This window comes from Vicia villosa, linkage group LG7 (genome assembly GCF_029867415.1).
Source record: "Vicia villosa cultivar HV-30 ecotype Madison, WI linkage group LG7, Vvil1.0, whole genome shotgun sequence".
NCBI classification, from domain to species: Eukaryota; Viridiplantae; Streptophyta; class Magnoliopsida; order Fabales; family Fabaceae; genus Vicia; species Vicia villosa.
In genome coordinates this window covers 8,568,225-8,640,313 of record NC_081186.1, presented here as the reverse complement: position 1 = coordinate 8,640,313, position 72,089 = coordinate 8,568,225, and the positions used below count along the sequence as shown (strand labels likewise).

Here is a 72,089-nt window from a genome sequence, read left to right as displayed (position 1 = left end):
ATTTTTATTTGATTTTTATTCATTTAATTTCAAATAAAAATCAAATAAAATCCTAAGAAAATTGTATAATGATCATTCTTTTTTATTATTAATTCAAGACAAATCTAAATATGATCATGGCCAATAACATTTGAAAAAAAGGTGCATGAAATAAGAGGTGGATCCAAAAGTAGAAAGAATGGGTGCAAAATGTTCTTCAAAATAAAAACCTATGATCCTTACCCTTTTTGTTGACCTAAGAGGCCCATATATATATATCAAAACACACACATGCCGATGGGGGAACGAAAAGGGGAGGGGAAGCAGCCAAAGGACTAGGGTTTATCATTTGAATTTCTCATGCAAAGTAGGATTCCCGAGTTGGTATTTAGAGCCTTCTTGAATCCGTTTCAGTGGGAGGAGAGTGTTCCTGGGGTATCATTAAACACGTGCAAGTCCAGAACCATGGGATATCACCTCTGAAACGCGCACACTACGAGCTCCGACCACCTTATAAGGTAAATCTTCGTGTTTTAAATTCCAACGTATTTCTGTCCCAACTAACCTTCCTAGTGTGTTCGTGAGAGCCCATAGCATAGATTATAACAATCGCATGAAGCTTATCCGAGCTGTAGCATAACTTGCCATTGTTAGGGCAAGTTGTTGAAGAAGCCTCGAAACCATAGTTGCAGGCCTTTTCAGGGAAAACCAATCGTTCCATTAGATTCACAAGGTCCCAATTAGTGGATCTGGGTTATTTGCTTGTGTGTTTTGGTCAATCTTCGTAGGTTTTTCAATCAAAGGCTCGCTGGAGAAGAAGAGCCAGTCCGGCGCCGGCGACTGTGTGCGGTTTTAAGGGTTTGGCAGCGTGGCAGCACGGTATTGGATCAATTCCAAAGTCTGAACTTTTGACTCTTCAGTGGCATGCGTGGCGCATAACTAATAGCCAGTCAACAAACGGATAATCTCTCTCTTTCTTTCATTGGCTAGCGCAACACTCAAGGGGGTCCACGGTGAATTCAATCTTTTCATTTGACCAATCAGTTATTATTTTGCTTTTATTATTTAGAGACTGATTCATTTACAGATTGACAGCGCAGTCCAATTGGTAAGGTCAAGGGATATGTCACCAAGAGGATGGGGGTTCGATCCCTGGCATCCTCAGCTTATTTTGATATTTTACTTTATTTAAGTTGTCATAGGATCTAGCGTGCCGCCGCCCCATGCACTCATCATGCAGCCTCAGCTTTGCACCACAAGATCTTCTATTATTCAAATTTAACGTACACAGGGCTGAGGGTTTACCATGCATTCTCAAGGACTCTCCACACTGGAGTATTGCCAGGTTTCTTTGTATATATTCATTTTATTATTTATTTTGTTTTATTATGTATTTAGATTAAACATTAGATAAATAGGTTTAAATGAATTAGTTTATTTAAATTTAGATTAGTATAATAAAACTAGGATTAGGGTTAGGAATGTAATATTTTTCTCGATTATTCGATTATGTCGATTATTCGATTTAATGGATTTAATTTTTTAATTAATATTAAAAAATCACAAAAACCCTAGAAAGGCTACCAACGCATTAGGGTTGACCCGATCCCATTGGCCACTTGGCAAAACATTAATCCTCAATCAATTCTCTCCTCGACCCGACTAAATCTATTAGTCGCATTAGACGAAAGATAAAATACATAAAAATTAAAATACATTTAATTTGCTGCCCGCGACGATCAATCCATCGATTTGAGTAACCAGCAATGCCTATTAATATGTTAGCTATAATGATCAAATCTATTGATCACCGTATCTAACAGTGCCAAATCAAATCAGGGTTGTACGCCCAAAAACCTAAAACACACTAAACCACGACACTACGGATTTTCATCCTTTCTAATCAGGCAACTCAAAATGCCTTTCAAATCGCAAACTACGATAGGCCATTCAAAAAGCCTCAAAACAACTTCAAACCATTCAAATCAAATTCTAAGGCGTACAATCCTGTGCCCGAACTACGTTGACTCTGATTCTCCCTAAGGAGATACGTAGGCACTTGGATAACCAAGGCGAGTCCCCCTCCCTAAAATCTCAATTTTTCCCCTATTCAATTCCTTAGCTATTAAACCTCTAAATTTTAGCCATAAAACTTTTACCTTAGAACAAACCTTAGGAAAGGGTTGAGGGTGCCTAACATCTTCCCTCGACCTGATTATAATAACTTACCCCGATCTCTTAACTGCGTAGGGTTTCCTATTCGCTCTTCAGAATAGGTGGCGACTTTAAAAGCTTAATTTTTAGGGCAGGTTGCTACAGCTGGCGACTCTGCTGGGGATAACTAACAATTGTGAATTATTATACTCCTTTAGGTTTTGGCAGGGCTTAGGTTTTGGCGAATCATTTAGGGTTTTGCCGAATTTTTTAGGGTTTTGGCAAATTTTTTAGGGTTTGGCTTATTCGGCATTTTTGGGTTTATGGTTTTTTTATAAATATTTAAATTTTTATTTATTTATTTATTCGCAATTTTAATTATTTACCGCAATTTCAATTATTTACAGTGAATTAAATAAATATCTGTGTACTTGAATATTTGTTATTTTACTGAATATTTTGGGTTGTATATAAATTGCTGTTAAGCCTAAGCGTGGGAATTATAATAATGACCAGAGGGGAATTACATCGCCTACGAGTCTTATTATAATTCCACTCAGAGTGGGTTGAATATCCGAAAAGGTCTGATACGAGGCTCGACCTTGTTGAGGGCTGGACTTGGTATTTGGCTGATCTCTCTAGGAACCTACCCCTAAAACTCGAACCTCGTGGATAAATGAGTTATTCTAAAATCCAAAGAGACAAAAAGTCTCGGCGGCTACGAACGATCCCATGAGACCTTCTAGAACATACCAATGGGAATGGTAGCACCCTAAGCCGTTACGTCGAACCTATGAACCTAGGGCTTATGTGCTTACGTGCTTATTATATATGTGCAATTTATATAATGCGAATGCCTTGCATTTTAATTTTTTGCAGGTATACCCACGCGTTCCCTGGCCTGCAGGGACTATATTTCTAAGACCATGTCCTTCCCACGAAGGACATCTTCGTTTACGCACGTCGATTGGCCTCTCGATGGCCATGCGATCCAGTGACTATTTTGAACAGTCACCATGTGCTTACATCTACGCGTTCCCTAGCCCGTAGGGATTATATTTCTAAAAATGCATCCTTCATACGAAGGGCATCTTTGTTAGCATATGTCAATTGGCCTCTCGATGGCCATGCGATTTGGTGACTATTTTGAACGGTCACCCACTGCTTACAACTACGTATCCCCTAGCCGGTAGGGATTCCATTTCTAAAAAAAATCACATCCCTCATACGGAGGACAACTTCATTAGCATACGTTCGATTGGCCTCTCGATGGCTATGAGATCTAGTGGTTGTCCTGAACGGTTACTCTGTGCTTGTTTCCGTGCATCCTCTAACTTGTAGGGTTTGGATTCCCATATACATCTTTCATCCCTAGCCTGTAGGGATTTCACTTCATCCGATGTCGTCCTTATATAGGTTTTATTCCGCATAGAGAACCTTTCCACGAGGGACAACGTCATGGGTACACGTCTAATGGCCTCTCGATGACCGTGAGACTTGGTGACTGTCTTGAACGGTCACCAGCCGCTACCTTCTGCATACTCCCTAATTTAAGGGATTTCCATTGGCGTGTCATAACATCTGTCTTACAAGGATTTCACGAGGGTCTAATGTCGCCTCTAAGGCTATCCCTAGGATTATACGTCGTACGTCTGCATTGCATACAAGGAGTCTCTCGCATACCCATGCATTTGCATTTTCATGCATTCATACATTTACATTTGCATCTTCACCCGCATCCACACTCAGGTGCTAGCCGATTTCCCGAAACTCCCGAATAAAATCCAGAGGATCATAGACTATGGAGAAAGGAGGATAAATCATCGAGAACAAACTTGGTCACACAAGGAGAAAAAGGATGTCTTTAACCATGCCAGCCGCATGTCCACGCCTTGTCTTAACAGGATTGCAAATACAACAGAGGTTATCATCGAGCAAGGATTAGTTCACCAAAGAAGTTCCCTCATAGATACACTCAAGGGGTATCTAGTCATAAAGGGGTTCGTCTTAGATCATATCCAACTTATAAGGATGCTCTACGATAACCTGGGGGCAAGGATTAGTCCAATTGGGGCAAAATCCTAAACAAAGATGCATAACTACGATGGAGAGAAGGCGGCGTGTGTTAACTCCACAACAAGGGGAAAAAGGGTCATAGGTTCTCTCTATCAATCTACAAATTTTGAAGGTTACAAATGGTGTGATACTATCCTTTGGAAAAGCAAAAGAGGTTAAGTCAAAGGAAACTCATGAAGTTCCGATACGACGAAAACCCACCGCTAGCCAAATTTATTCCCGACAGGTTCGACATGTCCAAGGAGAACTCGAGGTTACCCTTCACTTTTACAAGTCCATAAACTAAGGAGTGAAACAAGGTCAATGGATTTACAAAGGAGATTACCCCTAGGATCAATAGGTTTTGCCACGCTCAGAATTTCAATCCCTACGATCGCTAAGTGTTACTCAAGATAAAAGTGGTACCTTCGGATTAGAAAATCTAATGGGATGACTACATAGGTTTTGGAATCGATTCACTCGCATGCTTCTATTCTATCAGTTTCAAATTTAGGGTTATTAACAAACTTGAGGGAGAATGACGAATACAAATAACTAAGTCTAGCTAAACATATGCTTTCAAGGTAAGACCGAGCCGAGGATGTACAGGCATTGTTTCAATCCCCAAACAGTGGAGATATAAGGATGTTAATCCCTCGTTACCCCCTTGAGCCAGGAGTTGGAGTTTGTTTCTACTTTTTCAATTAAACCTTGATTTTAACCAGGGGCAGGGTAGATTTCGATTAATTCAATGGTGTATTTTGGTTGTAAGGAGAATCAATCAGTGAAGCAAAGGTTCAAGCGCAAGGATCCAGCAAAGCAAAGGTTCAATCATATCTTCTTCCTCGCATGCATCCAAGATTGAGGAAACAATGGAGATAACATTCACAACATCTTCCTCCTCAATACATCATGCAAGATCGAAGACGTATCAAAGTCGAAGCTTGAAAATCAAAGTCAACATGGCGGTCACAACATTCAATATCCAAGGATCAAATCTCAAAAGGAGCTTTTAAAAGAAAAACGCCCGCTAAGTCAAAATGGAGAATTTCATAAAAGAAAACAAAATGACTTAGGCAAAAATTAGGGCATCCCGATGGATCAAATTCAAAGGAATTGATTCATGCAAAAATAAGGGATAAAAGCAAAACAAAGGCAAATACAAAGGATATACTTGTGACTGCTAAATCATCGAAGCTTCTCATCTATGCTTGGATCTTTACAACATTTTTTTCATCAATGATAGGATCTCTACTAAGGCTTCTGCTCAACATCGAAATTGAAACGATTCTCTTGCAAACAAAGCACATTCATTGGATTAAGCGAATTTTTAGGATCTGGAGAACATCAAGGAGAAAGGGGTGGGATGAATAAATTTTTTAGCCTCATATCCATTGTTTCTTAAAACATGAACCAGGCCAAGTTACAACATTCAAAAGTCCTAATTGAGGCAAGGTTAACCACGAAAGCATAATAAGCAGGATTTTGTTATACTGACTCCCAGGTTTGTTAAAACTATTTCTAACCACTACGCTTCTTCAAGCATTCATTTCTAATCATCCAGTCCTAATTCATAACGGACTTCGATTTTAAAACTGGCATACGCGTCGCATTGGAGTCACTTCTCAAAGGGTACAACATCACCTACGAGTATACACTTAGCATCGAGGAGATCTCGAAATTGGTTTAATCAAAGGCGATCTTTCTAATAAAGACTCTGGAATGGGGGGAATCACATCTAGGGGGTTCCCCTTAACAGGGGCAAAATTTCAAGGATCACAGGGGCATGCAATTAAGGATCCTATTCACAAGGGACATTCTTCCTAAGGATCAATCGACTTGGGTCACACCTCGAAGCAATAACAAACAGGGGCATGTCAAACATGGGAAGAATTCAAAAGGATAGAATACTATGGATAACCTTCATATCCTGGAGATCAAAAGCATACCCTTCAATTTGAACGTCAAACCATACAACAAGGTCATTTCTCGGGGCACTTCCTTCATAGCTTGGAGATCATAGGCACTTTTTTTCCACTAAACGTTGGGGCATGGGATATCAAATCCATAAGGTGTGGAGAACCACAAAGGTTAAAGGTGTGGAGAACCTCGAAAAGGTTAAAGGTGCGAATTGCAAAAGGTGAAAGACATGGAGAACCTCAAAAGGCTAAAGGCGTGGAGTAATTCAAAAGCCCAAATTGGGGCAAGGCGCATAGCATAAGGCGTTCTCATGCTTTATAACATCGAAAAAATCTTTCTCCTAACTACGATCTTCAAAAACAGGTATCGGGGAATCGCGCTAGCATCACACCCCACTTTATCAAACAAACCTGCAACTTCAGCGAGCTATATACGCTTTGGTTATCAACAACCTACCATCGGAGCATCATGCAAATACATATGAATCATGCATTGCATACATTGGTTGATACATCACACTACACCTTTTTAGGTAGTCTTCTATAAGATATTCTTTTTCCAAGAATCTTTTTAGGACAATCGTCGTCCTTTCTAAGAACCTCTCTAGGTAATCTTTGTAAGACATCTTTCAGCCTTTTCAGGTAGTCTTCCTTAAGACAAATCTCACGACCCTTTCTAGGAGCCTCCTCAAGCAGTCTTATTCAAGGCGAATTGTCATCCTTTCAAGGAACCTCTTCAGGTAGTATTTTTCAAGACATTCTTTTATACGAACCTTTTCAGGAACCTCTTCAGGTGGTCTTCTTTAAGACATTCTACGAACCTTTCTGGGTGGTCTTTTCTAAGACATTAATCATTCCTTGCTAAGAACCTTTTTAGGTAGTCCTTCTTAAAGACATCTTTCAGCCTCTTCAGGTAGTAGTCTCTAAAGACATTCCTCATTCCTTGCTAAGAACCTTTTTAGGTAGTCCTTGTTAAAGACATCTTTCAGCCTTTTCAGGTAGCCGTCTTTAAAGACATTCCTCATTCCTTGCTAAGAACCTTTTTAGGTAGTCTTTTTAGACATCTTCCAGCCTTTCCAGGTGGTCTTCTTTAAGACAAATTTCTATCCTAAAAAAATCTTTTCAGATAGTCTTCTTTAAAGACAAACATTCACATCCACTCCAGAAACCTTTTCAGGTAGTCTTATAGAAGACATTACTTCGTTCCACTCATCAATCAACATATACATAAGCATTACCCGTATACATAAACATTACCAAGCCGGCATAAGCACAGCCGTATGTAGGGGCAAACATGGATTAAACAAGTTCAATGGGATTAAGGAGATAAAATCTCGGGATTGCATCAGCATACATACGTACGCACTAGCATATGCATATCATCTATTACATTCACATATTACCAAAAGCCCAGTTTCCAACCCTCGTGTTATGACAGGTGTATTTTCCGACCCTCGTGTCGTGAGTTCTCAAACCTCGTGTTGTGATAGGTGTATTTTCTGACCCTCGTGTCGTGAGTTCTCAACCCTCGTGTTATGACAGGTGTATTTTCTGACCCTCGTGTCGTGAGTTCTCAACCCTCGTGTTGTGACAGGTGTATTTTCCGACCCACATGTCGTGAGTTTCCAACCCTCGTGTTGTGACAGGTGTATTTTCTCCGACCCTCGGATCGTGAGTCTACAAACAGGTGAATCTTTTTCATACAGGTGAACTCGTCCAAACCAGGGTAAGTGATCCTAATGGTGCAGGTGAAATTTGTCCGAACCAGGGCAAATGATCCAAATGGTGCAGGTGAATTCGTCCGAACCAGGGCAAGTGATCCTAATGGTGCAGGTGAAATTTGTCCGAACCAGGGCAAATGATCCAAATGGTGCAGGTGAACTCGTCCGAACCAGGGCAAGTGATCCTAATGGTGTAGGTGAAATTTGTCCGAACCAGGGCAAATGATCCAAATGGTGCAGGTGAAATTTGTCCGAACCAGGGCAAATAATCCAAATGGTGCAGGTGAAATTTGTCCGTACCAGGGCAAATGATCCAAACGGTGCAGGTGAAATTTGTCCGAACCAGGGCAAATGATCCAAATGGTGCAGGTGAAATTTGTCCGAGCCAGGGCAAATAATCCGAATGGTGCGGGTGAAATTTGTCCGAACCAGGGCAAATAATCCAAATGGTGCAGGCGAGCTTGTCAGAACTATGACAAGTAATCCTATTGGTGCAGGAACCTTTCCATGCATTCTTCTTTAAGACATATTCCATCCTTTTTAGGAGCCTTTCCAGGCAGTATTCTTTAAGACGTATTCCATCCTTTCTAGGAGCTTTTTCAGGCACACAAGGTTTTTCAAACAATTCCTCAACTGGGTTTATCACGTTAGTCCCTCGGCAGTGATCTTCTCCAAAACATCATCAATAACAAACAAAGGTTTATTTTTCTTTTTCCAAGTTACTAACATACTTCAACTGACAATCATGCATCATTCAACTAACATACCTCATTCATACATAATGCATATACATACATCGCTCTCATTTATTTTGAGAAGCTCACTGCATCATACAATACATGCATCATAAACATTGCATAAAATCAAGGTTGCCTTTTCAGGCCATGCTACGACCAAAATGCGTAGCTCCTTCAAAAAAAAAGAGAGAGCATCTGCTTCACAGTAAAAAAAAAAAAAAAGAAGAAGAAGAAGGGGGTATTTACCTTGGGTGGCATCTGTAAGCCCATCTCCTACGGAATTTCTTCCCATGCAAATTTACATTTGAGTGACCAGAACCTTGAGATAGGCCTTGATACTTGTCATAGAGGTAATGTGAGATATATTGAGCCATATGAGATGTCTTGGAGCCATTGATTCACTGATTTTCCTTTGAATGAGCCAAACCCTAGTTTTAGAGCTTTGTATAGGAGAGTGTGTCTTGGAGCTTTGCATCTTGATTTGAATTGAAATGGGAAAAAAATGTATGGGCAAATTTTGGGGTATGACAATACTTCTTATTCTGAGTTCCATGATATTTCTTAGGTTGTGTCACATGCTTCTTGGTGTGAACAGTGTTAAACTTCTGAGCATGTGAAGTGAGCTTAATATCATGGGAGTGGCCAAATTTAAATTGGTTATACAGAGGCTTGTATTATATTTTCATATCATCCACAGATTCAAGCTTGTATGGGATTTCACCCTCATAACCAATGCCAGCTCTATTGTTTCCAGACACAGCATATATCATAGAAGCAAGTTGACTTCTGCCTATGCTTCTAGATAGAAATTTTCTGAAGCTCAAGTCATATTCTTTCAGAATATGATTCATGCTAGGAATGACTTTTTCTGTTTCAGAAGGAGATCCACTATTTTTGGATAGATTTAAAATTTTTTCCTTCAGTTCAGAATTTTCCAATTCCAGCTTCTTAGTTTCAAATTCAAATTGCTTCTTCAGCTTTTTGTATTTGATACTAAGATGAGCTTTGAGTTCCAGAAGTTCTGTTAAACTGGAAACTAACTCTTTTCTAGATAGTTCAAAAAATACCTCTTCAGAATCTGATTCTGATGTAGATTCTGATCCGTCATCTTCTGTCGCCATCAGCGCACAGTTAGCCTGCTCATCTTCCGAGTCTGATTCATCTTCTGACTCATCCCAGGTTGCCATAAGACTTTTCTTCTTATGAAACTTCTTCTTGGGATTTTCCTTCTGAAGTTTTGGACATTCATTCTTATAGTGTCCAGGCTCATTGCATTCATAGCACATGACCTTCTTCTTGTCAAATCTTCTGTCATCAGAAGATTCTCCACGTTCAAATCTCTTTGAACTTCTGAAGCCTCTGAACTTCCTTTGCTTGCTCTTCCAGAGTTGGTTTACCCTTCTGGAGATCATGGACAGTTCATCTTCTTCTTCAGATTCTGATTCTTCAGGATCTTCTTCTCTAGCCTGAAAAGCGTTAGTGCATTTTTTGATATTTGATTTTAATGCAATAGACTTACCTTTCTTTTGAGGCTCATTTGCATCAAGTTCAATCTCATGACTCCTCAAGGCACTGATAAGCTCTTCCAAAGAAACTTCATTCAGATTCTTGGCAATCTTGAATGTAGTCACCATTGGACCCCATCTTCTGGGTAAGCTTCTGATAATCTTCTTTACATGGTCAGCCTTGGTGTAGCCTTTATCCAGAACCCTCAATCCAGCAGTCAGAGTTTGAAATCTTGAAAACACCTTTTCAATGTCTTCATCATCCTCCATCTTGAAGGCTTCATACTTCTGGATTAGAGCAAGAGCTTTTGTCTCTTTGACTTGAGCATTTCCCTCATGGGTCATTTTCAATGACTCATATATATCATAGGCAGTTTCCCTGTTAGATATCTTCTCATACTCAGCATGAGAGATAGCATTCAGCAAAACAGTCCTACATTTATGATGATTCTTGAAAAGCTTCTTTTGATCATCATCCATTTCTTGCCTTGTAAGCTTTACGCCACTAGCATTTACTGGATGTTTGTAACCATCCATCAGAAGATCCCATAGATCAGCATCCAGACCAAGAAAGTAACTTTCCAGTTTATCTTTCCAGTATTCAAAGTTTTCACCATCAAATACTGGTGGTCTAGTATAACCATTGTTACCGTTGTATTGCTCAACAGAGCCAGATGTAGATGCAGGTGGATTTGTTGGAATTTCACCAGCCATCTTTTACTGAAGCGTTTTTCTCTTCCTGAATCTTTTCTAAACACGGTTAAGTGCTTGCACCTTAGAACCGGCGCTCTGATGCCAATTGAAGGATAGAAAAACACTTAGAAAGGGGGGGTTTGAATAAGTGTAGTCTTAAAAAACTTGAGCGATAAAAATAAATTGCACAATTATTTTTATCCTGGTTCGTTGTTAACTAAACTACTCCAGTCCACCCCCACGGAGTGATTTACCTCACCTGAGGATTTAATCCACTAATCGCACGGATTACAATGGTTTTCCACTTAGTCCGCAACTAAGTCTTCTAGAGTCTTCTGATCACAACCTGATCACTCTAGGAATAACTGCTTAGATACCCTCTAAGACTTTCTAGAGTTTCCTGATCAACACGATCACTCTAGTTACAACTGCTTAGATAACCTCTAAGACTTCCTAGAGTATTCTGATCAACACGATCACTCTAGTTCCTTACAACTTAATGTAATCAATTAAGAGTATTACAAATGCTTCTGAAAAGCTATAATCACAACTGTGATATTTCTCTTAACATTTAAGCTTAATCTCACTAATATATTACAACAGCAATGTAGTGAGCTTTGATGAAGATGAAGTTTTTGAGCTTTGATTTGATCAGCGTTTCAGCAAGTTAATTGTATGCAAATCGTCAACCTTGCTTCTCATGAGAACTTCATACTTATAGGCGTTTGAGAAGATGACCGTTGGATGCATTTAATGCTTTGCGTGTTCCGTACAGCATTGCATTTAATGTTTCACGCTTTTGTCAACTACCTCGAGCCTTGTTCACGCTGTGTCTACTGACGTTGCCTTTAATAGCTTCCAACGTTCCTTTTGTCAGTCAGCGTAGCCTGCCACTTGTACTTTCTTCTGATCTGATGTTTGAATATAATATTTGAATATCATCAGAGTCAAACAGCTTGGTGCATAGCATCTTCTTGTCTTCTGACCTTGAAGTGCTTCTGAGCGTGATACCATGAGAACTTCAGTGCTTCTGCTTCTGATCTCAAGTTCTTCTGATGCTTCCATAGACCCATGTTCTGATTCTGCCTTGACCATCTTCTGATGTCTTGCCAGACCATGTTCTGATGTTGCATGCTGAACCTTTTGAGACAAAGCTTCTGAACCTTGCAATGTATTAGAGTACCACATTATCTCACACAAAATTCATATCCTTGTTATCATCAAAACTAAGAATATTGATCAGAACAAATCTTGTTCTAACACTATCTCTCACGCTGAATATGAGAAGATATCTAATAAGGAAACTGCCCATGACATATATTAATCATTGAAAATGACTCATGAAGGAAATTCCCAAGTCAAGGAGACTAAAGCTCTTGCTTTAATCCATAAATATGAAGCCTTCAAGATGGAGGATGATGAAAACATTGAAACAATGTTCTCAAGATTTCAAACTCTAACTGCTGGATTAAGAGTTCTTGACAAGGGATACACAAAGGCTGATCACGTCAAGAAGATCATCAGAATCTTGCAAAGAAGATGAGGTCCTATGGTGACTGCATTCAAAATTGCCAAGAACCTGAATGAAGTCTCTCTTGAAGAGTTGATCAGTGCTCTGAGGAGTCATGAAATAGAGCTGGATGCTAATGATCCTCAGAAGAAAGGTAAGTCTATTGCGTTAAAATCTAACTATAAAAAATGTACTAATGCATTTCAGGCTGAAGAAGAAGATTCTGAAGAATCAGAATCAGAAGAAGAAGATGAACTGTCCATGATCTCCAAAAGGGTAAACCAACTCTGGATAAGCAAGCATAGGAAGTTCAAGAACTTCAAAAGTTCTAAGAGGCTTGAAAAAGGAGAATCTTCTGGAAGCAGAAGATATGATAAGAATAAGGTCACATGCTTTGAGTGCAATGAGCCAGGACATTACAAGAGTTAGTGTCCAAATCTTCAGAAGGAGAAGCCCAAAAAGAAGTTTCATAAGAAGAAAGGTCTTATGGCAACTTAGGATGATTCAGATTCATCAGAATCAGAATCAGACTTTGAAGGCGAGCAGGCAAACATTACGCTGATGGCCACAGTTGATGATCGATCAGAATCTACATCGGACTCAGATTCTGAAGAGGTATTTTATGATCTATCTAAAGAAGAGTTAGTTTCCAGTTTAACAGAACTTCTGGAACTCAAGGCTCATCTTAGTATCAAATACAAAAAGCTGAAAAAGCTATTTGAATCTGAAACTAAGAAGCTGGAAGTAGAAAATTCTGAACTGAAGGAAAAAGTTTTAAAATCATCCAAAGATGTTGGATCTCCTTCTGACTCAGAAAAGTCTATTCCTAGTCTGAACCATATTCTTAAAGAATATGACTTGAGCTTTAAGAAGTTCTTATCTAGAGGTATTGGAAGAAGTCAACTTGCCTCTATGATATATGTTGTTAGTGGAAACAAGAGAGTTGGCATAGGCTATGAGGGTGATACCCCATACAAACTTGAACCTGTAGATGATATGAAAATCACATACAAGCCATTGTATGATCAGTTCAAGTATGGCCACTCCCATGATATTAAGCTCACCTCACATGCTAAAAGCTTTCACGTTACACACACTAAGAAGCATGTGACACAACCTAGGAAATATCATGTAGCTCAACCTAAGGAATATCATGATGTACCTCCTGTTTATTATAATGCTAATACCAAGTTCAATCAGAACTTGAGGAGAACTAACAAGAAAGGACCGAAGAAAATGTAGGTACCTAAGGAGAAGATAGTTTCTATTGCAGATATCCTTGGCAGCAAAGAAGACAAAGCAAAACATGCCATGGTACCTGGATTCTGGGTGCTCGCAGCACATGACGGGAAGAAGGTCTATGTTCCAAGACCTGGTGCTTAAATCTGTTGGAGAAGTTAAGTTTGGAGAAGATCAGAAGGGCAAGATAATTGGCTCAGGAACCATAAGTACTGGTAACTCTCCTTCTATAACTAATGTTCTTCTGGTAGATGGATTAGCTCATAACTTATTGTCCATAAGTCAATTAAGTGACAATGGTTATGACATAATCTTTGATCAAAAGTCTTGTAAGGCTGTAAGTTAGAAGGATGGCTCAAACCTATTTACAGGCAAGAGAAAGAACAACATTGACAAGATCGATCTTCAGGATCTTAAGAATCAGAAGGTAACTTGTCTTATGTCTGTTAGCGAAGAGCAATGCGTCTGGCACAGAAGATTAGGCCATGCAAGTTTGAGAAAGATTTCTCATATTAACAAACTAAATCTGGTCAGAGGACTCCCTAATCTGAAATACAAATTAGATGCTCATTGCGAAGCATGTCAGAAAGGGAAGTTTTCCAATCCTGCATTCAAGTCTAAGAATGTTGTCTCTTTCTCTAGGCCGCTAGAACTTCTGCACATTGATCTGTTTGGCCCAGTCAAAACAACATCTGTTAGAGGGAAGAAATATGGATTAGTCATCGTAGATGATTATAGTCACTGGACATGGGTAAAGTTCTTGAAACACAAGGATGAGTCTCATTCAGTGTTCTTTGAATTATGCACTCAGATCCAATCTGAGAAAGAGTGTAAAATCATAAAGGTCAAAAGTGATCATGGTGGTGAATTTAAGAACAGATTCTTTGAGGTTTACTTCAAAGAAAATGGTATAGCCCATGATTTCTCTTGCCCTAAAACTCCACAGCAAAATGGAGTTGTATAGCGAAAGAATAGGACTCTACAAGAAATGTCCAGAACCATGATCAATGAAACCAATATGGCTAAGCATTTCTAGGCAGAAGCAATAAACACTGCATGTTATATTCAGAATAGAATCTCTATTAGACCTATTCTTAATAAGACTCCTTATGAATTGTGGAATAACAGAAAGCTCAACATTTCATATTTTCATCCTTTTGGATGTGTGTGTTTTATTTTGAATACTAAAGATCATCTGAGTAAGTTTGATTCTAAGGCATAGAAGTGTTTCCTCTTGGATATTCTGAACGCTCTAAAGGCTATAAAGTATACAATAATGAAACATTGATTGTTGAAGAATCAATCAATATCAGATTTGATGATAAGCTTGGTCTTGAAAAGCCAAAACAGTTTCAGAATTTTGCAGATATAAATATCTCAATTTCAGAAACTGAAGAACCAAAAAGCAAAGTATCAGAAGTTGAAGAACCCAGAAGCAAAGGATCAGAAGATCAAGTTGCTGCTTCTTTAGAGAATCTCAGAATTTCTAAAGAGCAAACAGTCAGAAGATCTTCTAGCCTCAACTCTGCTCACTCAGAAGTTGTTATTTTTGGAAAGAAAGAAGATCCTATCAGAACAAGAGCATTCCTTAAGAACAATGTAGAATGTCAATTAGGTCTTGTTTCTCTGATCGAGCCAACTTCTGTTTATCAAGCTCTAGAAGATGCAGACTGTATAATTGCCATGCAAGAAGAACTAAATCAGTTTATCAAGCTCTGGAAAATTTGTATCTTGAGTTCCGAGTATCAGATTGATGTATTCGTTTGAGCCAATGAAGAGGTGAAATTATATTCTACCTTATGGAAGATGTTATGGGAATTATAGAAAAACTACGATTTAGGAATGTTGTTGAGGTCTTTTGCGAAGTGTCATACCCCAAAATTTGCCCTCCTCATTTCATCTTCAATGACTCAAGGTTCAAGGATTTATTCAAACAACATTCTCCTAATCGAGGGTCTCCAAACTAGGGTTAGCATTCTATCAAAGGAGTTTGAATCTCTAAGGCTTCAAATGGATCTCCAGGTACCTCGTATGTCTCAAGGAACATCTACGTCAATTATCAAGCTTCTATTCCAAGGACTGCTCACTCAATGGCTCAGATGATCTACAATCGACTAGTTTGACCTAAAAGTCAACTATGGTAAAAGTACAGTCGAAACTCCTGACTTTTGGTAAACATCAAGTATTTAAGGTCGTATCCATCATTTGATCAAAGGTTGATCATGATCCATTAATAAAATCTCAGAAATGAACAAAGTCAAAAGGTTCAAATTAGGGTTTTTTATAGGAGAAAGTCAACTCAACTTTGACAGGCCATAACATTCACGTGGAGTATCAAAAATTTCCCAACCAAAGCCTATTCTGAAGGAAATTGGATTCTCTATAACTTTGTCTCTCACAAGCCAAGGCCGGAAATTCTTCATTTGAGAGATATGGTGCAAAAGATTATAGGTCCTCCAAAAAAAGTCAACAAAAACACCTTTTGGGTCAAAGCTCATAATTTGAGAATGGAAGCTTCAATGGAGATGAAAACAAAAGGAGTGTTTAAAGGACTCTTTGAGCTTTCCAAAAAGTCCTAGAACTCTCTCATACAATAAAAATTGAGAGAGCTGTGAATTATTGAAGTTGACCAATTTTGGAGAAAGTACATGAAGCCAACATTGAGCAATCTTGATTATTTCTCAAATGGGCCTTAGTGTTTAACTTATCCACGTGATTTAAGGCCCATAAAGAGTTCATTGGCCAAGTATTATTTTTTTTGCAATATTATTTTATATGAGATTTTAATCATTTAATTTCAAATAAAAATCAAATAAAATCATGGAATAACTATATGATTTATGTTCTAATTTTTTCCTTTGATTTAATCAGATCGTAGCTTGATCCAAGGGCCAAGAAAGAATTGAAAAGTGTATGAAATAGATTAAGTTCAAAAATAGAAACTTTTGGTTCAAGAAAATCAAATAATATTTTCTCATTCAAAGCTTGATTCGAACTCTCATATTTTAACCTAAATGATTCATATATATACATAAAATATGGGCAACCCCAAAGGGGGACGAAAAATAAGGAGAGAGGCTAGGGTTACAAAACACAAAAAATGAAGGAAAGGTGAAGAATTTGTATTCCCCATTGCAGCCAATTTCAAAGGTTTCAATTCAATCCATTCTCTTCATAAGGTACAAAGGAGTAAGTATTGATCGTGGGAGGTAATTAAAACAGTCCCAAACACATGCTTTTCTTTCTTCATGTGCATGCGCCTTTGATCTTTGTTTTTGATGTTTAATCGTATTTTGATCCGAGCTAACGATTCCTTTGAGTTCCTGACATGTAATAAGATAGATTGGACATGTTACATGGAAGGTTTGAGGCCCATAGCGTGATGTGCCATTTCTAGGGCGTGACATGACTTGGGCTTTGGTTTCATATTTACATACTTTTTTAGGACAAACGGACCTCACCAACGGATTCAGGAGATAATTTTACATGGATCTGGGTTGGGTTTGTTTCTGTTAATAGTCCTTTTTGCAGGTTTTAGGTTTCGAAGGTTTTTTCGCAGGTAAATCCGCAGCAGATTTCATAAATAAATCCGCAGGTAACCATGTTGAAGAAGATGAATAGTATTCTGATTCTTGGACCACACGCGTATGGCCCTCATTGGCCAGTCAGTCTCCCAGTTCTCTCTGCCTGTGTGGCGAGTTCCTGCTGGTTGGTCAAGACTTCAACTCTCTCTCTCACTCATGCTCATTGGATAACGCAAGAAGCTAGGGCCCACGTGCTGGTTTACTTGATTTTTCACCAATGGCATTTGTTTTAATATTTATTTTTTGTGTCTTGTTTTACTAACAACATAGAAAACTAGTGTAATTGGCAAAAGGTTGTTGGTGCGAAGCGAAGTTACCTGGGTTTGATCCCCAGGATTGAAGTTCTATTTTTTTCACTTATTTGAACATGAATCTGGTGCGTCTCCCATGCGTGGCTCACGGTGCTCCCTCTTACATCAACCACAAGATATTCAGCAATCTAGATCCAAAGATCCAGAAGACACACGCCTTGGTGCACCCCCAAGAAGTGCCACACAGGATTGGGACCCAGGTTCCTTTTATTTAATTATTTAGATTAAGTTTAATTAATTATGCTTAGATTTAATTAATTAAAAAATTAGAATAATGAAATTAGGATTCGGCTAATGATTAGGATTTAGGATTATAATATTTCCCGATTATTTCAATCATTCGATTCAATTTATTTTAATAAATTTTAGTTATAAAGATCACAAAAACCCTAGAGAGGTTTGTCAAAGCATTAGGGTTTGCCCAATCCCACGGCCATTGGCCAAAACATTAGGATTAGGATTACCCAACCGAGTTTTAGGCCAAAGTGTTAGGATTTTATTTATTATTCGTTTCGACCGAATTAATCAGTCGCGATGGTTAATAATTAATTAATTAATTAAATTCAAACACATTTTATTTTGCTAAAAGGTTTTAACCATCTTATTGGTTACGATGATTAGCATATTTCCCTTTAAAAATTTGTTATTATTTTTAATCAAAGCTATTGATTATGAGGGATAACGATAAAAATTAAATAATTAAAATAATTAAAACACATCAATTTGCTAACGGTGATAATTGAATCGATCGATTAGAATAATTACAATGCTTTTATTAATCTAATGATCATTGCGATTAATAGTGCAAATTAAAACCAGGGTTGTACGCCATTTAAAACACTCAAAATTCATCTCTTCAATACTGCGTCTTTCAAAACTACGATAAGGCAATTCAAAAAGCCTTCAACACATTCATACTAATTCTAAGGCGTACAACCCTGTCCCCGAACTACGTTGACTTTGATCCTCCATAAGGAGGTACGTAGGCACTTGGTAACAAGGCGAGTTCCCTTCCCTAAAACCTCAATTCGTTCAAATCTCACTTTTCGCCCTATTCACTTCCTTAGCTATTAAATCTTAATAATTCTAGCCATAAAACTGTTACCTTAACTCAAAACCTTAGGAAAGGGTTGTGGGTGCCTAACACCTTCCCTCGACCTGAATATAATATCTTACCTCGATCTCTTAACTGCGTAGGGTTTCCTAATCGCCCTGGTAGAATAGGTGGCGACTCTAAATTTTAATTTTTAGGGCAGGTTTCTACACGAAGATAGGGACTTTGGTTGGGACAAGACGAATGGTGATGTACGAGTATATTAATAATTAACAATTAACAATTGTGTAATGCTAAGTAAGTACAAAGCAGTCTGGGTAATATGTTTAGACGTTAGTATCTTATCGATGAGATCGAAGGAGAAGAAAGTTGTGAGAGTTGTAAAACTCAAAGTGAAATTATTGGATTATAACATTGTTAATGAGTTGAGTGCAAACTCGGAAAGGACGATACTATGTAGTAACGACGGTTTATGCTTAAATATGGTTGCCGACTATCTATTGGAAAATTGAGCACTTGATCATCCTTAATCTCTTGTTGGTAGTAGACGAAATCATATAGATAGGATGAGGTTTCTTGTTATTTTAATAGTAGGTAAATGATGGATATTAAACCGTGAGGATAATCGCTCACCATGTTGTATAAACTTATGAAGAAGTGAATATGAAAGAGTAAGACGTATCGAACAGTGAGTTAAGTTGGATAATCAGAGTTGCGCAGCTGAAGCGTGATGTGGCACAATTGCTATGCGCGTAGGATTCTTTAAAAGTGAAGGATTAAGAATCTCAGGAGCCTATGGAAATGGTATGTCTTGATCTACATATTTGATTTGGTGGATTATTGATATAGGAATGTTGTACCAGAACACTATGTTTACTAATAGATGTTTGTTAATTTTATAAGGATATTATTGTGGTTGTTGGTTAATGGTGAGTTGTGTGGTTATTAGTTGAGTTATACTACTAGATTGATGTGATTATAATTTTGTTTCCGTTGTCGTGATGTTGTTCTTGGGTACCGTAAATGAGGAATAATACTCCATAATATTAAGAAGTTGATTATGTTGGCTATCTTGATGTCCTTACATGAGTGATACGACGTTGTAAATAGAGTTGTTAGTATTTCATTGGTAATTGACATATGGGAATGAAATTGCGTGTGTATTTTGATGTTGACAATGTTGTTAAGATGATAGTATGATGTTGTACATTCAAGTATGAGTGTGTTATGGTTGTTACTACTTTAAAAGTTGATATGTCACGATATTGTTGAAGTGATTGATAAGTTAGAAATAATTATGTTGTGAAGGTAATGGATTTAGATCATGATGAGTCGTTGTTAGGTCGAGGAAGTAGTGATGTACCTGTTACCAAATGTGACCTGGGGAATCAAAGAATTGGATGCGAAATTCGCGATAAAAGTGGTAGTATCGAGTGGATTATCGAGGACAATATTCTAATTGGGGAGAGTTGTAACACCCAGTATTTAATTAAATATTTTCAAATTATTTCGAATTTAATTGTTGAATTTGTGGAGTGTTGAGAATTGTTGACATGGGTTGTTATGATTAATTAGTCGATTAATTAATTGATTAAGTTGTAGAAATAGTATTGAAGAAATACTAGATTTATTACATGGACTTAATTAAGTGATGGTGGTAGTAAAAGGTGGAGTGAGAATGTTAGGCCCAATAGGTTTGATGAAATTAGGTTAAGATAGGGATTAAGTTAATTAGAAAGGAAAAAGGGAATCGGTCATGGGAAGTTGTAGAGAAGAGAGAAAATAAGAGAATAACTTATTCCCATTTTTCTTGCAGCAGTCTCACTAAATCGAAGATCCCCGATTTGTTAACCGTTGGATCGTGGCCAAATTTTGAGGGTAGGTTCGCAACACCTATATATAACTTTTGACCGTTCGGATCTTCAAAATTTTGAGGGTAGGTTTGCAACACCTATATATAACTTTTAACCGTTCGGATCTTCAAAATAAGATCCGAGTTGCGAGATATCATCATCGCACTGTAGCTGCGTATTTGGGAAATGTTTTCAGCTTTTGATTCTAATTAAAAGAGGCAAGGGCTAGAAGCTAAGGCTAGAAGACTTCGATCGGTAGAATTATAGATTAATCTCCAATCCAAGGTAAGGGGGTTCTAACTCTATAGTTGTTATGTTGTTGTAATAATACATTGTTGATATTGTGATGTTGGTGATGTGATTATGATTATATTATCGTTATGATTATGTTGTTGATACAATGATGATGTTGTAGGCCTATGGCCAGTGTTGTAGTGGCAATATAGGCTTATGCCTTTTGTGATGATGATTACCTCTAATAATTGGTAATAATAGTGATGTAGGCGTATGCCACGTGATGAGATTTTTGTTGTGTTGTATGTGATTGTTGCAATCATTGAGTCGTATCCATTGCATAATGCATGCCTGAAAATTATGGCAAACATGACGGCCTAAAAATTATGGCAAACACGACGGCCTGAAAATTATGGCAAACACGACGGCCTGAAAATTATGACAAACACGACGGCCTGAAAATGGCAAATGTTTAAGTTGGCTTGAAAATGGCGAAAGTGACGATGGCCTGAATGGCAAATGTTTAAGTTGAGAGTTTTACTCCAAATGGTACCACATGCATATGCATTGTTATGAGTCGCATTTCGATTTGATTAATTATTATTGATGATGTTGTTGTGATGATGGATAAGTGTTGTATTAAATTAATGATTTTGTTGTAATACGTTGTTTATGACTTAGTGTGAAATTATGCCAACGATTTGTTGTGACAGGTATTGTTGGAAAGATGTGTAATGGTTATTATAACTATTATTATAACTGTTGTTTCTAATTGCTATTATAGCTATTGTCGTTGCTATTTGTTATTATATTTGTTATTATAATTGTTGTTTGAAAGTTGTGAAGTGGTAAATTATACGACCTGATTTCTATTATATTATTTATTATGCATGGTATTATATTGTTAGATATCTCACTACTTCTGCTGATGTTTCCCCTACCATGGGAAATGGGTAGGTACTCAAGTATAACAGTGGAAGTTTGAAGTTAATTTATGAAGTCTTCATGTTGCTCTATAATAAGTCAAGAGGGTCTTTCTCTGATACGTAGCACTCGGGGATGGACGATTGTTGTTATGTTTAAATGTTGTTATTACCTTAAGTTGAATTATGGATTATCATGTTGGTTTTGAAGTTGTTTAGTCGAATAAATATGTTAAGCGAATTGAAGTTGAATAATATTAATAGTTGCGAAGTGTTTTCAGTGAATAAAAGATGTGATGTTGTTACCGTTGAGAAATTATGATTCCGCTGTTTAGTTGATTAATTAAATTGAAATATGTTGCTATAAGTTCATCCAGGTTCTAAGTGTTATGTATCTGCATAATTATGATTAATGTATGTTGCTTATGTGAAGTAAATGTGACATCCCTTGTATGATTAATTTATGTATCTGCATAATTATGATTAATGTATGTTGCTTATGTGAAGTAAATGTGACATCCCTTGTATGATTAATTTTTCCGTACTCTAATTTTATTAATATTCGATGGGTAGAATTGGGGTGTTACAATATTGGCCTTTGGTCCCAACATACGAAATGTCTGGACATCGAGACGAAATTTGTGTTAAAATTTCTTCCAGAGAAGATAAACGGTGCATAAGTTATGAATATTTTATTGTCTAGAAGACAACGGTTCATCACACTTTTTCACATTAAATTATCAGGTAGATTACACATTCAGAGATCTTCTTCAAAAAATTGACTCCCGACCCGAAACATGAAATATAGTAGACCCCCAGACGGTTCTTTTGGAAAATGGATCGCTTCAAAAATGACTTAGCAAACAGAAGTTACAAATTTTTGAACATCCGAAAAGCAGTTGGACGGTAAATCCGAATGTCATTTGCACTTTTGGGCATCTTTGTTGAATAATTGGTTTCAGACCTAAACACGAAAGATGTAGAGAGTGCCAAAAAGTCTAATCATAGAGAGAACCAAGCCCATATGACCCTCCAGTCGGGAGTTGCAAAATTTACACTTGCACCATACAAACTGACTTTAGATCTGAAATATCCTGAAACAGCAAAAACTCTTTCTTCTGTGATTCAAAGCACACCGGAGTGCGAGGAAGCTTGCTATGATAGGGATTTGATTGGTCCCTGATGAAAGAGCTTGATAAAAATTGCAGACCGTATCTGAACCTCAAGAATTCTGAATTCTCACTTCACCGTATTAACTGACAGAACAATCATTCCTTATGTAGCTTTTGAAGAATGGAACCTTGAACCCATGATCATAGAGACAGTGACATGTATGTATGCAAATGACCTAATGCAAAGCCTAAGCTAGTTAGCAAAAGATAGAAGGGAAAATTTTGGGGTGCAACAACCATACAACCCCAATACATACTATTTAATCATTTCCAGGCTCTAAGACAATTTTTAAATCGAAGTACGTGCATCAGCTTCCCAACGCTTCAAACGACACCTCATTCAGATACCCAAAACTCAAGTTATAATTTTTTTTTTAATTTTGACATAGCAGTGGTAACTGGTTACTTCAATTCAAGTAACAAATTACATCAATTCCAGAAGCAAAGAATACATAATTTTTTCCAATGGTAATCGGTTACATCAAAACAGGTAACCAGCTACATCAATTTCAAAAACAGAGAGTACACAATTTTTCACAGTGGTAACCGGTTACATCAAAATAGGTAACCAGTTACATCGTTCCAGAAACAGAGAGTACACAATTTTTCACAGTGGTAACCAGTTACATGCCCCAAAATGCCTAGTTTCACGTTCTCTTGACAGTGTAATCGGTTACATCAAAATATGTAATCAGTTACATGCACGAAAAATTGATTTTCAGGAAAATGCTTTAGGTGTAACCAGTTATATCAAAACCATGTAACCGGTTACCACTGAAACAATGACAATTTTTTGCAAATTTTGTAATACGAAAATAAGTTCCAAAACATCCCTAAAACCCCAACTTTCATGAAAAATCATTTACTCAAGTTTAACACTCTGGTTCCCAACAACACACAACATCCCAATCATTCACCAAACACCAAATTCATACAGTTATACAACACAATAGAACTATCACATATCAAATTGCTCAGAACATAGAAAAAAGAAAAACAATCACATAAAGACTAAAACACCCATCCACATGTTATCATAAAATTCCTAATCTCACCATTACCTTAAATGAAGAATATGAAGCTTCTCTAAGGGAGGTTTTTCTTCTCCTATGCCCTACTTCTCTGTTCTTTTTCTCCTCAATTTCACATTCTGACAATTTTCCTTCCTATTCCCTTTTTTTCTTCATATTTTATTATAATATTTTCTAATCAAAACTTTATTCCAACTAAATATTTATTTTAAATAATATTCTCCTAATATTATTTGAATAAATAAAATAATTCTAATCAACTAATAATACTTAGTTTATCTCCTACCACCCCCAAATCTCTACATTTTTACTCAAACACTCCAAACACCTTAAATCCCACATTTCTAAGGCTACCACTACACCCAAGAGCTTCCTATAACACATCAAACCATATATAAACACACACAATCACATAGTTTATTTATGAAAGTCCATTAAATAAATCAGAGCGCTACAAAATCTATCTACCTCTCAGATTAGGACAACACTAACTACTTCAGAAGAGATGAGCAAGTAGCAGAGCAAAACTTCCTTATTGACTTTCCTGGACAAAATCGGCGGGGTTGATAAAACTGTTTTTAGAGACATGGGCGCTTGCTCACATTTCGTGGTCCATTTGAAGCGTGCATTACTAACATAGAGAATGGGAATGCATGTTGAGTTGACCTAGATGTGAATTTTTTCAGGGCACTGAGCATCCCATTTAATTTCATTACTTCTTTATTTATTGTGGACTCTCCCATCTTGATGACTTGTTCACACTTTTCCAGGTTCTCTTCTACGCCCCTCTCTACAAGGTAAACGCCTAGGAATTTTCTGGATCTGACCCTAAAGGTACATTTTTCTGGGTTGATACTCATATTGTATTGTCAAATCCTCTAGAATCAGCTGGTTAGGTGTTCTTCGTGTAGTCCTTCATTGTTGTACTAAAAGATCATGTCATCCATATAGACTTCAAACCTTTCACATATCTCTTCCATGAAGATTTTAGTCATCATTATCTAGTACGTCGCTCTTACATTTCTCAAGTTAAAGGGAATTACATTTTATCTGTCCACCTTAAACATATGTATTTAATTATAAGTTGAGTACGCATCCATGAATGATAATAACTTGTAGTCGATCAAATTGTCTACTAAATTGTCTATGTTCAAGATGTTTTAAGTGATCATAATGATTTTGATAATGACTTTGATGTTCGGTGGAATCATGTTGGTTGATATGTTGCTTGATCGTGTTAATCCCTTGTGATCTTTCTCTAGTTGTCACTAATGATGTTGCTAATCTTGAAGTTATCTCAAGTTTTATATGAGAGAAGATTCAAGAATCTAATGAAGTGTTAAAGTCAAAGATAATGTATCAAGGATTTTGAGGCTTCAAAGTTGCGAAAGAAAGGAAGTATGAAAGATCTCCTAGTAGGTCGTGCCACTACTATAAATAATACATACTATAACACTCATTTCACCACCCTTCATTGAAGAATCGTTGTGACATCTTGAAAATCAGGCGTCATTTATGTTTTAATGAAAAATAAGTTACATTTTACGACAGTTGGTTATAGCAACCGTGGAAAATTGTGCAAAGTTCATGGGTTTGATAATGACTTTGATGTTCGGTGCAATCATTTTAAGTGATCATAATGATTTTGATAATGACTTTGATGTTCGGTGGAATCATGTTGGTTGATATGTTGCTTGATCGTGTTAATCCCTAGTGATCTCTCTCTAGTTGTCACTAATGATGTTGCTAATCTTGAAGTTATCTCAAGTTTTATATGAGAGAAGATTCAAGAATCTAATGAAGTGCTAAAGTCAAAGATAATGTATCAAGGATTTTGAAGCTTCAAAGTTGCGAAAGAAAGGAAGTATGAAAGATCTCCTAGTAGGTCGTGCCACTACTATAAATAATACATACTATAACACTCATTTCACCACCCTTCATTGAAGAATCGTTGTGACATCTTGAAAATCAGGCGTCATTTATGTTTTAATGAAAAATAAGTTACATTTTACGACAGTTGGTTATAGCAACCGTGGAAAATTGTGCAAAGTTCATGGGTTTGATAATGACTTTGATGTTCGGTGGAATCATTTTAAGTGATCATAATGATTTTGATAATGACTTTGATGTTCGGTGGAATCATGTTGGTTGATATGTTGCTTGATCGTGTTAATCCCTAGTGATCTCTCTCTAGTTGTCACTAATGATGTTGCTAATCTTGAAGTTATCTCAAGTTTTATATGAGAGAAGATTCAAGAATCTAATGAAGTGCTAAAGTCAAAGATAATGTATCAAGGATTTTGAAGCTTCAAAGTTGCGAAAGAAAGGAAGTATGAAAGATCTCCTAGTAGGTCGTGCCACTACTATAAATAATACATACTATAACACTCATTTCACCACCCTTCATTGAAGAATCGTTGTGACATCTTGAAAATCAGGCGTCATTTATGTTTTAATGAAAAATAAGTTACATTTTACGACAGTTGGTTATAGCAACCGTGGAAAATTGTGCAAAGTTCATGGGTTTGATAATGACTTTGATGTTCGGTGCAATCATTTTAAGTGATCATAATGATTTTGATAATGACTTTGATGTTCGGTGGAATCATGTTGGTTGATATGTTGCTTGATCGTGTTAATCCCTAGTGATCTCTCTCTAGTTGTCACTAATGATGTTGCTAATCTTGAAGTTATCTCAAGTTTTATATGAGAGAAGATTCAAGAATCTAATGAAGTGCTAAAGTCAAAGATAATGTATCAAGGATTTTGAAGCTTCAAAGTTGCGAAAGAAAGGAAGTATGAAAGATCTCCTAGTAGGTCGTGCCACTACTATAAATAATACATACTATAACACTCATTTCACCACCCTTCATTGAAGAATCGTTGTGACATCTTGAAAATCAGGCGTCATTTATGTTTTAATGAAAAATAAGTTACATTTTACGACAGTTGGTTATAGCAACCGTGGAAAATTGTGCAAAGTTCATGGGTTTGATAATGACTTTGATGTTCGGTGGAATCATTTTAAGTGATCATAATGATTTTGATAATGACTTTGATGTTCGGTGGAATCATGTTGGTTGATATGTTGCTTGATCGTGTTAATCCCTAGTGATCTCTCTCTAGTTGTCACTAATGATGTTGCTAATCTTGAAGTTATCTCAAGTTTTATATGAGAGAAGATTCAAGAATCTAATGAAGTGCTAAAGTCAAAGATAATGTATCAAGGATTTTGAAGCTTCAAAGTTGCGAAAGAAAGGAAGTATGAAAGATCTCCTAGTAGGTCGTGCCACTACTATAAATAATACATACTATAACACTCATTTCACCACCCTTCATTGAAGAATCGTTGTGACATCTTGAAAATCAGGCGTCATTTATGTTTTAATGAAAAATAAGTTACATTTTACGACAGTTGGTTATAGCAACCGTGGAAAATTGTGCAAAGTTCATGGGTTTGATAATGACTTTGATGTTCGGTGCAATCATTTTAAGTGATCATAATGATTTTGATAATGACTTTGATGTTCGGTGGAATCATGTTGGTTGATATGTTGCTTGATCGTGTTAATCCCTAGTGATCTCTCTCTAGTTGTCACTAATGATGTTGCTAATCTTGAAGTTATCTCAAGTTTTATATGAGAGAAGATTCAAGAATCTAATGAAGTGCTAAAGTCAAAGATAATGTATCAAGGATTTTGAAGCTTCAAAGTTGCGAAAGAAAGGAAGTATGAAAGATCTCCTAGTAGGTCGTGCCACTACTATAAATAATACATACTATAACACTCATTTCACCACCCTTCATTGAAGAATCGTTGTGACATCTTGAAAATCAGGCGTCATTTATGTTTTAATGAAAAATAAGTTACATTTTACGACAGTTGGTTATAGCAACCGTGGAAAATTGTGCAAAGTTCATGGGTTTGATAATGACTTTGATGTTCGGTGGAATCATTTTAAGTGATCATAATGATTTTGATAATGACTTTGATGTTCGGTGGAATCATGTTGGTTGATATGTTGCTTGATCGTGTTAATCCCTAGTGATCTCTCTCTAGTTGTCACTAATGATGTTGCTAATCTTGAAGTTATCTCAAGTTTTATATGAGAGAAGATTCAAGAATCTAATGAAGTGCTAAAGTCAAAGATAATGTATCAAGGATTTTGAAGCTTCAAAGTTGCGAAAGAAAGGAAGTATGAAAGATCTCCTAGTAGGTCGTGCCACTACTATAAATAATACATACTATAACACTCATTTCACCACCCTTCATTGAAGAATCGTTGTGACATCTTGAAAATCAGGCGTCATTTATGTTTTAATGAAAAATAAGTTACATTTTACGACAGTTGGTTATAGCAACCGTGGAAAATTGTGCAAAGTTCATGGGTTTGATAATGACTTTGATGTTCGGTGCAATCATTTTAAGTGATCATAATGATTTTGATAATGACTTTGATGTTCGGTGGAATCATGTTGGTTGATATGTTGCTTGATCGTGTTAATCCCTAGTGATCTCTCTCTAGTTGTCACTAATGATGTTGCTAATCTTGAAGTTATCTCAAGTTTTATATGAGAGAAGATTCAAGAATCTAATGAAGTGCTAAAGTCAAAGATAATGTATCAAGGATTTTGAAGCTTCAAAGTTGCGAAAGAAAGGAAGTATGAAAGATCTCCTAGTAGGTCGTGCCACTACTATAAATAATACATACTATAACACTCATTTCACCACCCTTCATTGAAGAATCGTTGTGACATCTTGAAAATCAGGCGTCATTTATGTTTTAATGAAAAATAAGTTACATTTTACGACAGTTGGTTATAGCAACCGTGGAAAATTGTGCAAAGTTCATGGGTTTGATAATGACTTTGATGTTCGGTGGAATCATTTTAAGTGATCATAATGATTTTGATAATGACTTTGATGTTCGGTGGAATCATGTTGGTTGATATGTTGCTTGATCGTGTTAATCCCTAGTGATCTCTCTCTAGTTGTCACTAATGATGTTGCTAATCTTGAAGTTATCTCAAGTTTTATATGAGAGAAGATTCAAGAATCTAATGAAGTGCTAAAGTCAAAGATAATGTATCAAGGATTTTGAAGCTTCAAAGTTGCGAAAGAAAGGAAGTATGAAAGATCTCCTAGTAGGTCGTGCCACTACTATAAATAATACATACTATAACACTCATTTCACCACCCTTCATTGAAGAATCGTTGTGACATCTTGAAAATCAGGCGTCATTTATGTTTTAATGAAAAATAAGTTACATTTTACGACAGTTGGTTATAGCAACCGTGGAAAATTGTGCAAAGTTCATGGGTTTGATAATGACTTTGATGTTCGGTGCAATCATTTTAAGTGATCATAATGATTTTGATAATGACTTTGATGTTCGGTGGAATCATGTTGGTTGATATGTTGCTTGATCGTGTTAATCCCTAGTGATCTCTCTCTAGTTGTCACTAATGATGTTGCTAATCTTGAAGTTATCTCAAGTTTTATATGAGAGAAGATTCAAGAATCTAATGAAGTGCTAAAGTCAAAGATAATGTATCAAGGATTTTGAAGCTTCAAAGTTGCGAAAGAAAGGAAGTATGAAAGATCTCCTAGTAGGTCGTGCCACTACTATAAATAATACATACTATAACACTCATTTCACCACCCTTCATTGAAGAATCGTTGTGACATCTTGAAAATCAGGCGTCATTTATGTTTTAATGAAAAATAAGTTACATTTTACGACAGTTGGTTATAGCAACCGTGGAAAATTGTGCAAAGTTCATGGGTTTGATAATGACTTTGATGTTCGGTGCAATCATTTTAAGTGATCATAATGATTTTGATAATGACTTTGATGTTCGGTGGAATCATGTTGGTTGATATGTTGCTTGATCGTGTTAATCCCTAGTGATCTCTCTCTAGTTGTCACTAATGATGTTGCTAATCTTGAAGTTATCTCAAGTTTTATATGAGAGAAGATTCAAGAATCTAATGAAGTGCTAAAGTCAAAGATAATGTATCAAGGATTTTGAAGCTTCAAAGTTGCGAAAGAAAGGAAGTATGAAAGATCTCCTAGTAGGTCGTGCCACTACTATAAATAATACATACTATAACACTCATTTCACCACCCTTCATTGAAGAATCGTTGTGACATCTTGAAAATCAGGCGTCATTTATGTTTTAATGAAAAATAAGTTACATTTTACGACAGTTGGTTATAGCAACCGTGGAAAATTGTGCAAAGTTCATGGGTTTGATAATGACTTTGATGTTCGGTGGAATCATTTTAAGTGATCATAATGATTTTGATAATGACTTTGATGTTCGGTGGAATCATGTTGGTTGATATGTTGCTTGATCGTGTTAATCCCTAGTGATCTCTCTCTAGTTGTCACTAATGATGTTGCTAATCTTGAAGTTATCTCAAGTTTTATATGAGAGAAGATTCAAGAATCTAATGAAGTGCTAAAGTCAAAGATAATGTATCAAGGATTTTGAAGCTTCAAAGTTGCGAAAGAAAGGAAGTATGAAAGATCTCCTAGTAGGTCGTGCCACTACTATAAATAATACATACTATAACACTCATTTCACCACCCTTCATTGAAGAATCGTTGTGACATCTTGAAAATCAGGCGTCATTTATGTTTTAATGAAAAATAAGTTACATTTTACGACAGTTGGTTATAGCAACCGTGGAAAATTGTGCAAAGTTCATGGGTTTGATAATGACTTTGATGTTCGGTGCAATCATTTTAAGTGATCATAATGATTTTGATAATGACTTTGATGTTCGGTGGAATCATGTTGGTTGATATGTTGCTTGATCGTGTTAATCCCTAGTGATCTCTCTCTAGTTGTCACTAATGATGTTGCTAATCTTGAAGTTATCTCAAGTTTTATATGAGAGAAGATTCAAGAATCTAATGAAGTGCTAAAGTCAAAGATAATGTATCAAGGATTTTGAAGCTTCAAAGTTGCGAAAGAAAGGAAGTATGAAAGATCTCCTAGTAGGTCGTGCCACTACTATAAATAATACATACTATAACACTCATTTCACCACCCTTCATTGAAGAATCGTTGTGACATCTTGAAAATCAGGCGTCATTTATGTTTTAATGAAAAATAAGTTACATTTTACGACAGTTGGTTATAGCAACCGTGGAAAATTGTGCAAAGTTCATGGGTTTGATAATGACTTTGATGTTCGGTGGAATCATTTTAAGTGATCATAATGATTTTGATAATGACTTTGATGTTCGGTGGAATCATGTTGGTTGATATGTTGCTTGATCGTGTTAATCCCTAGTGATCTCTCTCTAGTTGTCACTAATGATGTTGCTAATCTTGAAGTTATCTCAAGTTTTATATGAGAGAAGATTCAAGAATCTAATGAAGTGCTAAAGTCAAAGATAATGTATCAAGGATTTTGAAGCTTCAAAGTTGCGAAAGAAAGGAAGTATGAAAGATCTCCTAGTAGGTCGTGCCACTACTATAAATAATACATACTATAACACTCATTTCACCACCCTTCATTGAAGAATCGTTGTGACATCTTGAAAATCAGGCGTCATTTATGTTTTAATGAAAAATAAGTTACATTTTACGACAGTTGGTTATAGCAACCGTGGAAAATTGTGCAAAGTTCATGGGTTTGATAATGACTTTGATGTTCGGTGCAATCATTTTAAGTGATCATAATGATTTTGATAATGACTTTGATGTTCGGTGGAATCATGTTGGTTGATATGTTGCTTGATCGTGTTAATCCCTAGTGATCTCTCTCTAGTTGTCACTAATGATGTTGCTAATCTTGAAGTTATCTCAAGTTTTATATGAGAGAAGATTCAAGAATCTAATGAAGTGCTAAAGTCAAAGATAATGTATCAAGGATTTTGAAGCTTCAAAGTTGCGAAAGAAAGGAAGTATGAAAGATCTCCTAGTAGGTCGTGCCACTACTATAAATAATACATACTATAACACTCATTTCACCACCCTTCATTGAAGAATCGTTGTGACATCTTGAAAATCAGGCGTCATTTATGTTTTAATGAAAAATAAGTTACATTTTACGACAGTTGGTTATAGCAACCGTGGAAAATTGTGCAAAGTTCATGGGTTTGATAATGACTTTGATGTTCGGTGGAATCATTTTAAGTGATCATAATGATTTTGATAATGACTTTGATGTTCGGTGGAATCATGTTGGTTGATATGTTGCTTGATCGTGTTAATCCCTAGTGATCTTTCTCTAGTTGTCACTAATGATGTTGCTAATCTTGAAGTTATCTCAAGTTTTATATGAGAGAAGATTCAAGAATCTAATGAAGTGCTAAAGTCAAAGATAATGTATCAAGGATTTTGAGGCTTCAAAGTTGCGAAAGAAAGGAAGTATGAAAGATCTCCTAGTAGGTCGTGCCACTACTATAAATAATACATACTATAACACTCATTTCACCACCCTTCATTGAAGAATCGTTGTGACATCTTGAAAATCAGGCGTCATTTATGTTTTAATGAAAAATAAGTTACATTTTACGACAGTTGGTTATAGCAACCGTGGAAAATTGTGCAAAGTTCATGGGTTTGAATTCCAGCGCCTGCAAATTTATTATTTCTATAATATTATAGTGACATTTTTTTTAAAATTTATTTATAAACTTTTTTAATAGGCTTATTTATAAACTTAATATAAGTCATATTTCCTCACAATTGAAATTTCCAATATGAGTGAAATGTTTTTACCTTTTAAATTTTTTTAAATGATTAAATCTAACACTTTGATAAAATTAAATTAAATAAATAAGATTGACCACACTTGGATTATCCAACTGTGGTGTAATGTATTATTCTTATCCAGTCATGTCCATTTAGTTTCCATTGTCTTACGAGACCCACATTCACTGCTCAGGAAAACCATTTTGAACCTTAACAAGTTTTTCATTTTCATTATTGTAAAGAATCCTAAACATGTTTCATCTCCAACTCGTTCACCATCATGTTATCTCCATTTTTTTATCATTATATCTTTTCAACCTAATTTTTCGATAAACATGAAAAAAAAACTTCATCAATATCGCTTCAGGTTGTTTAAAGCAACGGCGTATGAAGAAAAAAGTCGAACGAGGAACACAAACATTACTTACAAGAAGAAAAGACAAAATTCTTACAATATTTAAATCTTTGAGATAAATGATATGTTTATTGTTGTTGTTATTGAAATATGAAATATTTTGATATATTAAATTCATGTAATTTTATTGTTGATAATCAATTAAATCCGTTGAATTAATTAAAAGGCTTAAATGTACTTTTGAACCCCCTATTTTCATTATTTTTAACTTTTGAACCCCCTTTTACAAAACTCAGCCTTTCAGTCCCCAAACTTACTTACCTTTGGCAATTTTTGAGCCCCCCACCAGAATTGCATATGTGGAGTGTTTTAGTGATGACATGGAAGGGTGACCAAGCTGCCACGTAATATAAATCATTTATTTTATTATTTTTAATTGAAAAAAGTTTTTCTGAAAATTCATTATTTCCAATAATTTGCTGAAAACGTAAGTTAATATACAAAACCCTAAATTGTTGAACCAACCCCAAATTCATCTATCTAAAAACCCACCCACTTCATCTCCTACCTCTCGAATCCTACTTCACACATATCCTTCAAACGCTCTGAACACTCAAACACTCGTATCCTTCAAAACCTAAGGCAGTTGTAGAGATGGCACAAAGCGACGACGCAGGGACCGGTAACCACAGTGGCGACATTCCACCCATTCCTCTTTCATCGAAGAACAAAGAAGATGTCAGATTTTGTTCGAGGTTAGTCACGATTCCCATCTATTTTGCCCTAATTTAATCTTTTGATATTGTCTGTTTGTTATAGAATTAGACTGATTGTTAGCATTGTCCTTTCAGACCAGTTCAGAGTCAAACCATTAAGCTTAGAATTCATCATATGGGAGAGTTAGTAGATCATCCCGTTAAATGGTATGTTAATGGATTAGTGTCTGAGATGGATTGGCTGTGGGATACAGATTACATGTCATATATGCAGTTTGAAAAATTGATCAGAAAAGAGGGATATAGGAATATCAAATGCATGTGGTATTGGAACCCTAAGTATAGTTTTAGTCGTGATCTTAGACCCCTTAACTGTGATGGTGATGTTCTTAAGTTAATTGAGGACTTAAAAGGATTTGACTTGGTGGATATTTATGTTGAGCATACAGTAGAAGTGTTAGGGGATGAAGACATAGTAGATCATTATGATGATGATGGTGGCCCAAATTGTGCTGAGGATGAGGTTGATAGTGATGTTGAAGTTGTAAAGGATGCTGATATGCCTAAGAATGTAGTTGCAAGTGACATGGTGATAATGACATGGCCATATATGGTGTCACTAATGGAATTGACACATATGTTGTTAACCTCAAGCAAGAGACTTGTGCATGTAGGAAATGGGATTTAACTGGCATCCCTTGTAGCCATTCTATCACATGTATTTGGCAAAACAAGAAAAAACCTGAAGACTATGTTTCTGAATATTACAGGTACACCATTCTATCACATGTATTTAAGTTAGTAAATATATATCTTAATCTATGTGTTAATCTAAATGTGTTTGACTTTTACAGGAAGGACACTTTCAAGAACATCTACTCACACATCATTTACCCCACTAATGGTCCACAATTGTGGCCTTTAGATAATCAGTCCACCATGAATCCACCCATTATGCGAAGGGCCATAGGTCGTCCCAAGAAAATGAGGAACAAAGCTAATGATGAACCAAGACTAAAGCATGTACTGCCCAGGAAACTTGCAACAGTTACTTGTCATAAATGTGGAGGAATGGGACATAACAAGAGAAGCTGCAAAGGCAAGACAGCTGCTGATAGAGCCATCCCAAAAGGGGGAAACAAGAAGAAGATTGCTGGTGGACAGAAGAAGAAAACAAAGCCAAATGAAGAGGAGATTGGAAACTCATCCCAAGCACCAATGGCTACACAACCATCTCAGCAGTAGTGCCAAGAAGATTACTTGTATTTTGGATCACTTGTATTTTGGATAATTAGTATTTTGGTTAAGTTGTATTATGGTGTAACCTAGTATTTTGGATAACCTACTTCTGTCATGAATTTGCTATTATGGTGTACTTGTAATGAACAGCCTACTATTTTGGATAACCTAGTATTATGCCAATTAAGTGAAGTTGCAATTCTGTCATATGGTATATATTTCAATTACTGTCAAAATTATGTACAGATTTTGTACAGTTATGGTTAACTAGTAGAAGTGTGATGGTTAACTAGGGATTACAGGTCCAATTATGTACAGATTTTGTACAGGTCCAATTATGGTTAACTAGTAGAAGTGTGATGGTTAACTAGGGATTACAGGTCCAATTATGTACATATTTTGTACAAAGTTACAGGTCCAAATATGTACATATTTTGTTCAAAATTATAGGTCCAATAATTACAGATTCTGTTCAAAAAGTACAGATTACATGAAGAAGATTTTGTTCAAAGTATGTTCAATATTTGGTATGGACAGATAACATTGATAAACAGATAACATTGATATTGATTTAACAGATAACATATAACATTGAGATTGCATAACAGATGGTATTGACCACCAATTTGGTATTGACTTAACAAATAACATCTAACATTCAAACTTGCAGACACATTACAATAGTCTTGCAACATACAGATTACAACAACCTAATACTAATGCTACCAACACTGCACACAAGAATAATAACAATCAAAATCTTCAAATTCTTGATCTTCATTTTCAAATCCTTGATCTGCTTATTCATCTCTTCTTCTACTATCTTCCCTTCTTCAATAGTCACCTTTGCACTATTTAGTCTCTGATTTCGTGTAGAAATCATATCCTTTGCTCTTGCTCCCATCTCTTCATCATACCAAACAAAATGGTTGCATCGTTTGGACCCTTGGATCTACAGACGAGAGTATACGGTATGAGTTTCAATGTTTAGAATAAACAAGGGAAAAGCTGATGAAGTTTGGTATAAACTAACCTTGTACATCCCACACCCATAAAAGCGGTGTAACACCCCATTAATTCTGGTATACTAATTTAATTATTTTATTAATTAAATTATTAGAATTAATAATCTGTGGGAATTATTTGGAAAAATGATAAAATATGGTGTTGGGCTGAGTGTGATAGTTAGTAGAAGGGGGGGTGTTAACTAAGCAAGCCCATTAAGAATATTTTATTTTATTTTTCATAAAATAAAGGAATTGGGGAATGAGAAGCAGAAGCAGAAGAAGCAGATTTTGGAACTGAAGAACACGTGAAAGTGAGAAGAGCCTAAAGGGAAGGAGAACTTCGAAGATTCGACTCTGAGGTAAGGGGGGATTCTTCGGGTTAGTAATCCTTATGCGATTGTAGGTAGTAGGATTGATTAGGATTATTGTTTAGTTCATTCGTATGTGTCGGGTTTGGGAATTTTGATTAGGTTTTGATGGATCGTATGAATTACATGATTTTTGTTAATACTTGTGATATATGATGTTGATACATGTATAAAACTTGTCTGAAATGTGTAATGATGTGGAAATTGATGATATTGTATGCTATGTCCGTTTGTATATAAATTGGGGAAAATGGGATGGGGTTATTACGATCAAAATGGTGATTTTTGCTGTGCAGGTACGTAGGAACCGGTTCCCATGTGGGACGAACCGGTTCCCCCTTATAAAAAACAGAGCGTGTGGATTCTGGGTAGCTGGGAACCGGTTCCCATGTAGGGACAACCCGGTTCCCCATAGTAAAAACCAGAGACGTGATTTTTGAAGCTGCCAGGAACCGGTTCCCACGTAGGGACAACCCGGGTTCTGCAGCATTTTTCTAATAATGTGTTATTCTTTAAAAACCCATAACTTTTGATCCGAGTAACCGATTTATGCGCCGTTTTGAGCATTGCGAAGCTGAGTTAATGGCCTATACGATGAATAGGTGGTATGAACGTAAAGTCCAAGTTGTTTATTTGTGATTATATTATTTATTGGGTGATGACTTTCGTGTATGCGTGTGATATGTTTGTATGAATGCTAAGAATATATACATGCTTATTGGTGATGATTTGGTGATGATAATGAGACGATGTGTTACATCGGATTGATGATGTTGTAAGCATGTTATATGTTGCATTCATTGGCATACATTTTTGGTGATGGATCCCGGTGATGAAAGTGGATCAAAATGGTGGGCATAATTCCCATTGTGTGGAATTTGTGCTGGTTAAAACTGTATCTTGGTGATGAAAAAGATCGGTTGGATGGGTTTATCCCATGGATGGTACCACATGCATTAGTTTCAGTTCATTCATTGCATTACATTACGATATGACTGAATGATTGTGTGGAGCGATAGAATATGCTTATGTATTGATGCTTGGTTGTTATAACAAATTCCGATTTTATGTATGATGAGTGGATGATAATTGCTATGATATTTTATTGCTTATGATTGTATAATGGTTATTAATTCGAATGAAACTCACCCTTACTTTGATGATTTCAGATTAAGGATGTAGCGGCGTCTTGATTGGGTGAAGATAGCTTGTAGGCTAGCCCGTAGTTCGTGTCGAGTCATGCTCTGATTGAAACACTGGGATCGATTAGTCTTAGCGTTACTTGAGATACTTTGTTGCTATTTTGATTATGTATTGTTGAACTGTTTGGATATGTTCCTTACACTGTTTAAAATAAGTTTCCGCTGTGATGAACACATGTTTGAAGTTTGGTTTAATCTTAATAAAGCATGACAATCGACTTGATGTTTTTATTTATTTAATAATTGTAGCATCCTTGATGTGTTATTACTCTGAATATATTATTTTTCCACGGGGGTTTAGAAGGGTGTTACAATAGTGGTATCAGAGCATAGTCGGTCGTTAGAGTCAGAGTCTTAGTGTCAGTGTTCCCTTGTATGCGACTAGTGTAAGGTAAACACTGCCGATACTTCTATTCTGATGAGATTGTTTTGTGATTTAGCAGAACAATGGCTGGAAGAGGTGGAAGGAACGATGACGCTATCGCAGAGGCTCTAGGCATGATTGCTGGTGTACTAGGAGGGAATGCTAATGGAGCTGCGATTGGTGCTGACAGGCAGTTGAACAGCTTTCAGAGGAACAACCCTCCACTGTTCAAAGGCACTCATGACCCTGATGGTGCTCAGAAATGGTTGAAAGAGATCGAGAGGATCTTCCGAGTGATCGATTGTGCAGAAAATCTGAAGGTGAGGTACGGTACTCACATGCTATCAGAAGAAGCTGATGACTGGTGGGTCACTACTAGGACTGAGTTGGATTCAGATGGGATTGCGATTACTTGGGCCATATTCAAGAGAGAATTTCTGAGGAAGTACTTTCCTGAAGATGTGCGGGGAAGGAAGGAGATTGAGTTTTTGGAGCTGAAACAGGGTAGTATGACAGTGCCGGAATATGCTTCCAAATTTGTGGAGTTAGCTAAGTACTACATACACTACACCAACGATGCAGCTGGAGAATTCTCTAAATGTATCAAGTTTGAGAATGGTCTTCGTGATGAGATCAAGCAGGGTATCAGGTATCAAAGAATTCGCCGGTTTGCTGATTTAGTGGACTGTAGCAGAATCTTTGAGGAAGACAGTCTTAAGATGAAATCATCTCACTCTCGCGAGTTAGTTGATAAGAAGGGTAAGAAACCTATGGACAGAGGTACACCATATGGTAGAGGAAACCCAAGAGCTGGTAATTGGAAAAGGCCTAGTGGGGGAGATTCTGGTGCTCCCTTTAGGTGTTTTAACTGTGGTGAACCAGGACATAAGAGGAATGAGTGCAAGAAAGAAGAGAAGAAGTGTTTTAAGTGTGGCAGAGTAGGCCATGTTGCTCCTGACTGTAAAATGAGAACTGTGACTTGCTATAACTGTGGAGAAGAAGGTCATATCAGTACACAGTGCACCAAGCCGAAGAAGAACCAGTCCGGAGGGAAAGTCTTTGCTTTGTCTGGATCAGAAACCACTCCAGAGGATAGACTGATTAAAGGTACGTGTTTCATATATAACACACCTTTAATTGCGATTATTGATACTGGTGCGACTCACTCGTTTATTTCATTGGATTGTGCTAAGAGGCTGAATTTAGAGATAACAAAGATTAATGGAAGTATGGTTATTGACACTCCTGCGTCGGGTTCAGTGACCACTTCATCTGCATGTTTGAACTGTCCTATTGATATATTTGGTAGGAAGTTTGGAATGGACTTAGTGTGCCTTCCACTTGAACAACTTGACATTATTCTGGGGATGAACTGGTTGCAATTTAACCGAGTTCATATCAATTGTTTTACGAAGACGGTCATCTTTCCTGAAGAGATGAGTATCGAGGGGTTGGCAATGACTGCAAGACAAGTAGGTGAAGCAATTCAAGACGGGGCAGCCGTGTTTATGCTTTTTGCATCGATGGAGATGAAAGGGAGGGTAGTGAGTAATGAATTACCAGTGGTACGAGAATTTCCAGAAGTTTTTCCAGAAGATGTTAGAGAGCTACCACCTGAAAGGGAAGTAGAGTTTGCTATTGAGTTAGTTCCTGGAACCAGTCCTATATCGATGGCACCTTATAGAATGTCAGCATCTGAATTGACCGAATTGAAGAGTCAATTAGAAGAATTGTTAGAGAAGGAGTTCATCCGTCCAAGTGTGTCACCGTGGGGTGCACCGGTGTTATTAGTAAAGAAGAAGGAAGGATCTATGAGGTTGTGTGTAGACTACAGACAACTGAATAAAGTTACTATCAAGAATCGGTATCCATTGCCGAGGATTGATGATTTGATGGATCAGTTGGTCGGAGCTAGTATATTCAGTAAAATTGATTTAAGGTCTGGGTATCATCAGATTCGTGTGAAGGCGGACGATATTCAGAAGACTGCGTTCAGAACGAGGTATGGTCATTATGAATACACTGTAATGTCTTTTGGAGTTACGAACGCACCTGGTGTTTTCATGGAATATATGAATAGGATTTTTCATCCCTATCTTGATAAGTTCGTTGTGGTGTTCATTGACGACATTCTGATATATTCCAAAAATGAAGAAGAACATGCAGAGCATCTCAGGATTGTGCTGGGAGTATTGAAAGAGAAGAAGCTTTATGCCAAACTGTCGAAATTTGATTTCTGGTTAAGTGAAGTGAGTTTCCTGGGTCATGCAATTTCCAAGAACGGTATTGCCGTAGATCCAACAAAGGTAGAAGCTGTGTCTCAGTGGGAAGCTCCGAAGTCCGTGACTGAAATTCGTAGCTTTCTGGGTCTTGCAGGTTACTATCGGAAGTTTATAGAAGGATTTTCAAAGTTAGCTCTACCATTGACGAAGTTGACTAGGAAGGGTCAAGCGTTCGTTTGGGACTCGAAATGCGAAGAAGGATTCCAAGAATTTAAGAAGAGGCTGACTAGTGCTCCTATTTTAATTTTGCCGAATCCGGCAGAATCTTTTGTTGTGTATTGTGACGCTTCACTGATGGGACTTGGAGGTGTACTAATGCAGAACCAACAAGTAGTCGCCTATGCGTCGAGACAACTTAAAGTGCATGAGAAGAATTACCCGACTCATGACTTAGAGTTAGCAGCAGTGGTGTTTGTGTTGAAATTATGGAGACATTATCTTTATGGTTCACGATTCGAGGTGTTTAGTGATCATAAGAGTTTGAAGTACTTATTCGATCAGAAAGAGCTTAATATGAGACAGAGGAGGTGGTTAGAGTTCCTTAAAGATTATGATTTTGAGCTGAATTACCATCCGGGTAAGGCGAATGTTGTTGCTGATGCCTTGAGTAGGAAGTCCTTGCATATGTCAATGTTGATGGTGCGAGAACTAGATTTGATTGAGCAATTCCGGAATTTAAGTTTGGTATGTGAAGGCACTTCGAATAGTATCAAGTTAGGTATGCTAAAGCTGACAAGTGGAATTCTTGATGAAGTCAGATGAAAGACTCTTATCCCGAACTCTTCGTTTGAGGTATGTTTTCGAGGACGAAAACTCTTTTAGTGGGGGAGAGTTATAACACCCCGTTAATTCTGGTATACTAATTTAATTATTTTATTAATTAAATTATTAGAATTAATAATCTGTGGGAATTATTTGGAAAAATGATAAAATATGGTGTTGGGCTGAGTGTGATAGTTAGTAGAAGGGGGGGTGTTAACTAAGCAAGCCCATTAAGAATATTTTATTTTATTTTTCATAAAATAAAGGAATTGGGGAATGAGAAGCAGAAGCAGAAGAAGCAGATTTTGGAACTGAAGAACACGTGAAAGTGAGAAGAGCCTAAAGGGAAGGAGAACTTCGAAGATTCGACTCTGAGGTAAGGGGGGATTCTTCGGGTTAGTAATCCTTATGCGATTGTAGGTAGTAGGATTGATTAGGATTATTGTTTAGTTCATTCGTATGTGTCGGGTTTGGGAATTTTGATTAGGTTTTGATGGATCGTATGAATTACATGATTTTTGTTAATACTTGTGATATATGATGTTGATACATGTATAAAACTTGTCTGAAATGTGTAATGATGTGGAAATTGATGATATTGTATGCTATGTCCGTTTGTATATAAATTGGGGAAAATGGGATGGGGTTATTACGATCAAAATGGTGATTTTTGCTGTGCAGGTACGTAGGAACCGGTTCCCATGTGGGACGAACCGGTTCCCCCTTATAAAAAACAGAGCGTGTGGATTCTGGGTAGCTGGGAACCGGTTCCCATGTAGGGACTGTAACACCCCGAATTTAATTAAATTGGTTAATTAAATTATTGAAGGATTTAAATATTTGATTTAGTCGAAATTGGATTGTCGGTGTTATTTAAGGGCATATTTGGAATTATTAAATTAAAGTCGGATAGTCGGAAAATAATATTAAGAATAATATTATTTATGATTCGGAATTATTATATTGAAGGAATTATTATTATAAGTGATATAATTGATTACTTGAGTTATATCTCTTATTGGGCCTAAATTGATTTTGAAGAAATATTAAACAAAGAGAGGATTTAAACACTAAGCCCAATTGGTTTTATATTAGGGTTTTAGAGATTTGGGGAAAGAGAGAGTTGTCATAATGAAGAAACAATAATAGAAGAGAAAGAGGCAAGACTATGGAGAAGAATAAGAAGCTTGAAGATTTTCATCCATGGTGTCAAGTAAAGATGCAATTAGAGACCCATTGAGTTGCTTCTATTGATAAGGTAAGGGTGGGGTTCTCTTCCTATAATGGGGCTTATGAAACCTTGTATGTTGGGGATTGGGTGTGTAGATTTATTGCATTATCTTGTGTTGATTGTTGTTGTTCATGAATAATAATTGTTGCTACTTGAAATTAGATCCTTATGTCGGTATGAACTGATGGATATTGTTTTTCATGAGCGTGAACTGATGACGATGTTGTGTCTTTGTTTAGTTGTTAGTTTGTGAGGATAATTGTTTTGATTCACGTGGACACAGGGCAGTGTTTGTTTTGGTCTTAGCAAACTAATTCGGTTTCTCGATGTAGTGATAACTAGGCTTGTGAATTAATTAGGATAGTTTGTGAAAGGCTTGATGAATAGAAAACTATGAAGGCCTTTGAAGTTAGTAACATGTTAATTTCTTTTGGTTCTTGAATTGTAGAAGTAAAGTGAGGGTGAGTCTATGCGATTCAACAGTGGGACAAATTCTTGTTGCCGTATCCGTTTTGAATTATGTTATGGTTGTTGTTCACTTTATTTGGTTAATTGTTGAAGTAAATGAAATGAATACTAAGGTTGTTAATGATTTCACAATGATGTGTTTGATTTCTGTTTGAGTTTTCTTGGAAAAGTAATGTGAAAAGGATTCGTAAAGTTGTTGTCAATTAGTGACGTTCTTGATATGTGAAATTGATGAAAATGATCATTAGAATTTATGTGCATTTTAGGTGTTTTTTTTTAATGAGTTATATAATTACAAAATAGTCCCGTTTGTTCGAAATAGCCAAATTAAATGGTATAATTAGTTGTCCGAAATTTGATGAAAATTTACGTGGTAGCTAAGTTTAATTAGTAGATTAACATGGTAGTGTTATTTTGTTGAAATTGTGATATTTTACGAATCGACTGAAATTGTGTTTGGTTTAAATATTCTTTATAAATAAATTATAATAATTTAATAGAATTGTCAATAGAGTTGTTAGAGTTGTCAATAGAGTTGTTAGAGTCGACATTAAGTTGTCAGAGTTTTTTGAATTATTAAGAGTCGTATTTTTATTTGTTTTGAGTAACTCTGACATGTTTAGAGTTGTCAGTGTATAACGTCGGTGTTTGTTTTTATTTGGAACTTTAACAATTCATATCTTTTGAACCGTAACTCCGTTTGAGTCTCCGTTCGAGGCGTTAGAAAGCTAACGCGATATTCTTTTTAATAAAAATGGTCTTGAACAATAGAATGCTAGAAATTGGAAATGGAGTAGAAATAGAAGTGAATTAAATTAATATAGTGTGATTATTAATTGGTTGACTAAATTAATAGTTGAATTAATTTCAATGTGTTTAATTGATTAGAATATAATTTGGAATTAGATTAACTATTTGGTTTGTCGGTAAATTACGATATTTTGAGAATTTATCCGTAATTGTGTTTTGATTGAATATGTATGTTGAGAAATATATATTATTATGTCAATGATGTTGTTTTGATATTGATTCTCTGTGGGTAGTTGGATAGCATTAATTTTAATAATTAATTGCTTGATTTTAAATGTGTATGTTCATATATAATTGGCAAAATGAGAATTAACATGAGATAGTATGGTTACTAGTGTTAATTGGATTTTGTAAATCGTAATTGATTAATTGACCTTTTATATGTGAATGATATGTATGTGTTGTGAATGTTGTGTACAATTGGTGGATAATTCATCGAGTTGAATTATTGTGATATGCTAAATATTAAGATGGTAGAGATGATCTTAATTGCATATGTTTGATTAACATTGTACATACATTCATATCATGGATGCCTTGAAACAAAGGTGGTTTGCTTTGAAACATAAGCGAGGCTTAGATTCTAAAGTGAATCGGAAGCGGTAAACTATATGTTTACATTTGGTGGCTTTGATCTTGTCCGGATCTGAAGCGTGGCTAGATTCTATATGAATCGGAAGCGGTGGAACTTTGGGTCCACATTGGGTACCACATGCATAGAGTCACATGCCTTGCATTGAGTCACATTGAGGTTAAGTGATGTTTGAATATATGCATTTATGTGATTGTCATGTGTACATGAGATGTGATAATTGAAATTGGTGATGTTTTGATATATAATTGGTTAAACGTGTGAATATGTGATAATGATGGATTGTGTATATATTTGGGATAATAGTATTGAATCTTTTGAGTATTATACTATTGAATTTTGTGCTTACTTGAATATGTGAAATTTATTAGATGATACTATTTACATGATCATGACTTGTTGTGTGATGAAAAGTATGTGAGATTAATGAACTGTAGAAGTATGATGTGTATAGTAGCTATTGATACTTGTGATGTGATGATTTTATATGTCTGAATCCTAGCATGCAATTTATCATATGCCTACTTATATGATTTGATATCTCACCCTTTTCTCTTGTTTCGCCGTTGCCTTTATATTGGTAACGTGCAGGTATTCAAGTATGAAGATTTAGTTGTCGTTACTCGAATCGGTTGTCGCTCTGATACGTAGCACTCTGGGGGGAACGATTTATGTCATTTATGATGTTGTTGTTTAATTGTGTTATCTTGGTTGAACAAAATGATAAGTTAACTGAGGATATTTTATTGAATACATTCTTAAGCGATTCCGCTGTGTTTTAATAAAATAAGTTATTCTGTTTCAAAGGTGCTATGTATCCGCTTTATGCGACGAGTTGATTTGTTTTGTTTTTATTATGTGACGCCTCATTTGTTTATTGAGAAATTTTTGAAAACTCTGATTTATATATATTTGTCGGGTAGAAATGGGGTGTTACAATAGTGGTATCAGAGCAGGTCGGTCCGTCCGGCCAAGTTGTCGAGTCAGTTGAGTTGTGTGACAGTTGAATGATGTCAGTGTTTTATTCCTTAGTACGCGACATGTGTGTGAAACACTGTCAGTACTTGTTTGCTTTGTTGTAGGGATTGGTTTGATTACAAGTGGGGGAGAAGTTTTACTTCTTGAAGATGTTTCTGTTGTAAGGGATGGTCAAGTATGTTGAGTGGCGATGTTCAGCACGGTTGAGGACTGAGAACTTGTCGGTGTGTTTAACCTTTGCGTCTGATGCCGGTGTTTGACAAGTGTTAAAGTGATAAAGTTGCGGTAGACTTTATGGTAGACTCGCATAAGTGATTAATGGACGTAGTCGATGTGTGAAGTGTTGTGAATCGCAAATCCGAGTTGGAACTCGAGAATGCGCGTAGCTTGAGTTTCGGATATCTGATTTGAACTCCGTTTGAAGCATCAGAAAGATAACGAGATGAATGGTATTATAAGAATGATTTCCGCAACCGTAATAGAGTTGATTTTGACGTGATGATGTTGGGATGGGGTGTAGTTTGTCGTCGAAGTTATTTGAGGAGTTTGGGAGATAACATAAAAATTGTCGATGCTTGACGTTGATGTTTACAATTCGAATAACGTTAGAGATTTGTATCTTGGGTTTCGAGTATCAGTTGGACGTACCGTTTGAGCCTACGAAGAGGTGAAGTTGTATTCTACCTTATGGAAATGTGTAATCCTGTTGAATAAGAATGGTTATAACCGCAAATGTCTGAAGCGAAGTTAAGCAGAACTTGTTGTTGATGATTAAGATGAGAGAACGAGATGTTCGGTATTACAGATGATTTGAGTACTGATGACTTTTAAGGAAGAGTGAAGTAGTAGTGAAGAAAAATTCAGACTTAGGGATGATAGAAGTCGTATTTGGGATGCCAAAAGTGGCGGTGTGTATAAAAGGACTGTATGGAATTTCTATCGCCACTTTATCGTGAGGATGACTTCGGTTCAGAAAAAAAATTGTGTGATGCTAAGTGATTGTGAATTAGACTTTTTATTATGTTTGGACGTCGGTGTCTCATTGACAAGATCGATTGATAAGGTAAGATGGTGTAGGAATTGTAAAAACATAAAGTGAATCATTGGATTACGTCGTGTTAATGGATTTAAGTGGAAATTCGGAAAGGACGTTATTTTGATGTAACAACAATTTATACTCCACTAAGGTTGTCGGATACTAATTGGAAAATTGGGGAACTGATCACCCTCAATCTATTGTTAATGGTAGACGAAACTCGTGTTGGACGTTATAGATTTGTCTTGTTGTCTTAATAGTGTAGAAAGAATATCTATATTTTATCGTGAAGATAGTCGCCCATTAGCTTGTGTAGCTTGGTAAGAGGGATGGTTGAGTTAGAATTAGATGAGATTAACAATCGATGTAGTACGTCTTATGCAAGCGAGTGTCACAAAGTGAAAGATTGGAATTATCAAGTAAACAACGATGTGAGGATGAGTATTGAAGAAAGTTTGTATTGGATCGAGAATCTGTGAACCATATAAGTGGACGGAATTTTATCGAGAATGGTGACTTAAAAGAGAATTATCAGAGTTGATCAGCGGAAGCCTTAGGTGACACTGTTGTTGTAAGGCTTGAGGGAGTAAGAAACTATATGCCAGAAGTCGGTAAAGATGAGTTGTCTTGATATTTGGATTGATGGACTGTTGGAATAAGTGTGATGCGCCAAAATACTGCATTGAGTCGTTGATTATTGCAAAACTGGTAAGAACTGTAATGTGTTTATGTTCATGAGAATCATTGTTGTGACGAAGAGGTAGTGATCGAAGTGTTACCAAGCGCGATTTGGAGATTGATATTTGGATACGAGGTTTGTGTTTGGATGGTGTTGAGCCAATTTTCGAGGACGAAAATATTCTAAGTGGGGGAGAGTTGTAACACCCCGAATTTAATTAAATTGGTTAATTAAATTATTGAAGGATTTAAATATTTGATTTAGTCGAAATTGGATTGTCGGTGTTATTTAAGGGCATATTTGGAATTATTAAATTAAAGTCGGATAGTCGGAAAATAATATTAAGAATAATATTATTTATGATTCGGAATTATTATATTGAAGGAATTATTATTATAAGTGATATAATTGATTACTTGAGTTATATCTCTTATTGGGCCTAAATTGATTTTGAAGAAATATTAAACAAAGAGAGGATTTAAACACTAAGCCCAATTGGTTTTATATTAGGGTTTTAGAGATTTGGGGAAAGAGAGAGTTGTCATAATGAAGAAACAATAATAGAAGAGAAAGAGGCAAGACTATGGAGAAGAATAAGAAGCTTGAAGATTTTCATCCATGGTGTCAAGTAAAGATGCAATTAGAGACCCATTGAGTTGCTTCTATTGATAAGGTAAGGGTGGGGTTCTCTTCCTATAATGGGGCTTATGAAACCTTGTATGTTGGGGATTGGGTGTGTAGATTTATTGCATTATCTTGTGTTGATTGTTGTTGTTCATGAATAATAATTGTTGCTACTTGAAATTAGATCCTTATGTCGGTATGAACTGATGGATATTGTTTTTCATGAGCGTGAACTGATGACGATGTTGTGTCTTTGTTTAGTTGTTAGTTTGTGAGGATAATTGTTTTGATTCACGTGGACACAGGGCAGTGTTTGTTTTGGTCTTAGCAAACTAATTCGGTTTCTCGATGTAGTGATAACTAGGCTTGTGAATTAATTAGGATAGTTTGTGAAAGGCTTGATGAATAGAAAACTATGAAGGCCTTTGAAGTTAGTAACATGTTAATTTCTTTTGGTTCTTGAATTGTAGAAGTAAAGTGAGGGTGAGTCTATGCGATTCAACAGTGGGACAAATTCTTGTTGCCGTATCCGTTTTGAATTATGTTATGGTTGTTGTTCACTTTATTTGGTTAATTGTTGAAGTAAATGAAATGAATCCTAAGGTTGTTAATGATTTCACAATGATGTGTTTGATTTCTGTTTGAGTTTTCTTGGAAAAGTAATGTGAAAAGGATTTGTAAAGTTGCTGTCAATTAGTGACGTTCTTGATATGTGAAATTGATGAAAATGATCATTAGAATTTATGTGCATTTTAGGTGTTTTTTTTAATGAGTTATATAATTACAAAATAGTCCCGTTTGTTCGAAATAGCCGAATTAAATGGTATAATTAGTTGTCCGAAATTTGATGAAAATTTACGTGGTAGCTAAGTTTAATTAGTAGATTAACATGGTAGTGTTATTTTGTTGAAATTGTGATATTTTACGAATCGACTGAAATTGTGTTTGGTTTAAATATTCTTTATAAATAAATTATAATAATTTAATAGAATTGTCAATAGAGTTGTTAGAGTTGTCAATAGAGTTGTTAGAGTCGACAATAAGTTGTCAGAGTTGTTTTGAATTATTAAGAGTCGTATTTTTATTTGTTTTGAGTAACTCTGACATGTTTAGAGTTGTCAGTGTATAACGCCGGTGTTTGTTTTTATTTGGAACTTTAACAATTCATATCTTTTGAACCGTAACTCCGTTTGAGTCTCCGTTCGAGGCGTTAGAAAGCTAACGCGATATTCTTTTTAATAAAAATGGTCTTGAACAATAGAATGCTAGAAATTGGAAATGGAGTAGAAATAGAAGTGAATTAAATTAATATAGTGTGATTATTAATTGGTTGATTAAATTAATAGTTGAATTAATTTCAATGTGTTTAATTGATTAGAATATAATTTGGAATTAGATTAACTATTTGGTTTGTCGGTAAATTACGATATTTTGAGAATTTATCCGTAATTGTGTTTTGATTGAATATGTATGTTGAGAAATATATATTATTATGTCAATGATGTTGTTTTGATATTGATTCTCTGTGGGTAGTTGGATAGCATTAATTTTAATAATTAATTGCTTGATTTTAAATGTGTATGTTCATATATAATTGGCAAAATGAGAATTAACATGAGATAGTATGGTTACTAGTGTTAATTGGATTTTGTAAATCGTAATTGATTAATTGACCTTTTATATGTGAATGATATGTATGTGTTGTGAATGTTGTGTACAATTGGTGGATAATTCATCGAGTTGAATTATTGTGATATGCTAAATATTAAGATGGTAGAGATGATCTTAATTGCATATGTTTGATTAACATTGTACATACATTCATATCATGGATGCCTTGAAACAAAGGTGGTTTGCTTTGAAACATAAGCGAGGCTTAGATTCTAAAGTGAATCGGAAGCGGTAAACTATATGTTTACATTTGGTGGCTTTGATCTTGTCCGGATCTGAAGCGTGGCTAGATTCTATATGAATCGGAAGCGGTGGAACTTTGGGTCCACATTGGGTACCACATGCATAGAGTCACATGCCTTGCATTGAGTCACATTGAGGTTAAGTGATGTTTGAATATATGCATTTATGTGATTGTCATGTGTACATGAGATGTGATAATTGAAATTGGTGATGTTTTGATATATAATTGGTTAAACGTGTGAATATGTGATAATGATGGATTGTGTATATATTTGGGATAATAGTATTGAATCTTTTGAGTATTATACTATTGAATTTTGTGCTTACTTGAATATGTGAAATTTATTAGATGATACTATTTACATGATCATGACTTGTTGTGTGATGAAAAGTATGTGAGATTAATGAACTGTAGAAGTATGATGTGTATAGTAGCTATTGATACTTGTGATGTGATGATTTTATATGTCTGAATCCTAGCATGCAATTTATCATATGCCTACTTATATGATTTGATATCTCACCCTTTTCTCTTGTTTCGCCGTTGCCTTTATATTGGTAACGTGCAGGTATTCAAGTATGAAGATTTAGTTGTCGTTACTCGAATCGGTTGTCGCTCTGATACGTAGCACTCTGGGGGGAACGATTTATGTCATTTATGATGTTGTTGTTTAATTGTGTTATCTTGGTTGAACAAAATGATAAGTTAACTGAGGATATTTTATTGAATACATTCTTAAGCGATTCCGCTGTGTTTTAATAAAATAAGTTATTCTGTTTCAAAGGTGCTATGTATCCGCTTTATGCGACGAGTTGATTTGTTTTGTTTTTATTATGTGACGCCTCATTTGTTTATTGAGAAATTTTTGAAAACTCTGATTTATATATATTTGTCGGGTAGAAATGGGGTGTTACAGGGACAACCCGGTTCCCCATAGTAAAAACCAGAGACGTGATTTTTGAAGCTGCCAGGAACCGGTTCCCACGTAGGGACAACCCGGGTTCTGCAGCATTTTTCTAATAATGTGTTATTCTTTAAAAACCCATAACTTTTGATCCGAGTAACCGATTTATGCGCCGTTTTGAGCATTGCGAAGCTGAGTTAATGGCCTATACGATGAATAGGTGGTATGAACGTAAAGTCCAAGTTGTTTATTTGTGATTATATTATTTATTGGGTGATGACTTTCGTGTATGCGTGTGATATGTTTGTATGAATGCTAAGAATATATACATGCTTATTGGTGATGATTTGGTGATGATAATGAGACGATGTGTTACATCGGATTGATGATGTTGTAAGCATGTTATATGTTGCATTCATTGGCATACATTTTTGGTGATGGATCCCGGTGATGAAAGTGGATCAAAATGGTGGGCATAATTCCCATTGTGTGGAATTTGTGCTGGTTAAAACTGTATCTTGGTGATGAAAAAGATCGGTTGGATGGGTTTATCCCATGGATGGTACCACATGCATTAGTGTCAGTTCATTCATTGCATTACATTACGATATGACTGAATGATTGTGTGGAGCGATAGAATATGCTTATGTACTGATGCTTGGTTGTTATAACAAATTCCGATTTTATGTATGATGAGTGGATGATAATTGCTATGATATTTTATTGCTTATGATTGTATAATGGTTATTAATTCGAATGAAACTCACCCTTACTTTGATGATTTCAGATGAAGGATGTAGCGGCGTCTTGATTGGGTGAAGATAGCTTGTAGGCTAGCCCGTAGTTCGTGTCGAGTCATGCTCTGATTGTAACACTGGGATCGATTAGTCTTAGCGTTACTTGAGATACTTTGTTGCTATTTTGATTATGTATTGTTGAACTGTTTGGATATGTTCCTTACACTGTTTAAAATAAGTTTCCGTTGTGATGAACACATGTTTGAAGTTTGGTTTAATCTTAATAAAGCATGACAATCGACTTGATGTTTTTATTTATTTAATAATTGTAGCATCCTTGATGTGTTATTACTCTGAATATATTATTTTTCCGCGGGGGTTTAGAAGGGTGTTACAAACGGCGTCCTGGGTTAGCATCTGTCCACGAAGTCATCAAGGGTGCATCCAGACCACATCTGCATTCTCCGTGGACGAAGGAAGCTTTGCTGCGATTACTTACTACAGAACAACGGGACATGGTCGAACGAGAAGAAGGAGCTTTACTGCGATTCCAACCCTAACTGAAGAATAATGAATGAAGAAGAAGGGAAGAAGACGAAGGTAAGAAGACGAAGGGAAGAAGCAGAAGGGAAGAAGAAGAACTCGTTTCAATTTAGGGTTAAAAAACACAAATTCCATTTAACAAATTTCATCATTTATTAAATTGGAATAATATAATTAAAAATATTGGGTTGACTTATTTATTGACGTGGCAGCTTGGTCACCCTTCCATGTCATCACTAAAACACTCCACATATGCAATTCTGGTGGGGGGCTCAAAAATTGCCAAAAGTAAGTAAGTTTGGGGACTGAAAGGCTGAGTTTTGTAAAAGGGGGTTCAAAAGTTAAAAATAATGAAAATAGGGGGGGTCAAAAGTGGATTTAAGCCTAATTAAAATAAAAGGTTAAAACTTAGTGTAGACAAATATACATGTAATTGTAATTGTAGTTGTGTAAAAATTGTGTTTGAAAGTTTGAATAAACACAAGAGATAATAAATACGGGGAAGCGTATCCCTGCAAACCCTGAAGACACATTTTGGGATTTCAACACAAGATAATAATGAAGCAGTTTCTCACCAAATCCCTATCTGTTTGCTCTTTGCCAACCACCCTTCAACAAATTGCTTCTCATCAATACAAAGGTATCACTTTCTCTTCCCTCTTTATTCTCATAGCCTTTGGGTATGGAATTTAAGCGCTTAATTAAACTGTTTATCCAAACAAAACCTAACTTACTTAGATTCTTTTCCTTACTCAGTTGAGTGTGCTTTTTTAATTATAGACACATGTGAAAGTTGTTTTTTTTTTTTTTATCCTTACTGAATTATTTTATCAATAGTTTCCATTTGGTAGGTGTTGCAAAGGTTGTGCTAAAGAAGGCGAAGACACAACTCTTTAAGGATGGCAACCCAATGGTATATAGTGGAGCCGTTGATAGAATCATCGGCAGGCCGCCTCCTAAAACCGGCGATATTGTACTGGTTTCAGACGGGACTGAGAAACCAATAGGGTGGGGCTTGTACAACTCTGTTTCTATGTTCTGTGTTCGCCTCATGCAGCTTGAAGACGAAGCTACTAGGTTCTTGTATATGATTATTCGTTTATCTCTTTTTGTTTCTGCTTAGCCCATTGAATTGGCTTTTGATCTTTAGTTTCTTATGACAGTGATTCAGCATGTGCATTGAACATGGAGAAACTGCTCGAAAAAAGAATTGACGCAGCTGTCGAATTGCGTACAAGGTTGGATCTTCCTTCCGTCCATACGAATGCATATCGTCTGATCAATAGTGAGGGTGACAGGTGAGAGAGATGAATGGTTGAACTTTTTCCTCTTCCTTTTGTCAACTGTAATTGAATTTGGTTTGACTGGTTTCCCAACTCTTACACCATATACTAAGTAGCATGACCACAAATAACCATTTATTTTGTTTACAATTTTCAAATTATAATGCTTCAAGATGTTTATTTTATTTGTACGATTTTGAATTGGGCCTTATTGACTTCACAACAGACTATCAGGATTGATAGTTGATGTCTTTGGAGATGTAGCTGTAGTAGCTTCATCTGCCGCTTGGGTTGAGAAATACAAATCAGAGATAGAGGCGCGCATCAGGAAAATCAACTATATCAATCATATAAACTGGAGGCCATCGATTGATATTTTAAAGGAAGACGGAGTTAATGTGTCGGATTCAAAGGAAATCCTTTCATCTACTTGTCCTGAAAGAACCAAGGTATGCCGAGATATGTTAAAATGCTGTACAACAAAATTTTGAATTGTTTCTTTTTTTCTATGTACTTTTCCTAGGTAATTATTCATATGAAGCTAAGTATGACGTTGCACTTGGTAGTAGATTAGTGCCACTATACAAGGTAAATAGATGCAATGTGTCGTAAAGTTGAAAATACCCAAACCGGCCTTTCTATTCCAAGAGTTTTAGTTTGACAAACTTCGTTAAATGTTAATTATTTTATTTGGAAAAGACACTCGGGAATTTCTACTTTGGATGACAATAATTTAGTCTTAAAGGTTTTTTGCTATCCTTACATTATGCAAATTATATTTTGCACCTTAACCTTTGTTTTAATAATTCTTGAATTAAAGATCTGAGAAGATGAGAACTCTTTATATTCACCACTTAAACATTGTGTGGGTTTTAGAGGTGGGCGGGGTAGAAAGTATTAGTAACAAACCAATCGTAATCAAGTTGGGATTTTGGAATAACGATCAATGAGATTTGAAATATACCAAGTTTGAGATTTTCTTTTCCGTGTTTGTTGTTCTCATCTATCAGATTATGGAAAATGGAATTGTGTACACAATTTCACTGAAAGGACAGAAGACTGGATTTTATGCAGATCAGCGCGAGAGTCGTGAGTTTATATCAAAAATTTCATATGGTCAAAAGGTTCTTGATCTTTGTTGCTATAGTGGTGGGTTTTCTCTAAATGCAGTGCATGGAGGTGCTCTAAATGTCACCGGTATGTTGCTAATTCTTTCCTTTGTTTATGATTAAGAAAGGAATACAAATACCGAGAACTAAAGACTAGTTCAAGAAAGGTGGGCCCGACCCAACAAGTCATGATGACCAAATAGTAACCATTCTTACCACTTTTGATAGGATTGTTTTGAGTAAGATAGATTTCTTCTCCGTGGCTTGAAATAGTACAGAAGTAGCTTTGAGATTCATCAAAGGCGATAGAAAATTTTCTCAAGTATAAAAAAATCAAACTATAACTTGATATTGTTAGATTCTTTGCCTAATCTGTATATGTTACTATCGTTGCGAATTGGGCCCAGTGTACTGACATAATAAGTCTGGTCATGTTGACAATTTTGCTAGGTGTTGACTCATCAATGCCAGCTCTGGAACTTGCTAAGGAAAATGTTGTACTTAACAGAATTGATCCTGGAAGAATATCCTTTTTAAAAGAAGATGCAACTGAATTCATGAAGGCTGCCCTTCTGAGAGATGAATCTTGGGATATTGTCATCATTGATCCTCCTAAACTGGCACCTTCGAAAAAGGTATCAATGATGACTGCAAACTTATTATAGTTATGTTTTTATATACTTTGACACTTGGGCTACCTAAAGAAGAGTTTCTTTGCCGTTGATAATGTACGATGATGTTATATTGTCAGCATTACAAAACTGATCATTGTTATGGTACTTCTCTATGTGTACAATGTTGCTTCAGCTCATTATTATGTACATTGCTGCTTTTGCTCATTTTCAGCTTTTTGTCTTGGAAATTGGAATGTTGTGTAAAATTGATTATGTTACAGGCTCTGCATGGTGCATCTGGTATGTACAGAAATTTGAATTCTTTGGCCATGCAACTGACAAAACGAGGTGGTCTTCTGATGACCTGTTCCTGTTCTGGAGCTGTGACCCAAAGTGGTATATTCCTGCGTATTCTACAGGTACTGTATGTCTTAACAGAAATTGCCTGTGCATTATTCCATTATTAGTATAAAGAATTTCTTACAAGTCATAAATTTAACCATCATGCTTCTCGTCCTTGCTGTCGTAAATGACATATTTGTATTTTTTTTTTAATAATTGTATTTGGCTCATTAGGTGTTTGACAATCAAGTAGATATGCATCTTTACTACAAGGTTGAAAAGTAGCAAACATTATTGGATTGCCAATTTTGGCCTAATGTATCATATATATCTCATGGTTGCTGTTTCTTTTATGGAAGTTCTTTGATTGGTTGGTTCTGAATGCAACACCACCATTGGCATCATATACTAGGAGATGGATTGTTGTAAAGAAAGATAAAATACAACTCTGGCAATGTTAAGAAATTGTAAAGTTAATAACTGTTTCGATTATATCCTATTCATGTTTATAGTTTATAGTTTATAGTTTAGTATGCTTAATCAATACACATTTTTTTAATGAGTTTAGCGGATAGACATTTCACTAAGTATCCTTCCTAATCCAAGTTAATGAATAATTACATTTTCTGGTTTTAACAGGGTGCAGCATCTATGGCAAAGAGAAAAATAACTGTTCTAAGAGATGCCGGAGCTGCTTGTGATCATCCTATTGATCCATCATATCCAGAAGGTGCATACCTTACCAACATTCTGTTGAGAGTTTCATGAGCATAGTCTGTATTCTGTTGAGAATTACATTGGAAAGGTGCGTGCATACCTTACCAATGTAATTCTATATTTTGATGCAATTTTGCAGCATTTATTTTTCTGTCACTGAGAATAGAACGTGTTTTACTGAAATCAGTTGAAAGAGAAAATAGGAATAGGTTTTATTTATTTAGTTATTGATTGTCAAACTGAATTAATTAATTCTGGAAGTCAAGGTCCTTGGCAAATTGCAAAATGATTCTTGAATATGTCTTTGTATTTTTGTTACATTATAGTCCCTCCAATAATTTTTATTAAAAAAAAAAGAAGACAATCATCAAGATCAAAGAAGAGTGTTCGAGTGTAACTAAATAATGTTGGTTTATAGTTTTGACAAAAGATATACAAACAATTAAGTGTTAAAAATCTATTTGTCTTTTAGATAGAAAGTAGAGCCATTTTATAAAGAACATTTTGAAGAGCTTATTTTGGTTTCAATTCAGTCTCATAATTTTTTAGCCTTTCATTCATTTGCTCCTGCAATCAACACAACAAAACCCACTGGGTGGCATCAAAATCAATAAAATTTCTTGAAGCTTCAAATTGGCTTTAAATGATTTTACGAAATTTCAATTGGAAGCTATGGCCCCAGATTGAATGAATCAAATTGGAAACTGAAAATTTTGAAAGCCAGGTGATGTCTTCTTTGTTTTTTGGCCATCTTTGCCAGTGCTCTGCTCGAGTCTCTGCCAGCGAATATAGCATAGCTCCGCCGGGACCGTAGTGGTGATGTTGAACACGCAACCTTTCACAGCTACGTATGTTGGCTTCGACGGATCTGTGCCGTTGTATTCTCTCAGTTCTGTGCTGTAATTTCCATTTTTTTTCTTGAATCTCACATCGCACAAAGAAAGAGATCTTTTGGAACTTTCGGTCACAAAACCCTGTTCAAAAAGACCCACGCTAATAGATCCACGAACAACGACCCAGGTTCAATTAGTTGAACCACAAATCTACCTAGTTCTGTTTCTTTTTTAAAACATTATCTCACATTTCATTGCTCATTACTACATTCTAAGCTTTTGTAATTATTTGTTAAAATATTTATCACATTTTAGATGGTAGTAGCTTACAAATGAATTTCATGTTGGTTGTCAAACTAGATATTTCTCTATCTTATTTATTTCAATTTGTTCTTCACAACTAATTTTTCTTTGTTATACAACCAAGGGCAGACAGGTACATTGCTCCGTATTTACGGTAAAATCTGGTAAACAAGCGCTAATATTTCAAATAGGTTATTGGCAGGATCGATTAGATCAATCCTATGACACATGTGCTAAAAGTTTGTTGAATTGTTATGTAGTATTTTTATGTAAAAGATAGTGACTTCGACTTGATCGAAATCTCTAAAGTAAATGTAAAATTGAAAGTAAATGCGGGAAAGTGTAAATGTTTTCGACAGAAAATAAATGCTAGACATAAACTTAATGAAAAGACTTTGCACAAATTAAAAGTGGTGTTTGAATACATACATAGAACTCGATTACTCGTTTCTCACTTCGCTCAGATACTTTGAGTGTTTGAGTATTTTTGTAGTAATTGCAACACAAAATTTTAATCTAAGAACTCTTATTTATAAAAATAACTATAACGAACAATCTTTTCTTCAGGGAGTGACACGTTTTTGCTTGAATGCATTTCGCCCAACATCTGGCATCCACATGTCTTCTAAGAATGGTTAAGGATGAAAAGCAGTTACTCGACCTTGTTTCAAAAACTTTTCTGTCGAAAAATAGCAGACTTCTTCCAAAATATATTAAGTCCCAACATCGTCTCGAGGAAATAAACATCTCTACTCTCACTTTATGTCGAAGTCCTCTTCCCAACTTTTCTAGTCAAAACACTTTGACAATTCCACTTGATTCTTCTAAACATCTTTTCAACCCTTCTTGCTCTATCAAATTTATATTAGTGTGAATTTTCCAACTAACAAATTGTTCCCCCAAAAATGTCTTTTTCGACAAAAATTGAGAAAGGGACATTTTTTGATCACTTGACACAACAATTTCTTACTGCTATTACGTCATGGTCATTATGACCACTTTTCTCAAACTTTTCATCGAGACGTGCAACGTTCAGGGTTTCATCATGATCCATATTGTAACACCCTTCTAAACCCCCGCGGAAAAATAGAATAATATTCAGAGTAAACATGAAATACAAGGATGTCACAACTTCTTTAACATAAAATACCATAGTCATTTGTCATGCTACACGAGGAACCATTTAACATAATTACAATTCATGTTCAACACAGCGGACAATAATCCATAACATTGCATATTCATTATCCATGCAAGTTATTCTAAAACAATCATAAAACAACAAGACCGACATAATAATTCGTCTCTAAACTAGCGTTCCCCAGCGTTACAATCAGAGCATGACTCGACACGAACTACGGGCTAGCCTATAAGCTATCTTCACCCAATCAAGACGCCGCTACATCCTTAATCTGAAATCATCAAAGTAAGGGTGAGTTTCATTCGAATTAATAAGCATTATGCAATCATAAGCAATAGAATCTCATAGCACTATCATCCATTCAACATACGTATAATCGGAATTATTATAACAAACAAGCATCAGTGTATAATATCATCTATCACACCACACAATTATCCAATTATATCATGTTATAATGCAATGAATGGACTGACAACAATGCATGTGATACCATACATGGGATATACCCATCCAACTGATATCCTCATCACTGAGATATAATTTAACCAGCACCGATTCCACACACAGGGAATCATGCTCACCAAAATATCCAGCACCGATTCCACACACTGGGAATCATGCTCACCAAAATATCCAGCACCGATTCCACACACTGGGAATCATGTGTTAGAACAAGATTTGTTCTGATCAATTATCTTAGTTTTGATGATAACAATAATATGAATTTTGCTTAAGATAATATGGTACTCTAATCCAATGCAATTTCCCTTTCAGGAAATATATAAAGAGTACGCATAATTCAGCGCTCAGAAGCTTTGTCTCAAAGGGTTCAGCATGCAACATCAGAACATGGTCTGGCAAGACATCAGAAGATGGTCGAAGCAGAATCAGAACATGGGTCTATGGAAGCATCAGAAGAACAAGAGAACAGAAGCACTGAAGTTCTGATGGTATCACGCTCAGAAGCACTTCAAGGTCAGAAGATCAGAAGATGCTATGCACCAAGCTGTTTGACTCTGATGATATTCAAACGTTGTATTCACAAACATCAGATCAGAAGGAAGTACAAGTGGCAAGCTACGCTGACTGACAAAAGGAACGTTAAAAGCTATTCTAGGCTACGTCAGTAGACACAGCGTGAACAAGGCTCGAGGTAGTTGACAAAAGCGTATAACATTAAATGCGATGCTGTACGGAACACGCAAAGCATTAAATGCTCTCAACGGTCATCTTCTCCAACGCCTATAAATATGAAGTTCTGATGAGAAGCAAGGTTAACGATTCTGCACCAAAACAACTCATATTAAACTTGCTCAAACGCTGTTCAAATCAAAACTCAGAATCTTCATCTTCATCAAAGCTCACTACATTGCTTTTGTAATATATTAGTGAGATTAAGCTTAAACGTTAAGAGAAATATCACAGTTTGTGATTATCGCTTTTAAGAAGCAATTGTAATACTCTTAGAATTGATTACATTAAGTTGTAAGGAACTAGAGTGATCGTGTGGATCAGAATACTCTAGGAAGTCTTAGAGGTTATCTAAGCAGGTTGTAACTAGAGTGATCGTGTGGATCAGTAGACTCTAGAAAAGTCTTAGAGGGTATCTAAGCAGTTGTTCCTGGAGTGATCAGTGTGTGATCAGAAGACTCTGGAAGACTTAGTTGCTGACTAAGTGGAAAACCATTGTAATCCGTGCGATTAGTGGATTAAATCCTCAGTTGAGGTAAATCATCTCTGCGGGGGTGGACTGGAGTAGTTTAGTTAACAACGAACCAGGATAAAAATAACTGTGCAATTTATTTTTATCTGTCAAGTTTTTAAAGCTACACTTATTCAAACCCCCCCTTTCTAAGTGTTTTTCTATCCTTCAATTGGCATCAGAGCGCCGGTTCTAAGGTGCAAGCACTTAACCGTGTTTAGAAAAGATTCAGGAAGAGAAAAACGCTTCAGTAAAAGATGGTTGATGAAAGTGAAAAGTCTACACCTGTATCTACATCTGGCTCTGCTGAGCAATACAACGGTAACAATGGTTATACCAGACCGCCGGTATTTGATGGTGAAAACTTTGAATACTGGAAAGATAAACTGGAAAGTTACTTTCTTGGTCTAGATGGTGATCTATGGGATCTTCTGATGGATGGTTATAAACATCCAGTAAATGCCAGAGGCGTAAAGCTGACAAGGCAAGAAATGAATGATGATCAGAAAAAGCTTTTCAGGAATCATCATAAATGCAGAACTGTTTTGCTGAATGCTATCTCTCATGCTGAGTATGAGAAGATATCTAACAGGGAAACGGCCTATGACATATATGAGTCCTTGAAAATGACTCATGAAGGAAATGCTCAAGTCAAGGAGACTAAAGCTCTAGCCTTAATCCAGAAGTATGAAGCCTTCAAGATGGAGGATGATGAAGACATTGAAAAGATGTTTTCAAGATTTCAAACTCTTACTGCTGGATTGAGAGTTCTTGACAAGGGATACACCAAGGCTGATCACGTAAAGAAGATCATCAGAAGCTTACCCAGAAGATGGGGTCCTATGGTGACTGCATTCAAGATTGCAAAGAATCTGAATGAAGTTTCTCTGGAAGAGCTTATCAGTGCCTTGAGAAGTCATGAAATAGAGCTGGACGCAAATGAGCCTCAAAAGAAAGGTAAGTCTATTGCATTAAAATCCAATATCAAGAAATGCACTAACGCTTTTCAGGCTAGAGAAGAAGATCCTGAAGAATCAGAATCTGAAGAAGAAGATGAACTGTCTTTGATCTCCAGAAGGCTAAATCAACTCTGGAAGACCAAGCAAAGGAAGTTCAGAGGCTTCAGAAGTTCAAAGAAATTTGAACGTGGAGAATCTTCTGATGACAGAAGATTTGACAAGAAGAAGGTCATGTGCTATGAATGCAATGAGCCTGGACACTTCAAGAATGAATGTCCAAATCTTCAGAAGGAAAATCCCAAGAAGAAGTTTCATAAGAAGAAAGGTCTTATGGCAACCTGGGATGAGTTAGAAGATGATTCAGACTCTGAAGATGAGCAGGCCAACTGTGCGCTGATGGCGGCAGAAGATGACGGATCAGAATCTACATCAGAATCAGATTCTGAAGAGGTATTTTCTGAACTTACTAGAGATGAGTTAGTTTCCGGTCTAACTGAACTTCTGGAACTCAAGTCTCAGATTAGTCTCAAATACAAAAAGCTGAAAAAGCTATTTGAATTTGAAACAAAGAAGCTTGAGTTGGAGAATTCTGAATTAAAAGAAAAACTTTTAAAATTATCCAATAATGTTGGATCTCCTTCTGATTCAGAACAATCCACTCCTAGTCTAAACCATATTCTGAAAGAATATGATTTAAGTTTCAGGAAGTTCTTATCTAGAAGTATTGGCAGAAGTCAGCTAGCTTCTATGATATATGCTGTGTCTGGAAACAAAAGAGTTGGCATTGGTTTTGAGGGTGAAACCCCATACAAACTTGAACCTGTTGATGAAATGAAACTCACATACAAGCCATTGTATGATCAGTTCAAGTATGGCCACTCCCATGATATTAGGCACACTTCACATGCTCAAAGTTTTCACATAACACACACCAAAAAGCATGTGACACAACCTAGGAAATATCATGAAACTCACATTAAAAATTATCATGCTGTTCCTCCTATTGCTTACAATGTTAAACCCAAGTTCAATCAGAACTTGAGAAAATCTAACAAGAAAGGACCCAAAAAGATGTGGGTACCTAAGGATAAGATTATTCCTATTGCAGATATCCTTGACTGCAAAAAGGACAAAGCACAACATGTCATGGTACCTGGACTCTGGATGCTCACGACACATGACAGGAAGAAGGTCTATGTTCCAAGACCTGGTGCTTAAGTCTGGAGGAGAAGTCAAGTTTGGAGGAGATCAGAAGGGCAAGATAATTGGCTCTGGAACTATAAAGTCTGGTAACTCTCCTTCCATTTCTAATGTTCTTCTTGTAGAAGGATTAACACATAACCTCTTATCTATCAGTCAATTGAGTGACAATGGTTATGATATAATCTTTAATCAAGAGTCTTGCAAGGCTGTAAATCAGAAGGATGGCTCAATCCTATTTACAGGCAAGAGGAAGAACAACATTTATAAGACAGATCTGCAAGATCTTATGAGTCAGAAGGTGACTTGTCTTATGTCTGTTTCTGAAGAGCAGTGGGTCTGGCACAGAAGATTAGGTCATGCTAGTTTGAGAAAGATTTCTCAGATTAACAAACTGAATCTGGTCAGAGGACTCCCTAATCTGAAATTCAAATCAGATGCTCTTTGTGAAGCATGTCAGAAGGGCAAGTTCTCCAAACCTGCATTCAAGTCCAAGAATGTTGTTTCTACCTCAAGGCCATTAGAACTCTTGCACATTGATCTGTTTGGCCCAGTCAAAACAGCATCTGTCAGAGGGAAGAAATATGGATTAGTCATCGTAGATGATTATAGCCGCTGGACATGGGTAAAATTCTTGAAACACAAGGATGAGACTCATTCAGTGTTCTTTGATTTCTGCATTCAGATTCAATCTGAAAAAGAGTGTAAAATCATAAAGGTCAGAAGTGATCATGGTGGTGAATTTGAGAACAGATCCTTTGAAGAATTCTTCAAAGAAAATGGTATTGCCCATGATTTCTCTTGTCCTAGAACTCCACAGCAAAATGGAGTTGTAGAACGAAAGAATAGGACTCTGCAAGAAATGGCCAGAACCATGATCAATGAAACCAATATGGCTAAGCATTTCTGGGCAGAAGCAATAAACACTGCATGCTATATTCAGAATAGAATCTCTATCAGACCTATTCTAAATAAGACTCCCTATGAATTGTGGAAGAATAGAAAGCCCAACATTTCATATTTCCATCCTTTTGGATGTAACACCCATATATAAATACATGCATCAAATCATATAAGTATACATGAATCCAAGTATTTGGTACTGAAATACCAATAAGTTCCTAGACAACACATTATACATATTAATGCCCAAATACTAAAGTTCTACACAATGGCATAATACATACAAGATGTTCAAAATAAAAAGCTAAGAACTAGATCAGACAATGATCTCAAAAGAACTCCACAACGGAAGCTTCGCCATATCCAAAATAAGAACAAGGAATAAGGAAATCAAACTTCTTTCTCCTTACCCTTCGCGGAACCTGTAGTACCTGAAATCAATATATAATGGGGTGAGATATAAAATCCCAGTGAGTTCCCTATCCTATGGATCCTCTCGGCTTTACAAGGTTCTAATCTATAAGTCTCAAGTCATAAGGAACTAGACCTTGAGTTCTCACACTAACATTATATGGAATCATACTTAGAGTTCAACAACTCAACACAAGATTATTAATCGGAAACCAATACCAAGGCATCCCCATATTCCCGTCCCCTTCTACGTCTAGGAGGTGGCACGAGTCATGAATCCTTTGGAAAAATCTTGACATACGACATGGATTCGGACTCATGAGCCTTTCCCCATGAATCGTCACTTCACATGGCCCGTACACCATCACAAGTCTCTACCCGTAGGTTCCATTCGTACACAAAAGCGGGAATCAAACCTGCCAAGATTATTGTGCCTCTCTGCACGGTGAATGCCTGTTAGCATTCAAAGGAAAAATAAAGAAATAAAGAAAATACTACGGTTCCGATTAATACATCAACAATGGTGATCGCTTCCGCAAACCACTAGGCCTGTTAGCCTTTCCTCATAAGATTCCAACACGTATGTCCATATAATGTTTCATCCTAGGTTTCTTTGTTAAGCTACACAACCTAACAATTCCTAGTTTTCCTCACTTATGCTTTATTCACATAACAATGTAGTTATTTAACCCTCTTGATATAAACACATATAACAAGGTATTACCAATCCACCTGCAATAGAACTCAAACAATAATCATAGAGTACATAAGCATCATACCAAGAGCACAACGTCCTCATGGTTCCAAAATCTACACCACTATAAAGGACACACTCCTAGCCTATTACTGCTTCGAACGACGGTTAAAACAGTTTTACGGTTAGAAGGTTACGATTGAAACAATGTTCATTAATCTAAGAAAATTTGGTTAAGGAAGCTTCAGTTCGCGCCGCGCAACAACTAGGTCGCGCCGCGAACCCTATGGCAGAAGCAAACCACTATAATTTCTAACACTGTTCGCGCCGCTAACTAATCTACGCGCCGCGAACCCTCTGGCAGTAGCAAACTCTAAAGATTTCCAAACTGTTCGCGCCGCGACACCCAGTACGCGCCGCGTACTGAAGACAGAAGCAAAACCCCTAAAAACCTGCATAGTTCGCGCCGCGCAGCCCCGTTCGCGCCGCGAAGCGCGCGAGAATTCAGTTCTGAGTTCTGTTCACCCACAACTTTCCATGGTTCAAAACCATCTAAACCTGTTCCAAATCAGATTAAAGCATGGATACAAACTATAGTTGATCTATTCATGGATTATAATCACTTTGCTCATGAACATTGATGAATTTGTCCAAAACCTAGATTTCCTCTATACAAAACCCTAAATCAAAACTTATGATTTCTCATCCACAATCAAAGCTATAAGTTTCTAACTAGAACCCACCTCGATTAAGAGTCGTTGATGTCGAAGATGAGTTGATTCGGCGAAGAAATGGTGAAGATCCAAGCTTTTCTCCTCTTTCTCCTTTGCTCTTCCTTCTCTCTACTTCTTCTCTCTATCTTTGGCTTTTTGGTGTAGAATGAAGAAGAAAACAAAAGGAAAGGATATAAGGAAATATCTTCAAGTTAACACTACTAACTTAATGTCCAAAAGTATCTCTATCGTATCAATTGATAAAACCTCAGTGTCAGTTAATACATTAGAGCATTTAATTAATACGGGGTATTACATCCTCCCCCACTTAAATAGAAATTCGTCCTCGAATTTAAGAATTACCTAAAAAGGTGAGGGTAAGCATCCCGCATTTCCGATTCAAGTTCCCATGTAGCATCGCCCGGATGCGTCACATCCCACTGAACCTTGACAAGAGGAATCTCCTTGTTGCGTAACACTTTAGTCTCTCTTCCTACGATACGGCTCGGTAAGGGTTCAAAAGTCAAATCTGATTCTATCTCAATTGCATTTGGTAACACCGGCTGGAGAGGATCGGGAATAAACTTCCTCAGTTGAGACACGTGGAAAACATCATGCATTTCTGATAGAGAAGGTGGTAAGGCTAAACGGTAAGCTACTTCACCAATCCTCTCTAGAACCTCATACGGTCGCACGTATCTCGGACTTAACTTCCTTGACTTAAACGGTCCTTTCAACCTCAACCTCGGAGTAACTTTCAAAAATACATGGTCACCTTCCATAAACTCCAAAGGCCTCCTGCGGTTATCCGCATAACTCTTCTGACGATCCTGAGCTTGTTTAACCTTCTCACGAATCATTCTAATCTTGTCCGTGGTCTCTTGAACAATTTCGGGTCCCAAAATTCTATCATCACCAATTTCTGACCAACACAACGGTGTTCTACATTTTCTCCCATATAATGCCTCATAAGGTGCCATACCGATACTCGCATGATAACTGTTATTGTAAGCAAATTCAATCAACGGCAAAAGCTCCTTCCAATTTCCTCTACTTTCAAGCACACACGCTCTTAACATATCCTCCAAGGTTTGTATCGTCCGTTCCGTCTGACCATCTGTTTGAGGGTGGTTCGACGTGCTCAAACATAATTTAGATCCCATCGCTTGCTGAAAAGCTCTCCAAAACCTTGAAGTAAACTTTGGATCTCTATCCGACACAATACTAGAGGGTACACCGTGCAACTTCACAATCTCTGCGATAAACAACCGTGCAAGATGACTTGCCTTGTAAGTAGTCTTCACGGCTAAGAAATGTGCAGATTTCGTCAACCGATCTACAATCACCCAAATAGAATCATATCCACCTTGAGTACGAGGTAAACTAACCGCAAAATCCATTGAAATACTATCCCACTTCCATATTGGAATCTCTAGTGGTTGTAACAATCCACCCGGCCTTTGATGTTCAATCTTTACTTGTTGGCACACCGCACACTCTGATACGTACACTGCGACATCTCTTTTCATTCCGGACCACCAATAATCCCCTTTCAAATCTTGGTACATTTTTGAAGAACCCGGATGTATCGTGAAAGCACCCTTGTGAGCTTCATCCAAAATCCTTCTTTTCAATAACGCATCGTCCGGAACACAAATCCTCTGATTAAACATAATCACCCCATCTGTAGCTCGAGTAAAACCTGGTTGAACCAACACCTCTTGTAACTTAGTATCAGACGCTTGTGCTTGCTGGATGTCGTTTCTCAAAGTAGAATTAACATTCAAGTTTCCCATCAATACTCCATTTTGGGTCCAAACAAATTGAAGGTTGAGATCTCGAAATCTCTCCAATAATGCATACTCTGACATCATCAGTTCGGCCCTCTTTAACACCTTCCGACTCAAAGCATCCGCCACTTTATTTGCTTTGCCTGGATGATACTTCAAGTCAAAATCATAATCCTTTAAGTATTCCATCCACCGCCTCTGACGCATATTCAACTCCTTCTGGTCGAATAGGTACTTTAAACTCTTGTGGTCGCTGAACATTTCAAAATGAACTCCATACAAGTAATGACGCCACACCTTTAGGGTAAAAACAACCGCAGCCAATTCTAAATCATGAGTTGGATAATTCTCTTCGTGAACCTTTAACTGTCGAGATGTGTATGCTACCACCTGACCATCCTTGTAACACCCCATACATAACTGACTAGTATATTATGCATGAAACATTAAAATTGATATTGAGTACATACAAAAGCTATAGATATAGAGAGATCCATATAAAATACAACATGAAATCCTACTAAGAATTACAACACATGTGTCTTCAATGGATCTGCACAGCGGAAAATGAGATCTGACGAGGTCTCCGAGCCGTCACCACTTTAAGCCGTCAATCCGAACCTGCTATCTGTCAAAAGCTACTAAACTGCACCTGAAAAATATAAGTTGATTGGGGTGAGATTACTAAATCTCAGTGAGTCCTCCTATCCTATGGGTCCACTCGGTTCTACAGGGTACATGCATCACAAACCGAATCCACCATTGATCCGGGGTTTATCCTCACATCCGGTACAAGTACGGAGCAAACACATGAATCGTCCACCATAGGAGTCATCGCATCACAGTACACAAATAGTACAACAAACACGTATGCAGACCCATACCCATGTACGGGGAATCCAGAAGTACGTTAATACCACTAGACTAAGTTACTAACACACCCTCGGTGGGTTCACCCATGCCTATTTGTCAAGAGACTTACACAAGCACCCTGCAAGAATGATTAAATGGGTTCGCACAAGCCTACATGGCTGCGAGATGACCTTGCCTAAGAGGCGACATCATCCCATTAACCATCTGTACGCACGTGGTGTTAACAGCAAGTGCAACACGCCGTCTTGACGCATGAGCCCATCCGGATAGGAACCTAATGATGTAGCCTACATGGCATCATTAGAGATGGTTTACCTGTTATGCGTAGGCTTACTTAGCCGCATAACGCCATCATACCGAGCACGCGAGTGTGTATACAGCAAGTGAGTAAAACGCCTTCAGGCCCTCACAAGCACACTGCAACGGTAGTTCAGGTATGTGCCTCTGGGATCCAAGATCAGGGCAGTCCCACAGACAACTCAAGGACCCACGGTCCGAATCGTAACTTAGTACCCCCGGGTCTACTTCGATTCTAGCATACCACACGCATAACAAGCGTCAATCACACAATACAATCAATACCGATCGTTTAACCAAAACGATGGTGTTAGCAGGATTTTCATGTATAAAACATAATGGCATAACATTCTCAATTATGGATATCACATCACAATAAGCAGTAAACAACCATGCCATGCTTAACACAAGAATTATTATTATTCAATTGGTAAAGACATAAGTTCCCATACTAATTCGTTGATTCACTAAGTGGGGCTCCACTATTATTAAATCAATAATTCTGGTTTGGGGACCTATTTAATTAGAAAGTACACGTCGCTAGCTTTCCAACGATATAAAGTTTGCGCAATTCCGATACCCGAGCCGAAAGTTACGAATTTCTGAAGTTTGCTGATTTTTCCCTCTGCACCCAGGGTAACCGGTTACCCAGAAGCCAGTAACCGGTTACTGGCATGAAAAATGCCCAGAAACGCAAATTTACACAGAGTAATCGGTTACCCAAATGCCAGTAACCGATTACCCTGAAGCAGAATCAATTTTCTGCATTTTTAAGGGTCCTAAACCAGTCCTAATGGCTTTTAACTGATTCCAAGTATCATAATTGATCCCAAACGAATTTATAACATGCATATATACAGAATTATCAGCATGCAAAGGATTAAAGCAATACAACATACCATAACATTATCAATTAACAAGTTGATCACATGCAATTATAGATTATCACTCAAACCCCAATTCTAACCCTTGCATGCAAATTCCCCCAAGTCTCTAACTAAGGACTCACCTTGCTAAAATGGAGGTTTAGAAAGATGTTGTTTGCTGCCATTGGACTCCCACCATAGCCAAAGTTTCACTCCATCTTCATCAAATCCGTAATCACACTTGTACCCACTTTCAGCATCACTGACACAACTTCAAGGTCAGTTTTCTCTTTTGAAACAGAAGCTATGAACGCGAACCATAGGTGCAAATCGAAGAGAAATTCGTTAGCTTTCCAATGGGACCAGAATCGTTACGATCGGAGTTACGAGTTGAGAGTTATACCTGATTTAGTGGAGCTGTACCAAGAGTTGCGAAAATGACTTCTTGCACATAAGCTCTCCTTTCTCCTCCATGCTTCCAAGATCTTTTCTCTCAAAATTCTGATTTGCATAGATCCTTTACCAAACATGTCCTTATGTTCCCATGCAATTATTATTTAAGGTCCAATGTGCCCTTTAACTAAGTGGTATTTACAATGATGCCACTTAGTTCAATTCCAACCAATCCTCTTTGTTTCTAACCATTCCACTAATTCTTCTAATAATCATTCTTTAGATTAATAGGAAATAAGGTCAATGTACATTCTAATTATCAGTTAACCAATTAATGATAATTACCAGTGTCGGAGATTCGGGGTATTACATTCTCCCCCCCTTAAATAGAATTCGTCCTCGAATTCCTTCTGTTCACCATGAAAACCAACTCTTCCTATCTATCCAATCAAAGGGAAGAACGTTACTCACATTCCTTTTTAGATAATCTCACTGCTCTGCCTGATGGTCATCCCATACGAAGAAGCATAATCTGCCAAGACGCTTGCATCTCACTATACATGATCAGAAACTCTAATCCTCACGCAACCCATCTTTGCAGATAATTCGTCTTAACATACCCCTGAAAAGATTCTTCCACTTATGCCGATATCCTTCGTTTCACTCTCCGGTGTGTTCACCCTCGTTCAACAAACATTACTGATTCACTCAGCTCCTTGTGTAACACCCTTCTAACCCCACGGCAAATTAAATAATTTTATTCAGAGTACATGAAATAAGGGTGCCACAATTCAAAATAAATTAAAACATCGTTTAGTCATGTCATGCATTCACTGAGGCAATTCTCATTAATTAGAACAATTCATGTCAACACAGCGGAATTAAACCAAACAGATTAAGTTTAACATCTTTCAAACTAATCCTTCAAACATCACAACATAACTAGAGTTATAAAACATAAACTCTAAACATCGCATCCCCAGTGTTACAAATATCAGAGCATGACACTTGACGCTAACTAGACAACTGACTCATGAGCTAATCCTCACCGAGTCGAACAGCCGCTATCCTCAATCTGAAAAATGTCAACAGTAAGGGTGAGTCTCATTCACAACTAAACAATGTTATCAGTTCATAAACGATAGAACATCAACAGTACAATATTCACCCAACATCAACATATATTCAGGCAAGTTTTATCATCATAAACAACCAACACATCATCAATATTTATAACACTGGAAAACATCCAATCATGTTATAAAATCATGCATATGAATGCAACTGACACTATGCATGTGGTACCAATCATCATCAAATGGGAATAACCCATGACCGATCCAACATCATCAAGATACGGCCCTGCCGGCACAGATTCCACACAATGGGAATCATGCCCTTCACTGATCCAACACACCCTTTATGGATTCAGTATCACCAATGAACATGAATGAATGCAACATATATGAACATACTTATACCATCGTCAAGTCTAATGAGTAACATCATCAAATACTCATTTCATCATAATCATCATCATCATCATCATCAAGTATGTTTATATATATGCATCATTCAATCACAATCACATCATTAGTCATCAAACAATTATCACATGATCACATCATCAACATTATAATCATGTTATCACAACATCGCCACTTCAATCATAAGAGAAGCATCATCATATCTCGACTCATCACACAATGCATACAACAATAATACATTCCACAATTATGTACCAAGTACATCAAATCCACACAACAACAACAACATGGGATTTACATCATCATAATACTACGTCTAACACATCCATTACAATTCAACATATTTGAATTATCCACCATTGGTATAACATACATTCATCATGTAACAATCACAACAATACATAGAATTTATCATTCATCAATTCCATGTATCACAATTAGCACATAACACACAATCTCCATACATGTTATTCTTAAATAACATTAATCCATGACATACCTAGATACGATTACATGTCATTTTCAAAATCACATAATAATTAAATTATTTAGTGCTAATTAATTTATTTTAATCATAAAGAGCATTCCGTTAGCTTTCTAACGCTTCGAACGGCACCCAAAACGGACTTACGGATCAAAAGTTATGAGTTTTATAAAAACAAGTATTTTTCGAAAACGTACAGCGGTAACCGATTACCCAAACACCAGTAATCGGTTACTGAGACTCAAAAACTCAATTTTGCTGTTTTTACTATGGGTAATCGATTACACCCCTTTCGGTAACCGATTACTTCGTACCTGCAACCCAAAAACCAGTTTTCAGCACCTTGAATCCCCCCAAACATCCCCCAATCGAACCAATATGATTGTACACGAAAAACAGAGGGATTTCACATGCAATATGAGTTATATCATCAATCAAACAACACTTTTAACATCATCAATCATTACCAACAAGTAATCACACAAAGTTCACAAAATTGAACCTAAATACCAAAACCCCAACCTAGAACATAATCTCTATCGAATCAATAGTATACAATTTCAATCCTAACGCGTATGACCCGATAATAGAGGTTAATCGGAAGAGTCCCCCCTTACCTTAGCCAAAGATTCTTGATTGGTCTCTCCCTCCATTGCTCCTCTTCACGCACCAGCTTCCCAATCCCTCATCTCCTCTGCTCTGCTTTTCACGTTCCTTTTTCCTTTCTCCCAATTTTCCTTATTTTTATGAAAAATAACATTTTAATTAGTAAATGGCTTTACTAACATAGCACCCCCCTTTTACTAATACCACACTTGGCCCAATACTACATTTTATTATTTATTCCCACATAATTCCAATAAAATGCTAATTCAAATTAATTAATTTAAAACTTAATTAAATTAATTAAATAAGAAATTTTGGGATGTTACAACTCTCCCCCACTAAAAGAGTTTTCGTCCTCGAAAACATATCTCAACGGAAAAGTTTCAGATATAGTCCTTCATCTGACTCTCCAGTTCCCAAGTAACATTTGCCTAGACGATCCTCAAAATTCATCTGACATAACCAACAGGAAGCACATCTCGCGCATTCAATCTCAGCTCTTATGTCGCATTTGACCACCCAAAGGCGTACCACTTGCTATATCTTCCAAAGGTTAATAACAATAGAACAGTTGAGGTACAACCCATACAATACGCCCAATAACTGAATACTATAATTACGCAACCATGGTATGATCACATTGATCAACACTGCAGTAATGCATTCCATCTACCAAACGTATCGATCTTAAATATACTTTCCATCTGAAAGATAAAATAATACTTACACTTTTCACCGACTGCTTCCTTCAAGAAACTCAATACTCATATTCCCATATCATTGAATTCCAATTTTCTGACTCCTCTTAAGTTACTCCATCAACTACCCAACACTTTACATTCCGCTTTTTCCGCACTACTCTGATTACTCATCATAATCATCTATACCAATTAGACTTCTGAGTTATGCCCAACTCTGGCCCTCTTTACTCGTTCGTTCAAGAATCATTCCTTACCATCCATGGTACTAATTCACTACTCAGCAATCCTTACTCGTATCCAATGAAAACCAATTCCTGATTTACTTCCTCTATTTAAACATCCTAACCATCAGAACAAGTACACACAAGTAATTATAATCACACTCGTCAGCCTCAACACATCATTTCTTACAAAATAACTCAAATTGAGTTTCGCTCTTCTCTAAGAATTAAATCAACTTCATC

At 36.5% G+C, this 72,089-nt stretch overlaps 2 protein-coding genes and 2 long non-coding RNA genes across 5 annotated transcripts; all 4 read left to right on the top strand.

Annotated features, from left to right (window-relative positions):
* The first annotated feature begins 34,060 nt into the window (after positions 1–34,060).
* Positions 34,061–34,839, top strand: LOC131618634 (uncharacterized). Its single transcript, XM_058889812.1, has 2 exons — positions 34,061–34,230; positions 34,315–34,839. The coding sequence occupies exons 1-2, from the start codon at positions 34,061–34,063 to the stop codon at positions 34,703–34,705; spliced, it is 561 nt and encodes a 186-aa protein (XP_058745795.1). The 3' UTR covers positions 34,706–34,839.
* A 6,981-nt stretch (positions 34,840–41,820) lies between these two features.
* LOC131616942 (uncharacterized) lies at positions 41,821–44,591 on the top strand. Its single transcript, XR_009288348.1, has 2 exons — positions 41,821–41,942; positions 44,377–44,591. It is a non-coding gene; the product is annotated as an uncharacterized LOC131616942 (long non-coding RNA).
* Positions 44,592–47,029: 2,438 nt separating this feature from the next.
* On the top strand, positions 47,030–49,800 carry LOC131616941 (uncharacterized). Its single transcript, XR_009288347.1, has 2 exons — positions 47,030–47,151; positions 49,586–49,800. It is a non-coding gene; the product is annotated as an uncharacterized LOC131616941 (long non-coding RNA).
* A 1,877-nt stretch (positions 49,801–51,677) lies between these two features.
* LOC131620295 (uncharacterized) lies at positions 51,678–55,563 on the top strand. 2 transcript variants are annotated; one of them, XM_058891304.1, is made up of 8 exons: positions 51,678–51,841; positions 52,053–52,284; positions 52,365–52,499; positions 52,711–52,933; positions 53,495–53,681; positions 54,044–54,228; positions 54,489–54,626; positions 55,189–55,563. In XM_058891304.1, exons 1-8 carry the CDS (start codon positions 51,760–51,762, stop codon positions 55,315–55,317), a joined length of 1,311 nt encoding a protein of 436 aa, XP_058747287.1. In that variant the 5' UTR covers positions 51,678–51,759; the 3' UTR covers positions 55,318–55,563. The 2 variants fall into 2 exon arrangements, with proteins under 2 accessions (XP_058747287.1, XP_058747288.1); XM_058891305.1 differs by having other exon boundaries at positions 51,681–51,841; positions 52,053–52,278.
* The last annotated feature ends 16,526 nt before the right edge of the window (positions 55,564–72,089 follow it).

Bases quoted from the DNA above. Each gene is read 5' to 3' on its own strand.
- LOC131618634 (XM_058889812.1), top strand. From the start codon at position 34,061: ATGGCCATATATGGTGTCACTAATGGAATTGACACATATGTTGTTAAC. The intron at 34,231-34,314 runs GTACACCATTCT...TGACTTTTACAG, and splicing joins TATGTTTCTGAATATTACAG to GAAGGACACTTTCAAGAACA.
- LOC131620295 (XM_058891304.1), top strand. From the start codon at position 51,760: ATGAAGCAGTTTCTCACCAAATCCCTATCTGTTTGCTCTTTGCCAACC. The intron at 51,842-52,052 runs GTATCACTTTCT...TCCATTTGGTAG, and splicing joins TGCTTCTCATCAATACAAAG to GTGTTGCAAAGGTTGTGCTA. The intron at 52,285-52,364 runs GTATATGATTAT...TTCTTATGACAG, and splicing joins GACGAAGCTACTAGGTTCTT to TGATTCAGCATGTGCATTGA.